Consider the following 71,598-nt stretch of genomic DNA (forward strand, 5'->3'; position numbering starts at 1 on the left):
TCCTTTCGGAGGAGGGGACTGGAAGCCCCAGCCCGGCTGAATTCCCTGCCGCACGCTGAACTCGAACAGAGTTAAACTCTTGGGTGTAATCAAATCCTTTCTACAAGGCAAGTAACCAACTTGTCGGCTGCACTTTAATCTCCAGGAGTGTGATACTTTTCAGAGAGGAAAGTGCTTTTTTTTTTTCTTTTTTTTTTTTTTTTTTTTTTTCTTTAATTTGCACCGATAAAAGAACAGTAGCAAAAAAAACCCCTGACTTCAGCAGCTGAAAGCCACTCAGTTGAGTCATGCTAACAGCAGATTATTTAGTAGGGTTACTAGGGCAGGAAGAGATAAAGTTTCACTGAACTTTTTATTAAAAAAATAAATAAACAAAAAAACAAAGGCAGGGGGAGCAGCAGAACTATTTGCAGTGAAAAGGGCAATGTTCGAACTTTTGTATTGTTGAACAGCCATGTCCTTGAGGCCCTGCACGTCTGTTTTTTTGTATTTCTCTTTTTATCCTTCTTTTTAATTGAGGAAAGGACTTCACAAGCCTTTTGAAGCCACCAGGCATTGTGGGTTTCTGGGGAATGAGCTTTAGGAGCAGAGGTGAGGGACCAGCGAGGAGCACCTGCTCCAAGGAGGTTCCTGTCCCACCTGGCTGTGGTGGAGCAGGACTGCATCCAGCTGGAAGTACCAGACAGCCTCCTAGGATGCTGCTTTCCTGGAGTTCAGCAGGGAGCTGCCCTTGCCTGAGCTCCTGACATCAGAATAGAAGCTGAGTTCCAGTGTTGTTGCCTCTGTCTCTTTTTTGCTGTCTCGGCTGGACACGCAACTTTGTTGTCTGCCAGCCTTTCCTTTCCAAGGCTCCCTGAGCCCTGCTGGACCCCTCGTTTTCCTCACATGACTTTTTACCCAAGCCCTGTGTGGACATGAGGTGAATTAGGCAAGTGATGCTCAGCCTGTGCAGAGGTTTCGGCCTGGAGAGAATCCCTGCATTAAGATGATGCCACAGTTGCACTGGCACAGGCAATGCAGAGTTTAGTCAGGCTTTCCCCTCACTTTTACGTGTATTTTATATTTTGTTTTTTAAAGCCCGATTGAAGATTCAGCTCTCCCTCCTGAACCTCTACCCTGCAGCTCAGCAGGCCCTTGTGCCCAGGCTGGTTTTGTGCTCATATTGCTACACTGGGGAAACCTTTTCTTTTTTTTTTTTTTTCACCTCGAGGAGAGCTGTGAGGGTTATTACACTGCCAGGGTGGAGCTAACGAAGCTTTTTTTTTGTGCCTCAAGTGTGTTTCCTTTCAAAGAAAATTACTTGGTTGACTCTCAGAGCTTCTCAAAAGCAACACATGCCTCAGTATCCCATCTGAGGTGGAGAGCTCAAAGGAAAGAGAGGCAAGGAAGGAGGGATGGAGGGAACAAGAGAAGCAGCTTAGCTATCCCAACATGCCAAATTTTTGTTTTTCTTCCTTGGGATCTTTTGCAGGTTAGTCTCTGTTTCCACGTTGTTCTGAAGGAAGTGATATGGTGAATATAACTTCTGATGGCAACTTTTTGGTTTCTTCTCTTATTACCTGTGTTTGATTGCAAAGAGCTCTGCAGCAGCCTGGGAGGGAGGTGAAGTATGAAGCACCTCCCAGGCCTTTGTCAGGAGAACAAATGCATATTCTGTTCTGCTCTTGGCTTTTTTTAATGCATATGTTTGTGGATCCAAGTTAAAACACTTGGCTGCAACTTCTGCTGCTGCTTCCCATTTTGCTGAAGCCAGGATTTGTGTAAACAGAGTGTTGTTCTTTGCCCAAGCTTCGATAAAGTGGCTCTTAAAATAGAAAAGGAAGAGAAAGTCAATACGGGAGTATGAACATCCAAAACCTGTATGTGTGAAACCATGGAAAGGATTAATCAGAGCCTTGAGCCTGCAGTCACAGGTACCAGGAGCTTTGCACAGCTCCCTCCCAGGGTTGCTCACATTCCTGTTCTCGCACAGAAATGTTCTCCAGATCACACTGGTGATTGGAAGCAGCCTGCAAACACTCACTGACAGTTTGTTTCCATCCTGTGCTGTTGTTCTCTGTTTGCCTCCTTGCCTTGCATCCAGCTCCTGGTTGGGAGGAAAACATTGGCAAAGGCAGCTCAAGCTGCAAACCCTTCTCTGTAGCCAATTGCACAGTGTTTTTATTGTATCATGGCTTGTTTGTGTCAATTTTGTGATTTATCTGCATCGTTGCTTCCTTGTGTTAATATTGTTATTTATCGGGCCTGTTGGAAATTTTTCATCTCTCACCACCAGCCAGATCACACCCAGCAGCAGAGATAACATTTATTAATTGTGATGGTGAGAGTGGAAGGGACCCAAATTACTTTTCAAATCACACCCAGCTGTCTTAGAAATGGATAATTCCTCAGGTTGCTATCATACCTTTTAGTAACACCACTGCTTCGGAGTGGTTTTCTGGGGCAGAGTGGTGACATCCCTTTTGGGGGTAGTTTTATTTCCACCTATGCATTAGAACGTGTGCTGTGTTTGCTCCTTTGGGGCAGAAATGTTGAGTGGAGGAAGTGTACAGTTTTAAAGCATGCACCCAGCATGAGATGGAAAGGAGCTGGTGCAGCTTTCACTAAACTGTGCCCCATCTCTGTCACCACAGTGTAGTGAGGATGTAGGGCTCAATTACCTCTCAAGTTAATTTCCTGATATTTATCTGAGCTGTAAAGACCCATGAGATGTCCAGGGGATAAGATCAATGTGATATTTTTCTGTTTTGTTTCTTGTTTAAATGGTCATTTCCACCTCACATTTGACCCATTTTGGGCTGGATTGTTTCTCAGTAATCAACTGCCTCAATTGTTATGGCATTTAATTTGCTTGGCATTCATTGTGAAGCAGTGTATCCTCCTTTCCTGATCATCCTTATCTGCAGGAAATAAAAATAGAGCATTTGCATAGGAAATACCAGTTCTAAAAGACAAAAAAGTTTCTGGTTAATAAACAAGCGAGGAGAGGGAGGGGATGAATCTTGGGCCCATGCATGTATGATATTCAGCCTAATTCTGTTGGAATCATAGATCACAGAAGGGTTTGGGTCAGAAGGGACCTTAAAGATCATCCAGTTCCACCCCTGCCATGGGCAGGGACACCTTCCACTAGACCAGGTTGCTCCAAGCCCCATCCAACCTGGCCTCCGACATTTCCAGGGGTTCTTAATGAGAAATCTGCATTCATTTACCAAAATATCACCTCCTGACACAGACAGGGAGCCCAGAGTGATGAAAAAGATCAGTTTTCATCCAATGTTACCAGACCATGGACAATTAAAGGAACGTATTTGATGTGACGTCTGGAGGAGAAAGTTAGAACACCTTCCATGATGCTTAAAGAAATCAAAAAATGGCATTAAATACTTTCTGTACTTTTCACATGATAATTAGCAACAAATTTGTCAGTGGGAAGACTGTTCCCATAATTAAAACTGCCATGACAGGAGAGGGGGATGAGACAGCACGTGAATCCATAAAAATAAGTTAATTTTATACATACATATATATATATATATATACACATATATATATATACATTCTTATCTACAATGTATATGAGTGAAAGCAAACTTAACAAAGATAATGGTACATAAGGAAGTGGAAAAGGTGAAAGAAGGAGGTGGATACAAGGGGGAGGTGTTGCAGCCTTGTGTGTAGCCAAATTCCAGCTCTTCCTGGGCACACTGACCTGCTCCCTGGCGAAGTGTTACAAGAGCAGGATCTAAGCTGGAAGCATCAGGGTGTACAGACTCAGATGGCTTTAGAGGACAAGAGAAATGAAGGAGGTTTCCTTTCCAAAACACGGAAGATGTCCAGGGGTTTCTAAGTTCTTTAATGGAAAATATTTTGGTCCACAACAAAGGTGTTTTGATTCTGAACTGTTATTGAGTCTTGTAGGGATTTAGTTCAAGATGATCCATGCATTTCCATGCAGCTGTTTCCAGGAGCTTCCAAAGTGCAACATGACATCTTCATGTGGTGCAGAAAGGTGTTGGCTCTGTCTCCAGTGTCCATGGCAATAGTGATCAGGGAAGATGTGGATCTGTGGATAAATCTGGTTGGCAGAAAGAAGGAGGAACCTTATGGATGAGTCATTATGATTAGTTTGCTTTATCGAAATATTTCAGACCCTGCAGCAAAACCCATCACTTTGCTTCAGAAAATGCCCATATTTTTTTAGTTGGAAGTCATTCTTTATGCTTGCCAGAATTTTCTATAGCAACAAAAAGCACTTCTCACCACCTGCTTCCCATGGGTTTCATCATTTAGAAAGGCAGGAAAATGATGTTTGAAACTGGTTTGAAAAGGTGATCCCAGACATTGGTAGTAACGTGAGGGAGGGTGTGAGTGTGCCTGCAGAAGTGGACCCCTGAGCTGAGGGGGGTGGGCTAGACCTCAGACTCATCAGGACAGCAATCTGAGTTAGGAAAACACCTGAGTGGAAAGAAAAAAAACACCCAAAACCTGAGAAAAAGATGCTGGTAAGGAGGTGGGTATAAGATAAGGCTGTGGTGAGAGGGATGCGTGGGGCTGGAACAGCTGGTACAGGCCTCCCTCCTGCAGAAGGATGAAGGTTTAAGGTACAGATTCAGCTGTGTTTGGGTCTGGCATGTGTTACTGAAGGGCTTTGGTGGTAAAATTATGGCTGATGAAGCAGTGGGGGATCAATGAAATGTACAGGAGCAACCTGGTCTAGTGGAAAGTGTCCCTGCCCATGGCAAATGATCTTTAAGATCTTTTCCAACCCAAACCATTCTATGATTCTGTGACATGTGAGGCATTTGGAAGACTCAGGAAGAGTACAGCAGACAGCTTAAACCCTGAAGAACAGCTCTAAATCAAGCACAGATCCCTGCTCTGCCATCACACTGGGGTATTTTACTGCAGAGCAGCCACCCACCCAGGCCAGGAAGTGCAATTCCTGCCTCAAATGTCATTGCACCACGTGTTTGTGGACAAGCAAATAAACCCAGTCCATCCCAACAAGCAGGAGGGCTGTCACACCACTGTAAATGCAGCCATTTGCTGAGAGTGTGGATTTAGTGCAGCCCATCTCAGGGATGCAGGGATTGAGTGGGGAAGAGGATTCTCAAAGCAGACTGGCTGTAGGGCTTTGGCTGAGTTGTTTTGTGAAGTTATTCTGGGGTTTTTTTCTGAGTAAGGAACCCTTCTGGCAAATGTACTCCTAGCTCTGGGCTGACAGCGAGGTTTTTCTTGGGTTTAGTAGGGGAATATTTTATCTATGTCTGTCCTCATTTGATGCAATAACTCATGACTTTGTACCCAGTTCTTTCCTTGGGATCAAACACACGACAGCAGTTGCTTCATTTGGGCTAAATCACTGTTGGAGAGGTCCTGATCAATACAAACTATCCAGATATGTGGCCTTAATTTTATTTTTTAACCCAAAAAAACCCTGAAAAAGTAAAGCAGAGAGAATTGCTAGAGGGTGGCAGCAGAATTGTCATAGAATCATTGAATCACAGATTGGTTTGGGTTGGTAGGCTTCTTCAAGATTGTTCCAACCTCCCTGCCATGGCCAGGGACACCTTCCACTAGACCAGGTTGCTCAGATCCTGGCCTGGAACCCTTTCAGGGATGGGGAGGGCGATCACACTCTCACATAAAGCTGGAGTGACTTTCCTGAACCACGCAGGTGCGTCGCAGCTTTGTCTTGGTGCAAGTGAAGCCCTGATTCAGCTGAGTCTTTTAATGACCCTTTTAATGATTTTGTAAATAGCAGGTAATTTGTAAATAGCAATTGTAAATTAACAAACCCCAGGGATACTCTGGGACATCACAGCCAGCAGCAGGATGGCTGTCACATTCCCATAGGGGCCAAATTTTGGGATCACCTGGTGCCATTAAATCCCCAGGAACCTGACTCTGGATTGTGCTGGGAGCAGAGGCTTAACTTCTATTTTGTTTCAAATCTAAACTTATACATGATTAATTTTTCTCTTGGATCTGAGCATTTTCTTCTGAGGAGGTTTTTGATGTGGTCATTTCACTTTGCTGTGCAGTTTCCGTGTGCTGGTGAGGCTGCTCCTCTTTCTCACCTAAATCAGCATCAAAATCAGGGACAGCTGAGGTGGGAGGAGAACCTGAGTGAGAGGGGAGGCATTTTGGTGCTGATATGTCCAGAACAGAAAGAGCAGCTGAGGCTTATGGAGATCTGTTCCAACTTGTGAATGGAATTTTAAAAAGGTTATCCATGGAAAACAAAGAGACAAGTGCAGTTTTGGGAGTCACTGTTGCTTGTCTTGAAGGACTGTGCATGTGCTGAGGGCTGAATTTACCCAGGTTTTCCCCTCCCACCCTTACAGTAACATTTGCTATTTATGTTTTGATTTACAGCACGGGTGAAATAGTAAAAAACGTGCATCCTCCAGCTTCTGTTTTCAGCTCCCCTGTCCCTCCTCCCCCTCATGCCCAGTGAGGCTGTCAGGACAACTACAGACATTGTTATTAAAACAATTAAAACATTGGTTAAGTAAATAAAAACTCCAGAGACCAGTTCTTTTTCTCCCTGTCCCCCCACCTCCATCAAAACAAGGTGATTTCTGCAATGTATTTTGTAGTGAAATTGGAAAGGATGGTGCTTTTACCAAATCTCTTCATGGGGAAATTCAATTATACAGCTACTGTCAGTTTTCCCGGTTCCTAGTCATTAGCATTGTCCTTCTGCCTTATTTACAGACCAGATTCAGACCCCATGGAAAGTAAATAAAGGTTTCAGTGCATTTTGATTCAGTCTGTTGTGCTTAGGGAGAGCTGTAAACCATCCTGTCCTCAGCTTTTTTTTGGCTCTGTCTGCAACACCTGTGTTATTCCTGGGGGTTTCAATGCGGATAAACACCCATAAGCTGATCTCTGAATTAACTCAGCTTCTGGCAGGTAAGAGCCATCCCCTCTGGTGTCAGAAGCTGGGGTTCCAGACACACATCTCCACCTGAACCAGGCTGCCCTCAGCCCTGGGGAAGGAGGCATTTGAGGTCACCAGGCATTTGACCCATTTCAGTCAGCGAGATGGAGATAATGGAAATTGAAAACCCAGCAGATCTCTTTCTTTCTGCTGTTTGTGAAGGGGCCTGGGGTGAACAGTCCACATGCAAATGTGTGTGGAGGAGGTAGCAGAGTGAATGCCTAAAGCTGGGTGTCAGGAATTGGTTTATTTGGGTGAAGAGGAGAGGGAAGGGGCCCTCAGTGTGTCCCAGTTTGGGATTTTGTGAGTGTACCTGGATGTCTGGGTGTGTGACAGAGCTTTTTCTGTGGCCAGTGGTCTGTGAGGAGGAGCAGCACATTCCCTGTGCTCTGCACAGCTTAGCTGAGCTGGGACAGTGATGGTGAAGCAGATATTGTCTGCATGCTCATGATTTCCCTTTTCTCACAGTGCAAAGATGAAGATTTGCTTAAGCAGCCATATGGTGATATTAAAATAATAATAATTTTTTTAAAAAAGCAAAAACCCCAGAAACTAAATTAGAAACCAAAACAACAACAACAAAACATCCCAAATACCTGATTCTCACCACTTTGGTCTAAAATTAATTTTCTCTGTGTTTTGTATTTCATTCTTCATTCCATTCTGTGTCCCATATCCCTCCCAGTCAGAGAGATAGCTAAAAGCAGAAACACAGAAAGAAACTGGTGGATAAATTATAAAGTTGACGTGAGTTTAATGGTGAATGGAGTGGGAAGATATGGAGAGCTGGAAAGTCTCCCAGGAACTGATCTGGAGCTCTGACACTGAGAACAGGACACCAGACTATAAATGGGAAGAGGACTTTCAGCATAACTGGAGCCAGAGCTTCTTTATTTAAGTAGAAGTGCAGTTTTAAGTTGAATTTGACTGAAGTAGAGGAAATGATATATCAGAGTTTATTTCAGGAGGTGGCTGGAGTCTGGGGAAAGACACAGAAGGTGGAGTTGGGATGGTGCTGAGAAGAGATGGCACAGATGTGGCACCTGAAATTGATGGGAGCAACAACAACATATTGAGGGTGATTGTGGTGAAGCCATGGCAGCAAAAACTGATGGAGCAGAGAATGAAGGCAGAAACTGTAGGTCTGCCAACATCTGCTGTGCAAAAGAAATATTTCTGATTCTGATATACATTTATGTAATTATATTTAGCAGAATAAACATGAAGTTTCAAAGGGGTGGGAAAGGCTGGATTACCTGAGATACCCCTGGTGCTTTTCACTGTAAAATGTGAGCTGGGCCAGGTGCTCACAGGAGCAGAGGTTGCTGCAGACTTCCTGGGAGGATTTCAAGCAAAGAGGAGGCTGTGGACCAGAGCTGGGCTCGTGGTGTTGGGGTGCCTAAAATGAATGATCTGATGGTCTTTTTGCAGTTCCTATCTGCTGAGCTTGATTAAAAAAAACATCCAGTGCTGCAGACGAGTGAGGAGGAAACAGTGATTCTCTTTAAATAATGGTTCAAACTCTGGAGAAACACTGAGCAATCCTAGATCAAAATTAATTTTCTAAAATACGTACAATTATAAATGGTTTGGGTTGGGAGGGACCTTAAAGATCATCTCATTCCAAGCCCCTGCCATGGGCAGGGACACCTTCCACTGTCCCAGGTTGCTCCAAGCCCCATCCAGCCTGGCCTAAATCCCCAAATTCCATTTTGTCACCCAGAAATCAGGTGTGCATGTCCAGTGTCCAGTTATGATCTGAGTCTCCTGTGACAAATTTGCCCATTTTTTGAGGAGTGTGTGGTAACACCAAGCACAGAAGAAGCTTCACTGCTGACAGATGGCCAGACAGATACCTCCAGGATGAGGTAGACACAGTCTGATGGGTGGCAGAGAGGTGAATTAAATGCTCTTTTCCAGCCCAACATTTCTGTAATCCAGGGTCCAAATACCCTGAGCAAATTTCTGGATTAAACAAAGACCTTAAATACCTCCACTGCTGAATTAAGTTCATCACAGCACGAAACTGTGCCTGTACATGAAGGGATGTTCTTAAGTCTCTACCCCTCTTTGGGATTTTTTTCTTTGTTTTTAAGAGAAAGAAAATTTTTTAAAAAGGTGCACATGCTGGCACTGGCAGGAAGTCAGTGCATTAAAAAACATCCTGGTACAAGATGGTGAATTATTTAAGGAACACTCCACCTGTGTCATTAAAAAAAGCACCAAAATACACCCAAAAGGCCAGAGCAAGAAATCCGTGAACCAGTGCCAAAATCATGCAGAAATAGAGAAATTGCTGTGCTAATGAACAAGAGGGAAAAGGAAAGGACATGTTGTAGCTATATCTCAGTTTGGGACATTTTTATTTCCTCATTACATTGAAAAGCTCTTGAAAGAATTTTGTGCTCAGTGTTTGTTAAACAGTTCTCTGCCACTTCTGGTTTGGTCAATGTTTGTTAGCAGACAATTAAAACCTGAAAATATAGTATTTAAAATTATAGATAAATACAACAGGGATAATAACTTTAAAAACATTTATTTTGAGCTTGTGTGGTCCAGGTGTTACAGACATGAAGTGATACAGGAAAATAAATTAACCATAAGTTTTCCAGGAAAATAAGGAAGCAAAATTGACAAGTTACTCTTAATACACTGGACCCCAAAAATGCACAAGAAAAGAGAAAGGTTTTACAAAGGAGAGTAAACTGAATAGTTGGGCATTTTTCCAACAGTACAAGGGAGAAAGATTGCTTTGTTTCAGGACCACATCTGACAAAAATTCATTAAATGTGAGGAAAAAAAGGGATCTGACCTGGCTTGAGGGATAGGACCTGGAGGGGTTTTATCCAAATAAAGATTTGGTGGATCTGCTCTACTTCTCTTTCCAGTTTGCACAAATAACAAGGGTTTCAGCTTTAAACACCCTGCCAAGGTAGATAAATTCACATTGTCTGCTGGAAAACAAAAGGAATGTCTGAGAGAGATTCTCCTTCTGTTGTAAGAATTTGTATCCTTTATGAGCAAATTAAAAAGTGCTCGGGGTGTTCCTGTGAGATGGCCCCTTTTTCCATTTCTAAGCACATTCCAGAGTGAATGGTTTTGGTGTGGGGTCCTCCCCCAGATGTTTTTCACTCTCTCCAAGCTGTCAGCACTGTTAGACACGAATGCATCTGCTCCTGGATCAAACCCTAAAATCTGGGTCCTTTTTCACTGGGCAGCTGAACACCAGTGCTAGGACTGGCCTTGGCCAATCCTGGGTTTGGCTTTGTTTGAAATACCCTCTTTAGGGTGGGAAGATGCACCCCTAGAGATGTTTATATCTCTGTCCTGGGTGTTCTGGGAGCTGGGCTGGCAGCTCGTATGGGCAGTGCAGTTGTTTCTGTACATTCATGTGAATCCACCCTTAATCTCTTCCCAGGCAGCCAGGCTATGATTTCCCAGCCTCTTTATCCCAACCAAAAGGCAGCTGCTGCACACCACCCCCCAACACATCACCATCATCATCATCATCATCATCATCATCATCATCATCATCACCATCATCATCACTCCTGCTTAGGACAGGCCCTACATCCCTGCAGGGTCAGGCAGAACAGGGGGTGGATGCAGCTGCAAACTCGCTGGTCAAGCAGAAAAAAGAGAGGTTGCTTTTAGTGAAATCTGCTCTACAGAGACCTCAGGCTGTGCTGGAGGAGATTGGGAAACTGCAGTGTGAAGGGGTGTGAAAAGCTGAATAAAATCCTTGGGCACAGCCTGTGCTTAAGTCAGGCTGAAGGAATTGTTGTGTGGAGACTCAAGGGGATGGCAAAGCACAAATTCCCTGGTTTTAAGGCCCAGCTATACATGTATCTCTAGAAAGGTTGAGGATTCCATCCTAGAGTCCATGTAGTGACCACTGGCATTCCCAGCACCTATTCCTGCAATTCTCCAGCGGGAGGGACACCAACCCTTCTACAGCTGTAAATCTGTTCACCTCTGTTAACTCCACTGTGGCTTAAGCTCATGTTTAAAATCTGAAAATAGACTTGAGGCTCTGTTCTTGCCTTGTGCACCACAAATGCAACAAAAGAAAAGCCCTGAGCTCAGCAGAGTCCAGACAGAGTTTGTAGGGTTTACATAGGAGGTAGAGCCTCTTACCAATACACACCACTCCCTCCAAACACAGTTTCACAAGACATCCCAGAGAACAGAAATGTCCTTCCCTGTGCCTGACACTGGTCCTAGAAAAGCCTGCAAACCTCATTTCCAAAGGGGAAAGAAAGGCTTTGCCCAGGTCTTCTGCATCTGCAAGTGGTGGGAAAGGGTTTGTGTGGGGAGCATCACCTCTGTTTTGAAATCAAGTGGTCCCAGGAAGTTTTGGGAGGCTCTTCAGTTGCATGGAGTCTGATATTGTACCAATCCCATCAGAGACTGCTGGTGCTGGCTTGCCTCACTCTCTCCCTCCTCTGCCTTTGTGAGATGTTGAAGATGGGGTGGCTGAGTACAGAGAGAGAGAAAATCAAAGGGCTCTGCAACTTCCCCTCCTTTTCCTCCTCTGATCCACATCCTTGCCAAAGGAAAGTGTGAGAAATGTTGGATGGCACCTGGAGGGGCTCTGAACTTCCTTCTTCATGAGCAGGCTGGTTTGATCTCCTTTGAAATAACAGCTGATAGGGGCACCCAAAATGAGTCACTCAGGGGAGTTTTTTAGATCCCCATTCCCTCCTGTTTGGTCTGTGGGACATGAGGAATCAGGGGATGGAGAAAGGGACTTCAGCCATCCCTGCTGGTGTTCAGTGTTGCCCTTGAAATCTGCAGGAAGACCTTGAGGTGTGTAATGCTCATGTGCAGGTCTCCACCAGCCTTACAAACAGATCTCTGCAGGGTCAGGACCTGCCTTTTTGCTGGGAGGTGCCTTGGAAAAGGGGTGAAAGAAAGTTCATACCCTCCAGCTATACATCCTGGATCCTTTCCCTCTTAGTGATGCTGATCTGGAGATTATGAACTCGTTTTGCAAGCAGTTTTGCCTCAAAAAAAAAAAAAAAAAAAAAAAAAAAAAATAAAAAGAGAGAGAGAGCTGGAAATGTTCCCTCTGACCTTGAGAAAATGACAGTTTGATGACATTAAAAAGCAGCATCTCAAATCTAGAAATATTTCCCTTTTTAGCTGGCCCTTGTTCAGTAAATGGCCATCTTTACTGTGTCATACATGCATCCATTTTCAGTCAAAGGCAAAAGCACAAATCCCATCACAGGCAGCTGTCCTCCATCCAGATCTTCTGCTGACTGGGAGCAGGAACTTATTTCTTCCTCTCTACTTAACCACAATTGATTAAGGATGTTAAAGAGTTTATTACTTCCTAATATCATCTGGGAATGGTTTCCTTATGTTGTATTATTCTCCAGAGTGGGCAGAGCTCCCCTGTGCCAGCAAAGTGGGGTGCAGCATTGCTGAACCCCAATTACTGGAGTTTCACTGTAGGAGAGCTTGCAGGTGGCCTCTTAGAGAAAGCTGCATTTCATCCTTGCTTTCCAGATACCTCACAGTATCCTTTCCACTGGGAAATTAAGCAGACACTCTCCATACCCAGTGCAGCTGTTTCTGGTGTTAAATTAAACTGCTGCTATTACAGCGAGCCGTGCTGGAGCTGAGCTGTGTTGTTGCTTAATTGTTTATGGCCATGGATGCCAGCCAAGCAGCAGTCCTGTAGTGGCAAATGCTGGAAATCTGACCTGGAAAACAGATGTTTGGGCCAAAGCCAAGGTGGTTTCAGGAAAGACAGTGTGAGAAAAGAGAGGAAAGCAGGAAACCAGTTATCTGTCTGATTTATTAGGCAGGGTAAAGAAATCCACCCCAGAGCAGAGTGCTCACACAAGGCTGGTACAGCAGTAAACTCTGGTTTTAGCAAGTTTGAGCCAGATTTTGCAAGGCTTAGGAGGGCAGCTGTTGGTTTATCAGTGCTGACTCTTGCTGTGCCAAACCCACGTGCTTTGCAGCTGGTGGAAAGTTCTCACCTGTTTGCTGGAGGCTGCAGAGCATCTCCTGCAATAAACTGGTTTATGGGAAGTCCCAGCACAAGTCTCTCAGATTTGATTCATTGAAGGGATCCATTGAAATTTTAATGGTTTGAGGAACCTGGTCAAAACCTGATCTTGCAGTGAAGGTGCTTCATGTGAAGTCTTCACAGAACCACAGGCTGCTTGAGCTTTGAAGTGACCTCTTCTTGTCCCCCTCTCCTGCCCAAGCAGGGACACCAGGAGCTGCCCTGGATCTTGGCCAGATGGCTTTTGAATATTTCAAGAGTGAAGATTCCACATCTCTGGGATACCTGATCAGGAAGTGCTTGATTGCACAGAGCCAAAATGAAGTGTTGCACTAGAGGGGAGGGAGGGAACATCCAGCATTTAAAAAGAAGGGAAGTTTTAAATGTCACTGCTCAGGGAGCTGACCATCAGACCTGAGCAGGTGTCTTGCAGCACATCCAAGCAGTGATTTTTGGAGCAGTGATAGGAGTATTTAGCAGGACAAGAGCTTTTACAATTCCATCTATGTTGTGAATATATTGATTTAATTGAAGTGTGATGAATTGCAGCTCATACGTTTAGTCCTAATTTTATTTCTTTAGTACCTGAGTCAATAGTGTCACCACATTTTATTATAAGGAACCATCAAAAGATCTTTGGATTCTTGTAGCAACACTTATGTTCTTAGATGCCCAACACACTGACTAATAATTCTGACTGCCACTCTGAGCCTTGAAAGGTGAATTTGGAAAGTCCTGGTAAGGGAGTGCTTAACCCCTTGCACTTCCTCCTGCTGCTGCTTGTGGAACAACAGGTTCCTAAAGCCAGAGGTGTAGGAATTAGGGATTTGGAATAAGATCATAATTTCCTCTTGCCCAGCAGTGGCCAGAATTGGTGGAGTTTGGTAGAGACAGAGAGGACATTTCTGTTCACACTCAGAGGTACAATTAAGATGTTTTGGCTGTTGGTTTTAGTCTTTGCCCATCTTTAGCTTTCCACACTGATGATGCTACAGAATATACAGCTCCTTGGATTTCACTTCTGCTGCCAGAGACCCTTTGATTTGTTTTTCCTTTTGTCTTTAGACTTCATAGGCTTCTTGTTTTTTGAAACAAAGGAAAGGTCTAAGTAATAATAAATGTCTGCATCGCACAGAGAGGGAAAAAAAAAATATATATATATATATATTTCCGCTGAAGAGATTTTTTTCCCTTCTTAATTTGATCAGGTGCTTCTGATAGTTGAGGCAGAACTTTTAGCCTTTTCTTGCCATGGAGCGCTCATAACCACTCGCTGTACCTCTCTGCAGTGCCACAGGTCTAGCTGTGCTTGAGGATCTGTGTAAATGCAAGTGGCTCTCCAAAGCAGCTTCATCAGGCACTTGGCTAATGTGAAACATCCTTCAGAGATGCTGCCCTCATCCAGAGGAGAACAGGATTGTCCTGATTGCCTGTATCCAGCCCCACCTGGTGCTTTGCCTTTCCCACCAGCTTTTGGGACTTGGCAGAAGCTCTGATGTTTTCCTGGTCGAGGGCAATGTCACATGCAGGGATCCGTGACCTCTGCATTCCTAGAGACACACAACAGACATGAGTCACAGGATATTTCTCTCTTTCTCTGCCCCATCTTCTCTTCCCCAGACACCTGATGGTTTTCTTCTCTTTTGAGTGCAGTATCCAAGAGAGTTTGTGACTTTTTTGCTGTTTTCCTGAAAACTCAGCCTGGTTGTTGGCTAACACAGCCAGGAGCTCAAATGGGAACGAGAGTCTTCAGATGCTGTTTATTGAATAAATTTGCCTGATGTAGAGTAGTAAATTTAGGGAAACCTTCTGGGAAGGCAAATTCTTTCTCAGAGAACACGGACAGTTGGCTTCATGAGCCATCTGTGTCGGAAAATGTTGGAATGTGAGTGCTCAGTGCTTGTGAATGCTCAGCCAGAAGATTTGGTGTTCCAGTCCCAGCAATAACTGCAGCAGTTTGTCTTTGTTTTATAAAACAGGAGGAAGGAGAAGATCTCATCAGATCCAGGATACAAGTGGAATAACAACCTGCAACCTGGCCATGTGCTGAGAAAAAGTTGTTCTGGGTTTTGTAGCAGCCCCAGACTTTTGCACGAGGGGCTGATGGAAACTCATTGTTCCACACTGCTGGGGAAGAGAGAAGACACTCAAGCAAAGGGCTACATCTTGGTTCCTCAACTTCTCCTCTTTCCTTGATGGTCTTGCCTCCTGTGTCATTGAACAGAGAGGCAGGTTTTGAAGTCAACCTGGCCAGAGGAGCAGATATTCCTTCAGCTGAGAAAAACCTTTCCATGTTGTCCACAACAGTGATGAAAAGAAAAGCCCCTCTCAAAGACTGAACTTGCCTGTCAGGAAAATACCATTTGCAGGTAAGAAAATGCTATTCCTAGCAAAAAAACAAACAAAACCAAAAAAAAACTGGAACTTTTTCCATGTAGGGCTAGAGAAGATTCCCTTCAGAAAGATCATTTTTGTGCGTAAAATGCAAAAGAGACTTGGCTGCATCCCACACCACAAGTCATTCATCCTTTTGCTGTTGTGCTTGAACAATGTGTCACTGTCAATATATTTGACAGATAACAGCTGGTGATAGCACTGGTGGCTTTTAACTATGGTGGTCCAAGACAGACATCTGCAGCTGAGTTCAAAGTGCCTCTTGCTCCCCATTGTCTGGAGGAGAAGCCAGGAATGACAAGCTCAGATGATGAGACAAAAGTTGGGTGGTAAATCCCAGTTTGGGACCCAGATGGTAAAATGATGGGCACTAGCTACAGCAGTTAATAATTTCTGGTTTCACGAAATCTTCTCTCTGAAGGCTTTGAAAGACCTTGCAGAGAAAGTTTTGTAGTGTTTCATCCCAAAGGTTTTGTAGTGTTTCCTGGCACCTTGATTGTATTTGTTTTCAGCTGCTTAAAATCAATCCTGAGGTGCTGTTTTTTTCTGGTGGGGTATTTTGTTTCACTGTCTGTACAGTGTGGTTCATATGAGCTGAACTTTCTCTTTATAGCTTCACTTGTGAATATGGTTCAGCACCCAGGAATGCCTGAGCTCCTTTCCATGCCATATATAAATAGTGCACAGTTATTTCACAGTTTCACATTCAGCGTGCAGGCTTCCAGCAGTATTCCCAAACCCCTCTCTATTCCCATAGCATTCAGGTTCTTGATGTGACTCAACATCAATTACAGCAGAGGTTTATCCCAGGCCAAGCAAGCTCTGATTTGTGACTCCTGTGCGTTGTCATCCTCGTTCCTGGCGGTCGGCGTGAAGTCAGCAGTGCTCAGGGCTGCTCCTGTGGGTTTTCCCAGCCCTGTGATGAGTTCAGCTCCGTGGTTAAGCCGACAGCTGAGTTCCAGTACCTTGGGCACGTCCAGCAGTGCTGGCTCAGTCTGTGGAAGGAAGTCAGAGAGGCTCCAGCTGGATGGATAACTAGCGGCCGGCATCCCGCTGCCGGACGGAGATAAGGGGCTGGTCAAAACCAGGGGAATTTTTAGACTCTCTCCCAAGTGTTGCCTGTCTTTTGTTTGGCACAGGACTTGTCATGTCTCCCTTCCTGCGTATTGGTTTGTCCAACTATGACAGTGGCCCTTACCTGCCGTCCCAGGGGGAGGTGATTAACCCCTACTGCGCCGTGATGGTTAAAGAAGCCGTGGAGTCAGGTAAGAGGGGAGGGGTTAAGTGTGGATGGGGGCTTCTCTAAGTCATGTCTGTGCTTTTCTGTGTCATTTCCTGTGTGTAGATAACCAGAATGAACCATAAAATATGTTGGCTTGGAAGAGACCTCAGAGATCATCCATTTCCCACCCCACTTTATTAAGATTTGTGAACCCCTTTGTTTGTCCCAGCACAGTGCAAGTTTGGGTTTGGCGTGGTCTGCAAGGCAATCTGATTTTAAGATGGTGGCAAACAAATTTGTATTTCCAATTTGAGGATATTATCAGCTGCATTACAAGCCCCAGCATGTGACAGAGCAGATGAGCTGAGCTGTATTCAGTTTCACCCTTCCATGGCCAGTTGTTGGTTTGTCAGTGGGACTCCAGGCAGGTGAAATCTGAGTGCGCTAAAATATTCTGGCAGGGTCATCTTTGTTAATCACTTTTTGGGGGGGAAACTGACAGACCCAGCCACTTCCATAATTTAAAAAAAAAAAAAAAAAAAAAAAAGCTACTCAAACAGCCCAGCCTCTGCAGAAATAGTTAAATTATCTGTGTAATTGCTGTGCTGTGCAAAAGGTTTGAAAATGAAACCTCCTGAGAAGCTGTTTTCAATCTAGGGACTGTTGCACATTTATCCTGATTGAACAACACTGATGAATCCTCCTTTGGAAAATATTTATTATATGTCTTATGCATTAAAATAATTCCAGTGAAAGGATGAAAAGTTCTCCAGTTGTGCTTTCGAAGGATCACGAAGAGCAAGACCTTCAGTGTTAGGGAGTTTCTCATTTTGACTGATATTTAGCTTAAATCTCTGATAAAGTTCTAATTTGACTGCTGTGATTCTTTGAAAAATAAAATCCACTCAGAAATCCCTATTTATTGAGAATCCCCATGACTGTAATCCCCAGAGGATGTTAAAGTAGTTTTAAAAAAATTATAATTTTAAAATAGTTCTGTATTTCACTGGGGTTCATTTTTTGTTTAAGATTCAGCATTTATCACATTGAACTTTGTCTTGCCTTAAATGATACTTCAAACAATAATGGAAGATTTGGTGAATAATAAATTCAAAAGGAAAGAAAATACTGGATGACAAGATATCCCTAAGATCTCACTTTTATCAGAAAATGCGTTCTATTTTAGCTCTGTGCAGAGCTTGGCTGTTTGCTTTAATGAGGCTTTTGAAAGCCATAACTCAAACTGAAATCTGTGTCAGGTCAAAAGTGAATAAAATCAACTTGGTCATAACAGACCTATGTTCATTTGTCTGACACAGAGCTGAAAGTGTTTTCTGGTATCCAACAAACACAAAAGTATTTTCTAAGGGATATAAATTTTGTGCTCCTCAGAGTCAATAATCATTATAGTAATTATATTTATTTTTATTATTACTGTAATAATTATAATTATTTTAATTATTATTATTATTATTATAAATCCTCTACCAGCAAGAAATAAAAAATCGTGTTTGAAGGAACTTTTCTCCGTTAGTGAGGGCTGAGCACAGGAAAGTGACTTTCTGCCATTAGGAGATTTCTGTTTGCTGGGATGAAATTTCATCTGGTGGAGGCTCAGAGCATGGTGGGACAGCCAGAGGCACTCATCTCATCAGTGGAGCTCCTGGGGCTGATTCACCTCACACTCCCCTCCTAGGGTGGGCTGAAGCACCTGTGAGAGGTGTTAACCTGCTGGAGGGTGTTTAAATGCGTGGATGCACAACTTTATCTTAGGGGGATTGAGGAAAGTGAGGGCATCACGGAATCCATCCACCCTCTAATTCCCTGATACTGATGTGTGAGCAATCCCAGCCTGAGGAACGCATCCATGATGAGTGTGGTGAATCACACCCTGGAAAACCCCCCCTGACCAGACAGACCACTCAGAGGTCTCTGTCTGACGTGCAGGGAGATGAGCCTGACTCCAAATGCCAGGAATGCTCTCCGTGACCATCCCAAGGAGCTGTCATGCTCTAACAGGCTTCAAGAAGGCAAAAGGTCTCCAGACAAGCATTAACTAAATATATTTGAGGTAGAATCATGGAATCATTAAGATTGGGAAAGACCTCCCATAATGTCAAGTCCAGCTGTTAATCCAACACTGCCAGTTCCACTGCTAAACTGTGTCTTATCCCTGCTTCATGATTATTTTTATTTTGGTCATAATTTGCTCTCCAGCACCCTGGTTTGACAAAACAATTGCTGCTCAGTTGTAATTGGATGAAAAAAAAAAATTAATTTTTTAAAATATATATATATATCACTGATATACAAATTGTGGCTAAAATTTTGGCATGATCAAGGAGTAGGAGTGGACCAGCTGCACAGCTGGTGAGAGATGCAAATCATCCTGGCCTTGTGCACTGACACTTGGCCATGGAGGAATTTTTCAGGGCAGAAACGATTGCTGAGCAGGGCAGGACATGCCTACATGTTCAAATCCAAGGAACAACCTGGTCTAGTGAAAGTTGTCCCTGCCCATGGCAGGGGGATGGAACTGGGTGGTTTTTAAGGTCCCTGCCAACCTAAACCATTCTGTGGTTCTATGTTTAGCACTGGCAAAGTGTGGGGTTTTTTGGTTTTGTCTTTGTTTGATTGGTTGGCTGGGTTTTTGCAAACAGAACAGTGGTAGATGATAAATGTATTTCCAAAAACAGGGAGTTTGACTTTGGGCTCATGCCAAAGGCTGTCCTTGTCAACCAGCCATGACGAAAAGGTCACTGGTCCCCAGGGATCTGGGAGTGATTAACACCCTCTGTGGACACAGGGATGTCACAGCAAGACCACAGTGAAGAATTTCAGAAGTTCTGGATAGATCTTGGGCAGCCTTGTAAATTTTTCTACTTGCTTATTTTGTAAAAAGGATCTTGTCACATTATAATGCAATCTGAAAAAAAACCAAAAAAAACCAAAAAAAAACCATGAAAAACAAACCACACCTCCATACCGTTGGAGGTGTTACAGCAATGACAAAATATTTCAGAAATTATATGTGCCTCTGAGATATAAAAAGAGTCTGCCCTTTAAAAGTGTCTTCTGCCTTCACCAGCCACCTGGCCGGGTGCCATTTTGCCACCTGCCTTGGTGACATTTGCTTCATGAAGGCTCCTGCTCTGTGTTTGAACTCAGCAAAGCCTCCAGGAAAAGCACTCCCAGCCACAATGGAAGATGCTCCCCAGGAAAGACAGTCGCAATTTCATTTTTCGGGAACCTGGGGTTAGATTAATCCCTGGCAGAATTCCACAGCCGTCAGCGGGGACGCACCACGGTGACTGTCTGATCCCATATATCGGGCAGTTCATTCACATTCCAGGGTTTGTTTATTTAAGCCTGGTGTCCTGGAGTGTAACACAAATGAAAGCACTTGTTGTGCAAATGCTGTGTTTCTCTTCTGTGGCTTTTTCACTGATGCAGCAAAGAAATGATGGTCCTTTGCTGAGATTTCTGTTTCCCGGGATGCTAGAAAGTTTATGTCTCATTTTTGTCTCGGATTTTTTATGAATTATTCCTCTCATTTAGGGAAAAATTTTCTTCGTGTTACCTTCCAGCTGCATGTTCTTTTCCATCTGGAATTATTGGAAATAACAGCAGGGTCTTTAGACAGGGGTCACAGATCTGCTGCTTTTTTTGTCTTTTTCCTTCAGCTTTAGCATTTGATGGGTTGAACATTTGCAGAGGGTAACTGTGATATAGAATTTACCTTGAGTAAGTACGCAAGACTTTTACAGGGCTGTATGAAGTAAAACTGGCTCTGTGAGATAAATCTGGCTGAGGCTCTTTTCAGAGAGACCCAGTTAGAGAAAAACCTCTGCAAACCTCAGAGATACCCATTTTTTTACCCATCACCATATTAAGATGCTGTGAAGGAAGAGGAATTAAAGCATTAGGAAAGTTTGCTTTGTTAAAAACTCTACATCCCTGTGGGATAGTTACAGGTCTGCATGACAGTTCATGTTTTAGCATCCCTTAGTTGGCTACTGGGCTGGACATTCATCCCAAAGCGCACCCAGCTTTTGAGGGGTTTGAAACAAACCTTTCTCATTTTGCAGTGCTTTGGGACAGGTGATAAACAAGGTAATTGTCTGGGATGGGATTCACCTGATTAGAAGTGGGTGTTTATGGCGTTGGGGTCAGATGTGGGATCTCCTGAGCAGAACTGGTCGGGTCAAAGGTAGAAATTACCTTTTTTAGGGTAGATGTCTGTATTTGGTCTCATGAACCACCCTCACTGCATGGATTTGTGCTCTCCCTCTCAACAGAGAATGGCCAAGTGTATGTGCAGAAGAAGCCCACCATGTACCCACCCTGGAACAGCACTTTTGATGCCCACATCAACAATGGCCGGGTCATGCACATCGTGGTCAAGGACAAAAGTGCTGAAATGGTCTCGGAGACCACGGTGGAGCTGAAGGTGCTGGCAGAGAGGTGCAAAAAGAGCAATGGGAAGACAGAGATATGGGTGAGCATCACTCTCTTCTCCTGCAGGATGGGCTAGGGAGCTGCTGCAGGGCAAGGGGATGTGTCCTTGTGTCCATGCCAGGCTGTGGCTGTCACCAGCAGCACAGTGGGGACTGGCTGGAATAATGATTTGAGACTACTTGGGAGTGACTTGAGAGACAGCATTGTCAGAAGAGAAGAATTTTGTTTTAATTGAAACCTGCCCTGTGCTAGTGAGGATCCTGCTTCAGGTGAGCTGTGCCCACGAATTAATCTTTGCTGAGGAAACCCACTGGGAACAAGTGTTAGTATGACTGGCTGAACATGAGTTATTTTATGTTCTCTGGGGAAACAGCTTTAAAAATTTTATCTGATACCAAGTAGCTGATTCACAGCTGCGTGAGTTCAGAGTTATGTCAGAGCAACTCCTTAAAAATCACTGAAGTTATGGTGGTGTAAATTTGAACAGTCTTCACAAGAATGATAATGTAAGGTTGTGTTCCCTGCTAGTCCAGGCAAGAAAGATCCTGGCAGAAATCTTTAAAATGCAGTATCCAGCTTATACATAGTCCAGTGGATTCAGATTTCCAAAGACACTTATGGATGATGAGTCAGGTAGGTGGGAATTGCCAAGTCCAGAGGGGAGGCCCCAAAAAATGCTTGAATTACACAGATTCACACAGAATGACTGGGTTGGAAGAGACCTTCAGGATCAGCGAGTCCAACCCAGCCCCAACACCTCAACTAGACCATGGCACCACAATAATAAGCTTGTGGCATCCCTCAGGTTGACTGTAAAGAAGTTAGACTTGCAGAACTGAGTGCCTAAAAGATTTCAGCATCACCTGTCTGAAGCTGGCTGGGTTTTTGGAACTATTCCCACTTTCCCCTTGCAGGATTCATTGGGAACAAGTTTTTTCTGTAGATAGTGGTGGTCCTAATTTGGTGTCTAAAGAGCTGCCTGCATTTCTGTGGTTTAATCTCATTCATCTCTCCTATCATGCTGCTCTGAGTGTTTGATATGAGGTGATCAACCCTCCTCTCTCTGTAGTTGCTCCTACCCTACCTTGCTGCCTCACATGGGTATGAGCAACCTGAAAATTAGCACTCATTGCTGTTCATCAGTTCCCACTGGGAAAAGGAGATCGCTTGGAAATCACCTGAAAAGATTTTTCCTTCTCTGAATGACTGTTTAATGGACTTTTTTTCTTGTTTTTCACTTACCTCAACCAGCTAGAACTGAAGCCTCAAGGGCGAATGCTGATGAATGCGAGATACTTCCTGGAAATAAGTGGCAAGTGATTCTGTTTGTTAAGTTATAGCTGTGATTTCTGGGCTGTGGGGCAGACATGATGTCTTCACTAAACGCAATGCCTATGTTATTACTGATTGATCCATCACAACAAACATAACTGTTTGAAACAAAAACTCCAGAAAAGTAATTTTTATTGTGTGGTGACTCTTCTTCTGTGATTTGAAGACAGATTTTTTGGCTGGTTTACCACTAAATGGCAGATATTCCCATTATGCTAAACAAGACAGAACAGATACATAAGGAGGAAGCTCCCTCTGAAATAATTCTGCTTTATGTACTACAAGAAATTCATGGAGAGGCTGGAGCATGTCCAGAGAAGGGAATGGAGCTGGGGAAGGGGCTGGAGCAGCAGGAGGGGCTGAGGGAGCTGGGAAGGGGCTGAGCCTGGAGAAAAGGAGGCTCAGGGGGGACCTTGTGGCTCTGCACAAGTCCCTGCCAGGAGGGGACAGCCAGGGGATCGGGCTCTGCTCCCAGGGAACAGGGACAGGAGGAGAGGGAACGGCCTCAGGGAACAGCCTCAGGATGGCTATTAGGGAAAATTTCTCATAGAAAGGGCTACATTCTGCTTTGTTGAAGGAAATGGGTTTAATTCAAATGCTTGGTCTTATTCTCCCCTCTTTGTTGCCAAAATTCTCATATCCTCAGGGGCAGGGCGAAGCTGTGAGGCGCAGATACCTGGAAGGCTCTTCCATTTGTAGAAACAGAGAAGCACTGAAAGCAGCCATGGCCATGCTGATATTTCCTTAACCATCCTTACTTTCAATGTAGCCTGGACTGCTGTTTGTGTATTAAAAGGCGTTAGGGAGGCTGAAGCATAGAAAATGCAAGTTGTGCTCCTATAACAAATATCAAGATCAGCATCAGATCACACAGGGGGCCAATTCCCACAGGTTACTGTGCAGTGCAGGAGTGAAACTAAACAGAGATTGATTTTCTGTGTGAATTTCAGATTTGTAGGCACAAGCACATGTAGAAGTGCATGTGAAGTCAGAATTGGTTTGTTTCCTGTCCCGAAAAGCTTAAATAACTGTGAATTACAGCAAGGACACAGCAAACAGCAAGGCAGGTGTTGGCATGGAAAAGTAACAAGAAGAATATCCTGGGACATAAATATCTGCTTACTGACACATATAGATGCACACAGAAAGGATTCTGTTAAATACCCATAAATATATATACATATATGCACATATACACATGTGTTTGTGTCCATATATCAGTAATTATTATTTTTTATGTAATTTCATCCTTTTTTTAGGACATGCTTCTTCAGTGCTGTACAGAGTTTTATGTTTAAATGACCTCTCCTTGGGAATTTTTATTCTAGGTTTCAAGAGCTGTGTTATGAATAGTCAAGAGAGCTCAGTGTCCCAAGTGTAAAGTCATTTTAGTGTAGGAATGGTAGATAACACCCATCCAAATGAGACTTTTGTGGGTTTCATAAAATGGTATTTCTTTGAGTATTGGCTACCATGAGTGAATCATCAGCTTCAGTCACATAGTATTTGGGCAACTGCATTTTCTGAAGGCACCTGCTCAGGACAGGGTACACTTAAATCTCTTTCCTCTCCTCCCAGATGCAAAGGACCTGGCTGACTGTGAGACTGAAGGCTTCTTCTCCTTGCACCAGCGTAGGGGAGCCATCAAACAGGCCAAAATCCACAACGTCAAGTGCCACGAGTTCACAGCCACCTTCTTTCCACAGCCCACCTTCTGCTCTGTGTGCCACGAGTTTGTGTGGTAAATGGAAAAGGATCTGTGCTTCTTCTCCTTTTAACCCCAGGAACTAGTTCTGGTGTCCGTGTGGCACTTGGGAATGTGGTTTAGTGTTGGACGTGGCAGATCTGGGTTAGTGGTTGGAATGGATGATTTTAGAGGTCCTTTCCAACCTAAAAGATTCCATGATTCCCTGTTAAATGTCTGTGCTCCTCCTGTAAGACCCTTGGCATCTTACTTGTACAGCTGTTGCATCACTTTTAAGGATGTGGTTTGCAGTTGTACTTCCAACTGTGAAAAATTCCCCACAGTTTTTAATTTATTTTTTACAAATATTTTTGTGTTCGGCAAAATGCACAAAGGCATTTCTTATTGGTCCAGTTTGCTGTTTGGATGTTATGAAATTCAGGGTGTGAATGTGTGCTGAAAAGGCTGTGAGAACCATAGAGAATCACTCCACCATTAGATTAAATGAGGATAATGAAATTAAATAATCTCTACAAAGAGTGATAAAAAGCAAAGCAATTTGGTTCTCCTTCTTTGATAATTATTGCTCTCCTTTCTTCTACTGAGGCTTCCAGAAAACTGAGGATTAACCACTGCTCTGTTCATTTCAGGGGTCTGAATAAGCAAGGCTATCAATGCAGACGTAAGAAACTTTCTTTTGTTTTCTTATTGTCATTATTTACTTAATCTTTTCTTGAGGAATTTATTTATTAACACCATGACATCTTTGCTGTTGCAGAATGTAACGCTGCCATTCACAAGAAGTGCATTGATAAAGTAATAGCCAAGTGTACAGGATCAGCAATCAACAGCAGAGAAACTATGGTAGGTTGTATTACTATTATTATATTATTGTTGTTGCTGTTATTTTATTTTATTTTATTTTATTTTATTTTATTTTATTTTATTTTATTTTATTTTATTTTATTATTATGATTCCCTTTAAAAAATCTTCAGTGTAATTCAGATCTCTCCCACACCACTGCAAAGCAACTTCTGATGAAGCAAAAGGACCTGCTGAGCTAAGGACTCTGATCTGATCTGTGCCCTTTGCTTATTATGTTCCCAGTGATTTCATTACCTCCTACTTAAGATTTACTCAAATGCAGCTGCAGAATAAGCAGTTGCTGAATCAGAACTGACATTTTTCTAATGCATAAAGTATAACTCAGAGGGAAGTCATAGACAGGAGGTGGAGATCTACTGGAGAAAACTCTTCGCTATCCAGTGTCAGGCTGGACATCAGGCTGAATTTTCAGATTTGTGCTTGAACAAATCTGTGCTTGTGTTATCTGAAACAGTCAGTGGGAGATCTGATATCTCTGCTGTTATTTACTTTATTTTTCTTATGTCAGCTTATTCTAAAATTTTCTTTTTGGTAGGCAAAACCAGATCTTAAACTCCTGATAGGACTAGTCCCTTAACCTTGTGTCCTACAACTTCTGTTTACTCTCAGTCCCACCCTGTTCTCCTGTTCTCCTTCTACAATTTTTATAGATGAGATTGCTTTCACTTCTTTTGTGACATCTCCAGGGTAGATGTAACGAACTTTGTCATCACCTTTCATACTAAAAGAATTACAACAGGTTCTTCCAAGGAGTGATTCATGACAACAAATGTAGACATCCATTGCAGAAAGAGGTGAATGATGTTTAAAAGTACCAATGTTTTCCCACTGAGCATTAGGGGAGCCTGGGTATGTAAATGAGGCACAAGCAGTCCTTTGGTCAAGGCCAGGAATGAAATGACTCAATTCCCTCTGAACTGTAGTCACTGTGTATCAAAATTTGGGTTTGTGTGCCTGATAAACAATTTCTGCTTGGCAGTATACCCAAGGATAAGAGGGCAGTAGACAAACCAACTTCCGTGGCGCACCTTTGGTTTTCCACACGGAACCCAGGTGGAAATGAGGAGTGGGTTTTCAGCCTGGCTTTTGTCTTGCAGTTCCACAAGGAGAGGTTCAAGATCGACATGCCCCACCGCTTCAAAGTGTACAACTACAAGAGCCCCACCTTTTGTGAGCACTGTGGCACCCTCCTCTGGGGCCTGGCACGGCAGGGGCTGAAGTGTGACGGTGAGTCCCTGGCCAAGGTGGCACCAGCTGAGCATGGGAAGGGTCCTTGTCTTTGGAGGGGGCATCCAAATCTCATTTACCGCCCTTCTCTGCAAAAGCAGTATGAGGTGGCACCCAGGAGGGTGAAGGAGAGGTCCACAGGACTGCCCTTCAAGGAGGATTGTTCTTCAAGAATGAGAACTGTCCATGTGCTGAGAGATACTTGATCCAGCAGGATGATGAGTTTCTTCCCAAAGAGACAAAGAGCATCACAGTGGCACTGTTCATCTTCCCAAATCACCCCCAGTATGAACTTGCAAGCTCTGTTTCTACTATCAGACCCAAGACATTTCACTGTCTTCATAATTCCAAACCAATGGGAGGATCCTCTTCTGTGATTACAGTTTATCTCTGAGAAAATGGCTTGTAGTTTTAGTGGCCTATACCTGCAGAGGCTGATGGATGTGGAAATGCAACCTCTGGCCAGAAGAAAATACAAAAATAGTCTCCATAGGGAACCAAAAAACTACCTGAGTGCCATCTCAAGAACCCTTTAGGTGGCTGATCTCTGTCCCTGGCCAACAGCAGCACTTGCTCCTGCCCAACCCTTTACAGCCTTCACTGTCCTGACACCTTGTGTTCTCTCTTTCAGAGTGTGGCATGAACGTCCACCACAAGTGCCAGGCAAAAGTAGCAAATCTTTGTGGAGTGAACCAGAAACTGATGGCTGAAGCTCTGGCAATGATAGAGAGCACTCAGCAGGTAAATAGTTGAAGCATTTTTAGATGTTCTTCTACATTTTGGCTTTTGTGAGTCGCGCTCAAGAACAACTCAAGAACAACTCATGGTGTTGTTCATAAGCTTGGCATGTGATTTTGTGTCACCGTCGTATTTTCTGGAAAAATCCCCTGCCCAGGATTTCTCTCCTGGGAAACTGAGAAGCCTCAGAGAAAAAAGAAAACAATATTATCTCATTTGCTTCTCCTGTGTTTTTCTGCCTTGGAATGTGGTAGGTGATTGTTCCATTGGTTTCATGTGAATTGCTTTTACTTATTGGCCAATTACAGCCAAGTTGTGTCGAGGCTCTGGAAAGAGTCACAAGTTTTTCAGCAGTATCTTTTAGCCTTCTGTCTGTATCCTTTCTGTATTCTTTAGTATAGTTTAATATAATTTAGTATAGTATTCTTTAATATAATATAGATCATAAAATAATAAATTAGCCTTTATAGAACATGGAGTCAGATTTATCATTCCTTCATTCGTCTGGGAACCCCACAAATACAAGAATTTTAGCTCAAAAATTTGCTGATTTCTGTGTCCCAGGCTCGCTGCCAGCGCGACAGTGAACAGATCTCCAGGGATGGACCTCTGGAAATCGGCTTCCCTGTTCCTGTGAAGGATGTGACACCACTTCAGGCCTTGCCGGGATCAGGGAAAAAAGGTAATTCCTCCTGGTGATACAGGGCAGAGCTTTGTTGTTGTTTGGTTGGTACGTGGTGAGTTGGAGGTGACACGAGTGGGGAATTTATTGCCAAGCTCTAGACAGGATATTTGGAATCCTTCTGATCACCATGGCCAATTTTGTTTCTGATCTCATGTTTTTGGGTGGAGGTTGACTTCCGGTAGCTTTGAAAACCCCTGATGGACCTCACTTCACTCACTAGCAGCTGATCTAGGTGTCACAGCCCTCTATGGTACAAGAACAAATGTTTAGGAGGGTAAATGAGAGACCGTGCCCTTTGGACCCCAAGGAAAAAGAAATTATGTCCCCATCTGTGTTTATTTGTGTTCTGTTCTACAAGTAGAACTGGCTGTGCTGATGTGAAACAGTAAAGCCTCAGGTGGTTTCACATCTGTTTCACATGTGGGTCAGTTTGTCTGCTGAGTGTGTCCAGCATTTTAGAGCAGTTACAGCAACAGGATAAATCCAGTGAGGGACAAAATGTCTTAGAAATTCTTACAAATCCAGGTTAGTGGAGTACTGAACAAACTCAGAGCAATTCCGCTCCAGGCTGGTTGATCTGGAATGCTTCACATCCAGAGCAGGAGCACAGTATGAAAATGCCATCCCACCTTTTCATCTAGCTTTGCCCAGGGTTTTGAAAACACATTGAAAAAATGAAACCACATCATAATGGCAAACAGCAAGAAGGACTGGAGAAGACATGTGGCCAGAAATTAAGGATTTGGTGCCACAATACAGAAAGACAGATGAAGGAGTTTGTAAAGTGGTTTGTAAATTTAAAAAAAAACTACTGAAGAAGATGCAGTTTCCACTGAAGTAAAGATTCCTCTGGAGCGAATGCAGTGTAGGAGCAGAGCCAATCTACTCAGAGATGGCCACCACACTTCCATTTGTCTAAAATATCCTTTTAAACCTCCAAGCAGAATACCTGTGAGTGTTCTGGGGATTTTCTGCTCCTGTCCAGGGGTTAATTCGAGTGCTTTGACGTCTGTTGCAGAGCCACAAGGCATCTCCTGGGAGACTCCAGTGGAGGGCACAGTGAAGGGAGAGCCTCTCATAGAGTCAGATTTGGGAGAACAGTCCCAGGAACAGCAGGAGCACCAAGTGCAGTTAAAACTGACCATTGAAGATTTTGTCCTGCACAAGATGCTGGGGAAGGGCAGTTTTGGTAAGGTAAGCACTGGGGCTGGGACACCACTGTGTGCATTTACATGTCACTTTGTGTGGCACTAAATAACATCTGGTTTGAAGGGACACTTAGGGAAAAACATGGAATCATTTAGGTTGGAAAAGACCTCCAAGGTTTTTGCACCCAACTGCTAACCCAGCACTGCCACGTCCACCACTAACTGTGTCCCCAAGTGCCACATCCACATGTTTTTGGAACACATTCAGGGATGGTGACTCCACCACTTCCTTGGCAGCCCCTTCCAATGCCTGACCAGTGAAGAAATTTTTTCTAATATCCCATCTCAACCTCCTCTGGAACAACTTGAGGCCATTCCCTCTTCTCCTGTCCCTGTTCCCTGGAGCACAGCCCGACCCCCCTGGCTCTCCCCTCCTGTCAGGGAGTTGTGCAGAGCCACAAGGTCCCCCTGAGCCTCCTTTTCTCCAGGCTGAGCCCCTTCCCAGCTCCCTCAGCCCCTCTTGGTGCTCCAGACCCTTCCCCAGCTCTGTTCCCTTCTCTGGACACACTCCAGCACCTCAGTGTCTTTCTTGTAGTGATGGACCCAAAACTGAACCCAGAATTTGAGGTGTGGCCTCACCAGTGCCCAGTACAGGTCACTGCTCTGGTCCTGCTGCCACACAATGGCTGATAAATCTCCAAGTCTTCAATGAATCCTTGCTCTGGCTTGGCTGGACCCTGAACTCCATCTTCTCCTTGCCTTGTCCTTCTGCCTGTCCCATTAGTTGCTCTCTCATGACTGCCCATGGCAGGACAGGAGTGCCCCAGGCAGGGTTTCACCTTCGCCTTCTGTGCAGGTTGATGGATCCAGGATATCCCCAGAGAGCTGGTGGGAAAGGTCTCTGTGCTCTCCCTCTTCTTAGGGAGGTGGAAGCATGAGCTGAGAAGCTGAGTGTGGATCAGCTCTGCTCTCCAGGGCAGCAGGTCCCAGCTGGGTGCAGCAAATGCTCTTTCCAGCTCTGATCTGTGCTGGAACCCAGAGCAAATTTTCCAGCAGCCAAGAATTTGTGCTTTTGAAAGAAGAACCACCTGTTTTCAGTGGATTCTTTAATCCTGATGAGTTGTGGATTGTTCTTCCCCATTGCAGATATCCCCTGGGAGGGGACTCATGTTACTCAGTGCCAGCACAAAGCTGAGAGAAGCATTTCAGAGGGACTCCCCATTGCATTTTCACAGCCAATAAGGAGAAGGAGTATGGATCATGTTGCCCACATCCCACATCTTTCCAAGGGGGAAATGGTGCCTTGACAAAGGGCTCCTTTTTGCCTGCTAAATGATCTGGAGCAATTGCTGCAGCCAGTTCTTCAACTGGTGAAATATTTCCTGTGTTGGCCTTTCATACTAGAAAGTGACAGAATCATAGAATGGTTTGGTTTGAAAGGGACCTTAATGACCATCTATTTCCAACTCAATGGACAGGGAAATTTTCCACTAGAAAGTGTTGTGTCTACTTGTCATGTCCACAGTTTGCATGGGAGCCAGAGCTGAGGCATCTCACAGCTAAACCAGAGCACCCCAATCCAACATTCCAGACTTACCTGAAATCAAGAGCATGGATATAGTAGAAACGTTTTTATTGGAAGGAAAGGATCTCTGGAGGTCTTCTCATCTAAACCATTCCTCAAAACAGGTCTCATGAGATGAGCTTGCTCAGGTGTTCATCTATACAAATCTTTAATGCCTCCACTGAAGCACATTCTGTACCTGGTTTTAGCCCTCATGCTGACATGGACTCTCCAAGCCTGCAAGCTTCTGCATCTCTCTGAAGTGCACATTGTGGGTGTGGAGAGAATGGGCCATTTCGTGCCTTTCTGCAACAAAAACTCACCCACGAGTTTCCTGTGCTGGTGTCGCTCCTGGTGCCCTCATTTGCTTGGAGAGAGATTCACTTCCCCATAGGGGGGACAGGGTGTGCAGATCTCTGTGCCTGAGGGGTCTCTCCAGCTCTGTGTGATCCTGAGAGGTTGAGGGGCAGATCCATGAGGATATCCCCCACCACCACCTCTGTTTGTGGTCTGGCATTGCCTACCTGCTCCTTGGAAGCCACAGCACAGCTCACAGATGCAGCACATTCACTCCCCAGCTTCCCCAGAACAGCAGTGCCCAGCACAAACATGAGGGTAAAAAGGGTGCCTGCAGCATCAGCACTGTGAGCGTTTCTGGTCATCCAGTGCAGAGACAGAGGGAGGCTCTAGGCTCTACCCTCTGTCTGGTGCTACAAAGTGAAATGCAGCAGTAGCCAAAAGGGTAAATAAAACTTTTTTCAGGGCTAAAACATGTCTGAGCTTACTCAGTAAATAGCGTCTGGCAAAGAACTTCAAAGACCTCTTTGATGAATCTTACACATTTATTCAGTCTATAGAAACAGGGTCAGCAGGCTGTTAGTGTGAAGATCAGGACTGTCACTGCCTTCCAGGAGAGACTTCTTTGCTCTGTGGTCTCTAGAAAACCCTTCTCTGCTGCTCTGGGTTTCATTTTCCCTGCCTATAAAAATAGACAGGGGTTGTAACTCCTCTGGGAGGTGTTTTCCCATTCTCAGAGAAGAACTCCTGCAAAAGCATGGGGGACCCAGCCTGTGTGCTCAGACCTGAAAACTGAGAGGAAGGAGAGAAAGACATCTGATATAAAACCAGTCTAGCTACTGGTGGACATCATTTTCCACCTGCTGAAGATCTGGTGCAGGGTATTTGCATTTCAAATGCTGACAAAGCAATATTCTGTGTTTTATTTGAATAAAACACAGAATATTGCTTTTATTTGAAGTCGGAAAACAGGAAATGTATCTCAGGAGCATTTGCATGAGGATGGTTTCTGTTATCAGAGGTGCTTGGCTCCCTGGCATGTCCTGTCCATCCAGGCATGTAGGACCCTGATCCTGTAATTGCCAAGAACTTCACATCCTTCTCCGGGGCTCAACTTTGTAAAACTGTTCTGGGTGTGGGGAGCAAACTCAAAGCCTTTAATGGCAGAATGGGGCCTTAAGCATCAAGGTTTTTTAGGTGTACCCCAGTGAATTCTCAGGAGCTCAGCTCCCACCCTCACATGGCTGTTCTGAGAGGAGATAATCCCTCCTTCTGAGCAGCTGTTTCCATTTCAGGTGTTCCTGGCCGAGCTGAAGAGCACAGACCAGTATTTTGCTGTGAAAGCCCTGAAGAAGGACGTGGTGCTGATGGATGATGACGTTGAGTGTACGATGGTGGAGAAGAGAGTCCTCTCCTTGGCTTGGGAGCACCCATTCCTTACTCATGTCTTCTGCACGTTCCAGACCAAGGTAAGACAAGGATCTGCCACCTTCTTCCACAGGCTGAGAATGCTTTACTGAAATGCAGATGCTTGGTGAAGGGCTTCAGCCTGCTGTGGTCCACTCGGGACATGAAGTGGTGCTCAGGGAAGGGATCTTCAGATTAAGCACTGGGGAAATGGCTCCAAAAATTTAATCTACTTTCCCCACATCAGTCTGGGGATGGAACGGTGTATTTGAGGATTATGGCATCCCAGACTCATTGAGATAAAATCTGCTGTTAAAATCTGCATCCTGGTACCCTGGGCCAAGGATGTGCCAAGGCAACACCCACAGCCAGGGTAAGGATGTGCCCTTGCTGACATGTTACCTGAACCTTTTGGCCCATGGAACATTGTTCTGCAGCTAGCCTGGATCAAAGCCTACTCAAGAACCCTGGTTTTGGAGGATAAACATGCTATGATTCACTTCTTTGCCCCAGTTACTGTTAAATGGTATCAGGCACTGGTGGTGCTGCAGTTCGGAGCATCTCCTGAAATCTGGCTTTTGACTCCAAACCAAAACTGAAGTGACATTTAGGTAATACACATATTTTCATGGTCCTACATGCCAACAAATGCTCAGCTTCCCAGAGCCACAACCAATAGCCTTAACATCAAAGCACACACACGGCATAGAAAGAAACAATGGAAGTTTGAGAGTTTGTCTTCCCTGTCCAACCTACTTAAACCATTCCTGAGAGATGGTTGATGTCTCTTAGCTCAAAATCAGAGCAGCATGGGTTTTGTTTGAATGCTCCCAGTCCCTGCTCAGCTCCAGGGTTTGGTGGCACAAGGCATTGCTCAGTGTAAGGTTAGGACCTGCTCAGTGGGAGGTTCTTCTTCAGGGTCAGGAGAAACAAATACAACCTCTGTGGTTCATCCCAGTCATCTGTGGGATATGGCACCTGTATAAGACAGGTAAAATTTATAACAGGCAATGTCTGGGAACTGCTGTAAGTGATGTGACACTGAGCCCGGGCATTCATGTTTAACCCCTTCAGGACTGACAGTGGGGATAATGTGTCCTGGGAATGGATCCTTGCCTGGCAAGGAAAGGAATTAACTCCCTACTTGAGGAGGGCTGGTTTTCAGAGGAAAATATAAATGCCACAACTCCAAAAGCAAAGATCAAGATTTAATTGAAGAGATAAAGCATTCACAACATCCACAGCTGTGTGAGGGAGCTTTTACTCCAGGGATTGCTCCTGTATCTCCAGAGGGATGCTGACTGAAGCCAGCAGCAGAACCATGCTGTCTGTGCTCCAGCCTGGTCTGGGAGCTGTAGGTCAGGTTCAGGATGATACAGCAGGGCCAGTCTGGGGCACTGGCTTCAGGCAGTGCAGGCATGCAGGAGTCCCCTTCCCTCATGAGACCAAAAGAGGAGACACCAAATGGAGTCATGTCAGGATCCAGGTGGGATTTACTGACTCTTTAAGGGGAAAAACTGAAGGATGGAAAAGCAATAAGTGCCTGGAAAATTCATGGGTACCAAGCTTGAAAAGCCAGATGATTTTTTTCCCTACACTTCAGGGCAGCAGCACAGAATTGCCCTGCTGACATGGAGAAAGAATTCCCATCCATCTCATCCCAAGCCATCACTGCCACTTTAAAGCTGTGTGATCTCACCATCCTGGCTCCACAGAGAGAGGAGCTAGGATGGGGCTGCCCAGGCCAAAACTGCTCTGGACTCTGGTTGATTTTCAGCTCCTGTTTTTTCTCCCCTGACCTTTGGAAGCCAGCAGTGATCACTCAGTGTAGGAAAGTCACCCAGAGCTGGGAGCTGTGACAACCTTGGATGGTCTTCCAGGGCTCAAAGCACTCTGGTTGTCAGAATGTCTTTTATGGCAATCATTTTAGGATCATGGAATGGTTTGGGTTGGAAAGGACCTTAAAAACCACCTATTTCCCACCTCCCTGCCATGGGCAGAAGCCACGGCACCGCTGTGTAGAGTCCTTCCATGGGTTTTAATACTGCAAATATGACTTTTTTTTTGTTGTTGTTGTTTCTTGAAATTTCACTGGATAGATAAGTAGTTTCAAAAAGAAACATATGTGCCAATGCTTTCTGAATCCCTCATGCTTTGGCTTACCTGAGCTGCTCCAGGTGCTGAGTGTCTCTGCAAGAACACTAAAAACAGGAATATTCCTGCACCAAAACAAGGACCTCAATAGTCCACATGTTTCCAGGGGGGGAAAAAAGTCCTTTAATCTGCTGACAGCTCTCTGAGCTCTGGGATGAGTTTCTTCCTCACCTCCACGCAGGTAATGAGTGACTGCTCAATTATATAAATCAATTATATAAATCTGGATGGCGCTTCAGACAGATTTTAGATGGCACCAGGCACTCAATGCCCTTCTCTGTTTCAGTGGAGTCGGAATGACCAGTGCTTTCAAAACTCAGAATACTTTTCTTGTTTTATTGCATGAGAATAAATGCAAGCCCATAATGTTTGGGGGTTTTTTTTGGTCCAATCTCTTTTTGAATTTTATTTTACTGCAGTCATCTTTGTATCCAGATATTCAGCTGACATAATTACATACTCTGAATTTTAACAATAAGCTCAAAGAGCTATTTTGCTATTCTGCTGTATTAGATTTAAAGGGACGCTGTTATGTTAAAGAGGAGAAAAATATGTTTATAATTCTGTGAAATCCCAAAATCAGTGATGCCAAAAGAGTGACTAGCATCCCAGAGCTTATGTTTTCTTCTTTTTTGCATTTCACTGATCTTCTGCCATAAAAATAGTCTTTCCCTTTTTGAAAGTCACTTTTATTTCTGTTTCTTTACTTCATTGACCACGTTTTATTAACACCCTTTACCTAAATGCAAATTAAATCTTGAGGCATTTTGACTTGCAGCACAAAATAGGAACAGAGAAGATTATCTCAACCCAAAAGAGAAGTAATCGTTACTGCAATTTAAAAGAAAATATTACAGAAATATTTATTTTCTGCTTTACTGTTGTATTATATGTTTTCTCCTGGTGGTGAGCCTTTTTCACATCCTCTGTTGCCTTTGTGTGCTTAATACTGACTGAAAAATCTCTTACACTGGCAAGAAGGAGAAAAGAATCATAAAACAGGAGTGTGGTCCTAATTAGAAAATTCTTTGTCTCTGTTTTCCATGTGTATTTTCAGGTTTCTCAGTAAAATATCCCCTCAGAGGTTACTTCAATTCCTGAATTATTTTTTTCCTGAGCATGATTTCAGTTTTGTTCTCTCTCTGACTGGCTCTTGATGGGCAGGGCTGGTTTCTTTGCCCTGAATCAGGGCATGGGGTTGGCACGTGGGCATTTCACACCCTTTGGATGCTCAGCTTCTCTGCCTGCTGGTGCCATGGACCTCCTGAACAGCCCTAGCTCCATCCTCCTGCTTTTTCTTGGAAACATCTGTCCATCCTTGTAGTATTCTGAGTACTCTGAGCTTGGAAAAAAATCTGATTCAAGGCCAGATTTGAAGCAGCTGATGGGAAATTTTAGGAAAGCTTTGAGGATTTTGCCTCTTGCAACCGACAGGCAGGAAAACTGGCAAGGTCTCGTTGGATCCTGGCCAAAATTTCAACCTGGTTTAGCAGAAATAGCAGCACCTCAGCAGAGCTTTGGGATTTCTACGAGGTTGTGCCAGAGGAGGTGTGAGCAGCTGTAATTATAACATCAAATATGTGAAGTTTTTGCAAGACACTTTGAGGTGATGTCAGCCCATGTGGTGTGAACTGGGGGGAGGCGTTGGCCAGGAAAAGAGGAGGACAGCTCACCAGTGGGTTTTTTTAAGTAAAAGATGGTTGCCATATTCAATACACATATTGTCATTGCCTCCCCATTGTCCAGCCTGAGAGAAATCAGCCCAAAATGCATTCAAGCTTTGCCTGGGATTTCTAAGAATCTGCAGTCTAGCTGCACTTTGTCCTGAAAAAAAAAAAATACTTCCTAAAAAAAATATTTAATTTTTTTCTGCTTTTCAACTGCTAAAATATTTATGTTTCATGGATTTGGCTACTTTTTGTTTCGTTTTTGATCTGGTGATTTATTTTTTTTTTTAATCCACAAATCTTTCTCTAGCCTTCAGAAAATTAGTCCCTCTCCGAGATTCTGCTGGACACTGATAGGGAGCCTTGAGAAAATTAGTCTCCAAGATTCTGCTGGACACTGATAGGGAAAACCACTTCCTCTTGCAAGACATGGGCTGATAGTGCCTCAGTTTATCAGTGAGTGATGGACTCTGTCTGCTCTGAGTGTGAGTAAAAGTCTTGGGATCTCAGAGCTCAAGTGGAAGCCAAGCCTGCACCTTCCTCTCTGCAAACATATTTCATTTATGTGTACAAATGTATCCCTGTGCTTTGTACCAAGCAGATGGGGACGCCACGCTGAGCATCCCAAATGAGCAGCTCAACACGCAGCAAGGAATGCTGACAGTGCAAGGACTAGAACAAGGAATAAACAGCGAGAGCTGGGGCTGGACTGGATTGTTGGGCAGCTCTAAGAAATGCTGCCATCTCCAGAAGATAGGCTGATATTGCACAAGAGAGGGGGGGAAAGTATTTAAACCAGAGAACAGAATTAAAGTTTGGATTGCTCTGCTGCAAATTCCAGTGCAGGTGATTGCCTGCAGCTACCTCCTAGGAAGGAGTAACCCTGTGTTAACTGTTCCTTGTGACAGTGGACACTGTGAGGACTGCATTGCCCTCTTTCCCACTGGATGGGTTGCTCTGGTGGGATTGCAGCACTCAGTGATGTGGTGGAAAAGGCTTGAGAGGCTTTTGGCTGCCAACTATCCCATGAAATAAAATAGATCCAAGGTGTGGATCTGCACCCAGACTGTGCTGAGCTGCATGAAAAGGTGAGACCAGCTGCAGGAATTGCATCATGTCCAGCCTTTCTCTTGGCCAGGGACAGCCTTGTTCAATGGGAATGCAGCAGGATTAGGTCACTCAATCTGGAGCTTTCTCCATGTGGAGACATTCATTAGGGTAACTGTAAACACAGCTAAAGCCACACTGTCCTGCAGCATTAATTATTCTGACATTCATCCTCCTGGAAGCCCTGGGAAGAAGAATTTTTGCTCTTCAGTAAATGGTGTTAAATTGTGTATTTTTATGTGTGCAAGTGCTTTCAAAATGCAAAGAAAACAAAATCTGAAAATCTCTGCAGAAAAGTGCTCTGGAGGGCTTCCAGCTGGTTAAAGGATTTTAAGAGCCTGTTAAAGGATGTACCTTCAAAAGATCAATTTAAATGCTGCCTGCTTTATACTCATTGTTTATAAAGTTGAAAGCATCTCTGATAATGCCTATTCATTCTCACAGCAGCAGAGCAGGAGCAGGTTGGTTTAACTCCATCCCTGCCATGTCCTGGAGAGGCAGAGGGAGCAGGTGGCTCTGTGGGGAGGATCTCAGCTCAGCACAAGGCACTGAGGGATTGAAAGGGCAGGAAAGTGAGTTCCTGCAGTAATCCAGGCTTTCAGCACCTGGCAGGACTGGCTGGGCTGGGGAACAGTTTTATTTTGTGTGCAGGAGTTGTGTTATTTTGTGCAGGGCACTGCTGCCACGTCTGTGTGCTGTACAACCTCGTGTTGTAAGGCTCTGTCTGCTGTAGGAGCAGCATTTCACCTCCCATCTCCAGAAGGGTTTGTCCTGTTCCAGTGCTGTAATGGAGAAAGCCCCTGGAAGATGGTCTAGAAGTAGGGAATGGCTGATACATGGATATTCTTAAGACAACTGGTGTTAAATACATCAGGAAGTGTTTGGACAACACTCCCAGGCACATGGTATGATTCTCAGGGGTGTCCTGTGCAGGACCAGGAGTTGGACTTTGATGATCCTTGTTGGTCCCTTCCAGCTCAGAATTTCTATGATTTTATAAGTACCCTGGTGCAGTGTCCATCCCTGAGTGCAGGAAGGGCCTTTACAATCCTCCTTGAGCTCTGTAGTCACAAAAGATGGTCCTGAGGTCTGCCAAGAGACCAAACTTTTTCTGTTGTGTGAGTCCAGAACCATGACCAAAAGTTAGGCTTGATCATTTGCTGCCAAGGGATGCTCCCACAGCTGGTCAGCTGCCTGCAGGGCACAGGGGCAGAGCACTCTTTCCAAGCCTGCTGCAGAGCTGTGTGGGTCTCACCACTGAGGAACAACATTCCTGCTTGCTTGCTCAACATCCACAGGCAGGACCACTGCAGGAGATACGGGCATGGCAGAGCCTTGAGAATCAGAGAATGCTTTGGGTTAGAAAGGAGCTTTAAAGGTCATCTAGTCCAGCTGCCCTGCAGTGAGCAGGGACATTTTCAACCAGATAAACCCCCCTTGCCTGCTCCAAGTGCTGACAGGCTCCAGAGCCTCCCAGCAGCCAGCAGGAGCCATCAGCTAACTTTCCCAGGACGAGAGGAAGTGAAGCTGGAGCCTGTGTGCAAGAACGTCCTCCGCGCCACTCCAACCCTTTGACCTCCAGCACTCTCTTCAATTTTCAGTGGTTTCAAGAATGGGTTTTGCTACTTCCCATATTTAATGTGTTCTGTGGCTGTGTAGATCTCAGACCCAGGAAGCTGACTCCATAAGTTGTTGCACTTTGCCTTTCTTGGTTACACCTCACCACTCATAATGACGTGGGGCTGATCTCAACCAGTTCTCCTCCACAACATATTCCAGACATCTTAAGAAGCAAGGGGAACTTCCAAGCCCCACAGCAGGAAAGTCAGAGTGATCCTGTCTGTCTTTTCAATAGGATATTTGCTCCACTCTATAGCACCTGATATATCATAAACTTTAGTACTAAACATTCCTAAGTAAGCACAAACTAAGTAAAGTTTGTGTCCTCCAGCTCCATAGCTTAAGGAAGTTGAGCAACAGGGTTTGTATATGTGGATGTAAATTAATCCAAGGGGTTGCTCCACCTTTTCTTCCCTCAAGGAAGGGAAGTCTGCTGCCAAAGTCCCCAGTTTCAAGCCAGAGTCCCTGGGTTCAGTTAAACAGCTACATCAGATGATTGCTCAAGTCCATGAACAAGAAGAGCATGACCATTCATTCTGCTGGATAAACATGGATTTCAGGTTACATTTAGAGATGTGTGATGAGGTGTAGCTAAAATCAGTGGACTTTACAGGGGAACTGAGGGGTTTTCTTTGTCCCAGCCCACGAAAGCTGAGTCTGGCCCATTTCAAGACCCATGAGCATGAGGTTTCTTCAGTCCCAGCAGGACACATGTGGCTGCTGGTGTGTTGTTGGCTAAACCCCATCACCTCCCTGTGTACCTTCCCAAAGAGCATCTGTTCAAGTATTTTCCTGAATGGGCTGCTGAGCTCACGTTGCTTCCAAGATTTATACATTTCTTCACTAAATTTCCCACCTTCCTCTGGACTTTTTACTTGCTGGAACTCATTTATGTGCACAGCCCCCTGCAGGTGCAAGAAACACTGAAAACCTGCACCCATTTGGTTTAGTGATGGAATTTGTATTCTTTCCCCAGGAGGCCAGATCTGGCTTTGAGCTTGTTGGATGACAGGTGGGGTTTCCAGTGAGTCCATTTAAATGAGAGTGCTGTAATTAAGAGGATCTGGCTAAAGAAATTGCACAAATTAGAGCAGACAGCTGTTGTTTGAAAGGAACAAGCACTTTTGTGGTTTTTTAACATAGCCAGCTCTTGGCTTGCTTCCAGAGATACTTACATTAGATCTTACGGATAAAAACATTCAACTGTTAAAAAATATAAGTGAAAATAACTCTATTTTCCCCCCAGAAGAAAATGTAATGGGCAATAGGAAACACAAGGAAGATATTCATAAACTTTATAGCATAGCCTAGAGATGACTGACTTCAGGTGTGTACAAAACAGAGAGGCTTTTGAGGGGGAAAAGATACCACATCCATTTTGTTTTATTCCTGCATTTATGCACAAAAGGTGAGATTCCCAAAAGAGAAGTTTAAACTGGAACCATAGCTCAGTGTGCAAATCCTTTTCCTTCAGAAATAGGTGTCCTTTCTGCTTTGTAGAGACAATTCAGTGTGGAAGGGAGAGATTAATTCGTACCAGTTTCTGCAGGGTGCTGGTGGTGAGTCTTGGCTCTTGAAGCTGAGAGGGGATTAATGCCATGTACATGAACCTGGTCTAGTGGGAGGTGGAACTTTAGGGGTCTTTAAGTCCCTTCCCACCCAAACCATTCTGTGATTCCATGATTCTGTATCAAGGATGGGAGAAGAAACCTCAGTGACCTTTCAGACAGAGAGAGATTCCATCATTTCTGTGTACCAGGAGGAGAGTTTTTCACTGCCCTGGTTGAACAACTGATGGTTGCATGCAGCTGGGGACATGAACTCGACTTTTTCCAGGTTTCTCTGACATGTAGGTGCTCAATGGGTATCTAGAAATATTGAAAGTAATCATGAATTCATTACTTTCCCCACCAGCAAGTTACACAGAGCAGCTTTCAGGCTTAAAATCAAGCATGTGCTTAAAACAATTTGCTGTGTCTGGTTGGTGTCTCTGATGACTTGAAAAAGTCAGACCCAGGTGAAGTGCCTCCACAGAAGCTGTGCAGGAATGCAGGTGACACCAGCTTGAAGAGGATGGATACTGTACTGGGATGGGGACCAGGGGAGAGCTGGGAGTGATTTTTGCCTTTTCCACTAGAAGCTTGTCCATTTGTCCTTCTGCTGTACAGGCACTGTAAAGTTACTGAGCCCTTTCTGTGAGCCTGGAGTTCTGCTGGTAAAAATCCACAGCCTCAGTTGGTTATGAAGTGGCTTTGCAGTGTTTGCTAATGGTGTTTATAGAAATCAGGGCAGGGAGTGTGAGTATGGGCTTAGGGAACCAAGAGGAGAAAGGAGGGATGTAAAAAAGGAGCTGCTTTCTTTCCAAAACCCTCACAGCAATACTTTCCTTCCTCTTTTTGAGTGCTTTCTGTGCAGTTTGATTTTTTTAAAAAATATTTAAACTTTTACCTCGCTCCTCACCACCCTTTATTTATTCTCACCTTGTCTCCTTTTCTAGGAAAACCTTTTTTTTGTGATGGAATACCTCAATGGAGGAGACCTCATGTTCCACATCCAGAGCTGCCATAAGTTCGACCTTCCCAGAGCAACGTAAGACATTTATCACTGCCTTTGGGCCTGACTTGGTTTTAATCCCAGCTCTGCCACAGCCCTGTAGAGGAAATCTTGGGCAGATTATTTGACCTCTCTTCACCTTGCCTGGCTGAAAAGTGGGGATGATGCTTGTGCTGGAAGCCTCTCTATCCCAGCTGTCTCCAAACACAACAAAACCAGAGGCCATCCTCCCAGCTCAGTGAAGGGACTGGAGTGAGTCACTGCCCATCCTCTTTTCCATCCCACAGAAGACTTTTAGACTCCATCCACACAGTTGGTTTCACTCAGACATGACCTTGCTTCTTTACAGCATTCTGTAGCCAAGCTGCAGGACCTGCTTAAGCTGAGGTTCCCAGCCCAGTGGTCAGAGGTGAAGCTGTTGTTTGTTAGAAGTAATGGGATTTTCCCTTTTTCCCCTTAAAGTTCAAGGGGGTGGGGTGAAAACCTATCAAAAGCACAAAAGATAAATTTAAACAAAAAATTAATATACCAGCAGAGAATTAAATATGTATTTAGCTTTGATTAAAGTAAATAGAAGAATTAGAATAAATGAAAGGTGCTTTTGATCCTTCTGCAAGCAAAAGGTATTTTGAAAGTCAATATTGAAACCACTATAGGAATTACTTTCATTTAATAATTTAATAACAAAAAATCTACACAGTCTTTTAAATCTGTGTTTGATGATATTTTTCAAATGCATTTGAACATCCAGAATTAAGGGCCAATGCATTGAAGACTGAGGGAGCAGAGCTGTGCCACACTGGAGGGGGATATGATCCTCTGGTTTCATTCCCTTCTGGGACAGCACTTTCATTCTCCACACTGATGCTGCCTCTTTGCAGCAGGATGTGGTGGAGTCCTTTGGGTAAAAATGTGCTGAGAACAATGACTTCAAGCTCAAAAAAACTCCAGAGAAAGGCCACCAGCCTGCTGGATAGCCCATATTATGGACAAGCTTTCAAAATCAGCAAAAAATGTCTTCACTGAAAGTGTGATCAGTTGTTTGAGCAGGCTGTCAGGGAAGTGGTGGGATCGCTGTCCCTGGAAGTGTTCAAGAAGTGTGGATGTGGCACTTGGGGATGTGGTTTTTAGCGATGGTTTTGGCAGTGCTGGGTCAATGGTTGAACTCGATGCTAGATGGGTTTTCCAGCCTAAACAATTCCAGAATTCCAGGATTCTTTGAAAAGTAGGTCAGAAATCTGGGCAGGGAGTCTGTGCTCCCCATCCCAGACTCCCCCCTGCTTTTGGGAATCTCACGTCACCCATCAGTAAAACACAGTCACCCCAAGCCTTCTGGAGACACTCCAAACCTTCTGGCAACCTAATGAAATTTTGGGTCTTGTGGGGACAAGTTTTCCACCCTTTTGGGTGTGGTTGAAAAAACCTTTGGGAAGCTCCTGTTCTGACCTGTGCCTTCTGTCATTCAGGTTTTATGCTGCTGAAATAATTTGTGGGCTCCAGTTCCTCCATTCCAAGGGCATAATATACAGGTAATTTTACTCTTTAGTGTAATTAATATGCTAAATGCTAAACCTTTTCTGCTTTTCCCTGCAAGCACCAATGGCAGCAGAGAGGCTGTTTCTTGGCTGTACTTACTGGCACTGCAATTCCCTGCAGATTTCCCTTTTACATAGTTTGGGTGTTTTATTTTAAAGAAAGAATGTAGAAAAGGCAGTTGTGATCTTTTTTTCAGAACCCAGTTCTATTTTAATTAACAGTAAAACAAATTAATTTATTTGGATTTATTTTTTACATTTTGCATTTACACAGAGCCATTCACACAGCTCCCAGTGTAGTCACCTTGTTTAAGCTTTCAACATATCAAGGTATGTTAAAATCAACTCAGACACAAGAAATTTGGTACATCTGCTATGCTGGTTACTTTGGGGCAGTGGTCACAAGCTCAACTCAAGTAACAGAAGCAGAGACACAGTGGTATATCTTAATTTTTGATTAATTTTGTGCACAGTGGGGAGATGGGGTTCGTCTCACCATCATGAATCTGAGTTGTCTGTCAAGTTCTTGTAGTAAGCAGAGAGGAGAGGGCATCTTTATCTTAATCAAGCCTGAATTAAATTGTGTATGGGAAGTGCCCAGTTCTACCAGAAATTAGGCCACAGTCTGATTTCCCATGGCCAAAAGGAGGAACTGAATTTCTGGGGAGCTCTGGTGAAGCTCAACTTCATGGCAAAATTCGGTTACTACATTGCAGTCTTCTTTAAAAGCAGAAAACAAATACCTTGTCACAAATAAATGAGAAAGCTCCCTACAGCAACGATGTTTGCTGAACCCAAAATGAGCTTATTTCAGTGTTTGTCATGTAGCATGAACATTAGAGCAAATGCTGAAAGTGGATGACTTGCTCACAAGCCATTCTCCCTTTAAAACACGAGCTTTGATTCTTACTAGTACTCATGTGGGAGCCATTTATAGTCTTTATTGACCGGTGATGGTGATTGCATAAACATGAGATCAATATCAGTGGCATTAAGCTAAGATCATCTCTGGGCCCTCAGCAACTTTTCCTGCTCTAATTATTATTCTCCATGAGTGAAGGGAAAAATTTTCTGAAGTGCCCAAATCACTTGGCTACGTCTGTTATTTTTAATCAGTCTTCTCAGAAAATCTGATTAAAAATATCTGCAGGACATGGTGACTTTATGGCAGGGCTGCTAATGCTGACATTTTGTTTATAATTCACATTTTTACTTGGAATCACTGCGCCAGTGCCGAGCTGGAGTTTGGGACCCATTTCCTCCTGAAAGGAGAGGGGTGCTTAGAATCTGGAACCTTGGGAATTGAGGGAAAATTGTGGGGAAATTGGGACATCTGGGCACTGGGTAGCATGTGGATAGGAAGAAATATCTCATTCCCAGGAATTGGTGATATTGCTTTGGGTATCAAGCGTTGAGAGAAAAGGTTTAACCAGTCCTCCTCTCTTTTCCCTTTTTCACTGAAGACAATGACAGCAAGGTCAGCTGAGAACACAGAGTCATCAGTATCTCTGTCAGAGCAAACTAAGTGCTTAGGAAAGTGAATAGAAATAATTTTTGAAGCTACATCTCTTCCGATGTCGTAAGAATAATGAATCCAGCTGTTCTGTCTCGTGCACCCACGTTTGGAAACATTGGCTTAAATTTTAACGAATGAGCCGAGGTATTTTTTGGCAGAAACCCCAGTCCCTGGAGCCAATGAGTTTGAGACTAATCAAAATAATGAAAGCAAACTGTAGGTGATGGGGTTTTTTTGTTTTGCTTCGATCTACCAGATGAATAAAAGCAGTGCTGGCAGCCCAAGATTGATCTCAACGTTGTAACTAAAATAAGTCATTCCAGCTGGAAATTGTGACAACATGAGTGTCTGCCACTTGGAAGGCAAATGTCTCGGTTTTCTCTGTATTTCTCTTTGATTGATGACTCCCATTTTGTCTGGGGCCATATTCTTGCAGCAGAACAGTTGCCCTGTGACAACAATTCAGTGAGTAAACACTACAATATCCCCCACCTTGATGGGGACCTGGCCCAAGCAAGACAAGCAGCTTTGCACAGAGGGATTCTGAAGAATCATCTTCCCTGCAATTGCAGGCCATTATCTCAAGAGCATCAAGCACTAGAAATTACCTTCTTTGAGGAACATTTCTGAAAAAAACCCCACATTGTGAAGCAGTTGTCAAAGGGAGGGTGTCCCTGCAGTAGCCTCGTTGTTAGACTTCTTGCCTGAGATCTGGAAAATCACAGAATCACAGATTCAGAGTGGTTTGGGTTGGAAGGAACCCTAAAGATCACCAGACCCCTCGCCATGGGCAGGGATGCCATCCACAGGATCAGGCCCCATCCAACTTGGCCTTTTGGCCAAAATATGTGTAGGTTGGAAATAGCATGAAAAATAACAATTACACCCTCAGCTGTGGGTACAAGCAAACATGTCTGAGTGCTTTGGGAGCCCTGAGAAGGAGCAGTGATTGCTAGCACAAACCAGGCAGTGCAGGAATGTCTGTGCTCATAGACCAGGTGACCCAAATTCTACCCACATCCCCAGTTAAGTGCAGAATCACTGATCCAAACATTTTACCTCAGTCATTATATCAGTTAAAACAAAACCTTTAGGTAAAATTCAAGAAAATTAACATAGAAACCATGCCAGCTTTCCTTTCTTTCTGCCTTTTTCTTTTCTTCTTTACAAGCTTTTCTCTCCTTTCATAGTTCCCACTTGAGGACCTCTTTGTTCTCCACCAATGGTCATGATTCATCAGCTCGTTTGCTTTTATTTCCTTCTCTGTCCATTTCGGTTTTCTTCCTCTCTCTGGGCACTTTGCTTCCCAGAGTAGCTCAGAGCTTGAAAACTCAGAGAGCAGCCTGGCAGCTGAGTGTGAAAGGCTTTGTGAACGCCAGGGTTGAGATGGTGCAGCCCAGCAGTGGTGGGGGCTCTGCTGATATCTGGGGCTGTCCTGGCCCTCTGCAGGGCTCATGGGTCCTTACCTCTTGTGGCATTTGTAGAGTCTGCACTACAAGGGAGATCTGGCAGCAGCTTCAGAGAGAATATTGAGATTCCCGGGGGAGGAGAGAGTGAGAATTACCTGCTCTCGTTCTCCAGGTTGTGTTAGGGCGGAAGCAGCAGCTGGCACAAAGCCCTTCTTAGCTTCACTATAGTGCATTCTCGAAGGAAACAGCTTTTAGAAGATGTCTTGGATGATGTGATCCCTGGAAGTGTTCAAGGCCAGGCTGGATGAGGCTTGGAGCACCCTGGGATAGTGGGAGGTGTCCCTGCCCATGGCAGGGGGTTGGAACTGAGGGATCTTTAGGGTCCCTTCCAAGTCAAACCATTCTGTGATTCCATGATTCTGTGTCCTCTCCAGAAGATAAATCAGTGCTGCAACAAGAGAAATGCAGAAGAGGGATGCTGAAGCCCAAGAGAGCAGCATTTATCCTCGTTTATCCCTCAGCCTTCCTTTGTATTTCCAGCAGGGAGGCACTACACAGAGGCAGAGAACAAGTGTAATAAGTGTAACCTGCTAAAATAACTTGTGTGCTTCACACTTTGAAGAACGGGGTTTTCTTCTCTTCCTCCACAGAGACTTGAAGCTGGACAATGTCCTCCTGGACAATGAGGGGCACATCAAAATCGCTGACTTTGGGATGTGCAAGGAGAACATGTTTGGAGACGCAAAGACAAGCACTTTCTGTGGGACTCCTGACTATATTGCCCCCGAGGTAGGTGTGGGGCACAGGGAGGTCAGCAAGTGCTCTGGCACAGGGAACGCATCTCCAGACACGACTATTGTGCAGTGGTGGAGGCTGCAAAGAGCAATCACCTGGTTTGGAGCAGTTCCAGGCCAGAAACTGGATTTCAGCATGGCTCAGATCCTGTGTTGCTGTTTGGCATTGCTTGTTTTAGTGACTACAAAAAAATGGACCAGGATTACATGAGGTGCAGTGCAAAGGGCCAAAACATGCCAAAACTAACCATGGCTAATTCATTATTTGGTACAAGTGGAACTTGGCTTAAACTAAGAAAGAGAATGCTTAATGGAAATTCTTTTTGGGCCATGGCAGAAGAAACTCCAAGCGGTCCCACAACTGAGGGACAGACACAGCCTGATGAATGCTGACTGTGCCCTTTCCCTTATTTCTTTCAAATTTAACCAGAAATTTGTTCTTTTTTTTTTTTTTTCCCCCTAGTAAATTTAGATGTTTTGAACTAAATCCCTCCAGAAAAGAGAAAGTTTCCTTAACCTGATGACTTCACACAATGAAAGATCTTCCTATGGAGAGGCTTTGACTAATTAGGTGGCCAAAGAAAATACCTTTTAGCTCAGAGAAAAACCTACAAGTCATTCATGCATCATGTCTGACATCAGTTTGGAATCCATTTATTTACCTTTCAAGATCCCATTTTGTAATTTTAGTGTTTTCATTATGGATATTGGTATTTTCCAAAGAGTTGTCAAAGCCTTTAGGGCTTTTTTTCCCCCTCTACTATAATTCACTGGTCCTTCACTGTGCACTAAGGGCTCGAGTCTGGCTGAGGTTACACCACTGCTGTCTCAAGGGTCTCTTCAAATCAATTGGATTTCTATTGCCTAAGAATGAGTGTAAATGTGCTCTGCAATCAAGCTGCAATTGTATTTTATTCCACTTCAGTATGCCTTTATTTAAGAAAAAAAAAAAAAAAGCTATTTTTTGCTCCTAAAAAAAAAAGATAGCCAAGCGTTGATCCATTATCTGTGATTTGATTTTATTTTATAGAAAAGAGAAAAACTGAAATAGCTCAGAGTTTTATTTCTACATCATGTTTATTTTAGGGATTCAAAGAGTGCATATAAAACATTTTATCTCTAAATTGAAAGCATTTCTGGAGTTTATGGATCATCTCTCCTGCCACAGGCAAGAGCACTGGACTTTGTCAGTATTCACTGCAGCTGCTGCCACTGTCATTTGTTACAGACCCAGCACCTTGGCCACAGCCATGCAAATAAGGGGGGTATGGGTCAGTAGACAAGCAATTTTTTTCATTTCAAAAAAATCAAACCAGAAAAAAAGACAGCCTGAAATTAAATTACTGAGTTTATTTTTGTCCCAGAAAATTTCAAACAAAATAAACCTTTATATTTCTGACTGCCGTAAAACACTTTCATTTCAATTTACAGGTACTTTAGACTAAAGTATATACACTTTATATATAAAGTATATATATATATATATATATATATAATATAAAGTATATATATACTATATATATAAAGTATATATACTTTAGACTTTTATAAGATAAAGCCTTATAAAAATAATTTCTCTTTTCAGAAAAAAAGGCTGGGATGATTTTGTTTGTGATCCAGAAAAAAATATATTAAGGGGTCTTGCTGATTTTTTGGTTTTTGGCTCTGAGTGGAACTCATTGTATATATTACAGCATATATTCAAATCTATTTTTTGTCCTTTTGGCATCTCCTCTTTTGGAGACAGATGAGGTATAGAGCATCCCATTGCAACCAATATGTGAGCTCAAGAGTAAAGACTGTGCCTCAAAATTAAATTTTCCCCTCTCCAACTCTAAAATTCCGCTAAGAATCCTACACACCACAGTCATCATGTGAACCTTTAGATATCTCCAATGTAAAAATCTATATATGAGCAGGTTTTGAGGAGACAAAGAGGGGTTGTATTTTACAGCAGGTAAATATTTAATTAGATGTTTAAAACTGGGTGAATTCCCTTCCTTGGCTATAAAAGGAGCTAGTGATAAGAGGTTCAGCTCTAGATATCTCCACAACAGATATCTAAAAGCAGGTGAGATTAATTTTGCTTCTCCAGAGAGGAAGTTTGAGAACTTGGTGATGGTCCTTCAGGCCCTGGGGAGGTCGTCATTCCAGCTGGATGTCACTTTATAGGTGACACTGAAAGGCACAATCCAAGGGACTGATTGAGGACAAATTCCCATTCCTCCATCTAAAACCCAGCTGGTCTCAAGAGGACAGATCAGCAACTCCTTTCATGTTTTTCCTGGGGAAGATTTTGCTGGGGTAGAGTCACACCATTTTAAGTGACTGATACTCCTGAACTATCTTTAAGTTGCCACATTTGTAATTTTAAAACTCAGCTTGTGTCACTGGAATCAGTCCCAAGATGCTGATTCCTGACCATTTGTCTTCTTGGCCTTCACAAGCCTGATTTGAACCCTTGGAGAGCAGGCTAAAGATGACTTTCTCTCCTCTTTTATATTTGAGATCTCTCTGGTAGCCAAGGATTTGTTCAAGTCACATAAGAATTACATGCAACCTGTTGTCTGTAGTGCCAGGGACTGTTTTGGCACCCAGGCGTGGCTGTGCCTCGTTGCTGATTTCCACTGGCAGAATTCTGGCTCCTGCTGCAGGCAGGGGGGAAGTGTGGTATTTTCTGAGACCCCCGTTGAAAGGGAGGAAAGGATGAAATTTGACTGTATGTTTTTATAAGGTTAATTTATTATTATATTATATTATATTATATTATATTATATTATATTATATAATACTATACTAAAACTATACTGAAGAATACAGAAAGTTAGAAAGATATTAATCAAAACTCATGACTTTCTCTTCTAGAGTTTGACACAGCTTGGCTGTCATTGGCCAATAAGTTAAAGCAATTCACACATTGGATAAACAATCTCTAAACTACGTTCTAAAGTAGTAAAACACAGGAGAAGCAAATGAGATAATATTGTTTCCATTTTCTCTGAGGCTTCTCAGCTTCCCAGGAGAGAAATCCTGGGCAAAGAGATTTTTCAGAAAATATGACAGTGGCAGGGAAACACCTCTGACAGAGCAGCTGTTGCAAGGCCATGGTCTGGCCACCCTCCTGAAGTTGAAAAACTCATGTCAGACATTTTCCTTCTGCCTTTGTGCCTCCTGTTTCTGGGCAGATTCTGCTGGGGCAGAAGTACAACACCTCTGTGGACTGGTGGTCCTTTGGTGTCCTGCTGTATGAGATGCTCATTGGCCAATCCCCTTTCCATGGCCAAGATGAGGAGGAGCTTTTCCAGTCCATCCGTATGGACAACCCCTTCTACCCTCGCTGGCTGGACAAGGATGCAAAGGACATTTTGGTGAAGGTAAGAATCACCGCCCATCAAATGAAAGCCTTTCTGCCAGAATTATTGTCTTCAATTTGTTTATCTTCAGCTGTTGTAGAGAGGAGCAGATTTAGTTTAGTCACTGTCTTTCCTGTGGGCGTCAAACCACACGTCTCCTAAAAGGAGATTTGGGTGTCTTTCTTCTCCTGGTTCATGATGGTGGCTCCTCACAGACACCAGCAGAGATCAGTTTATTTGCAGAGCAGGCCCTAAGGTGCAAAGCTCGTTAACTCCTGGGAAAAATACTTCAATCTAAGGGTTACATCAGACTGAGATGTTGAACATCTCTTTTTGGGGCACATGCTGCCACCTTTCTGCCCAAACAGCCTATCATTCTGTCAGGATTAGAGATAATAATCACCTTAATACCAATCAGTAAACTTCCTTGTTTAGGAAAAAAATCCCAACATTTTCTCCATTACGGCCTCCTCTCATTGCGCTGACTCTGGATAATTACACATTCCACCCTGCTTTATGCCTGTATTATCATCAGAAAATTTAACCTATGGGATCAACATTCCAGCTTTTTGTAAGAGAGCCTGAGAGGAGACTGGGAGCGCGAGGGAACATCCGCCAGCATGCCTTTTTCCGGGAAATCAACTGGGAAGCTTTAGAAGAGAGAAGGATGGAGCCTCCTTTCAAACCAAGAGTGGTAAGGATGGATCTTCTTTCAGTTCCACCCATCTCAGGTCTTCTGAACTGTGCATTTCTACTGGCTGCCCGACCTGATGCTCACAATACTTCTTTAGCTGCAAGCCCAGGTCTGGCACGCCCACACCTGAGAAACCTTAAATTACTCACTGCTTTCTCAGTTACTGCAGCGGGGTAACACCTTCCCTTAACCACAGAACTGCAGCCATTCTGAAGGAATTACCTTTCATTGCACTGCAAAAGGTAAAACAGTTCAGGAACCAAGTGTTTGGCTACATCAGAATAATTCTGACTATTAATAACAGTCTTGTTAAATTATTAAAGTCCCATTAATAATAATAACATAATTTAATTTGACAAGCACATCATACTTTCATTTTACAGTCTTCCACAACTGTTATACAATTGATGAGTTCAGTCTGCCATGTTACAAAGCTGTAACATCCCTGCCTGGCAGAATTCCTGGATCACAGGCTCAGTGCCTCCTTTATAATATTTATATTTACTGGCTCTCAATTAAAGGTTGAGCTGAGCAAATAGGAAGCTGCCTGATAGAGCCAGTACTGTGGTAATAAAGATCTGACTATTAGTGGTTTGACATCAATTTTCTTTTTTCCTTTTCTTGAAGAAATCTCCAAGTGACTGTAGCAACTTCGACAAGGAATTCCTAAATGAAAAACCCAGACTGTCCTGTGCTGACAGAGCACTGATTAACAGCATGGACCAAAATATGTTCAGCAACTTCTCTTTTGTGAACCCTAAAATGGAGAAAATATTTTCCTGAGATCTGCCTTACTGAAGGAATTCTCTGTAATGATTTGAGTAGCACTTTGTCAGCTGAAGACTGTGCATGGTTGTTTTTTATCAAGACCCCTCAAGAAAGAAAACACCTCAGTGAAAGTTTGTACCATGCCTGGAGGCTTCTGACTTTTTCCAGTCCATAGCAGATGCCAGCCCACACTTCATTGATGATAAAGTTTCTTTGTGGTATCTTTTGGTCTCTCTTCTCTCTCTTCCCAATGTTCTTGAAGTTGAAAGCATCTGAAAATGCGAAGGTGCCAAAACCTGTTCCCCACTACTTGTACACAGAGCCAACGGGTATCTCTGTAAGGAAAAATGAGTATATTTGAGCTTCTGGTGATGTCAGTGCCCATTTCTGCAACTCTGACCCAGACCCACCTTCTTCTGAAGGAAAAGTGGTTTGCTCAAGGCCTGAGGGTGTCAGGGAAGACTCAGGTTGGATGCTTTGGTAACCTCCACTTGTATGTGTGCAGAATTGTCAAAGTGTGCACAGCTTTGAAAAAGTTATTTTCTCCCTACACCCTTTAAAAATGCTGTTCACAAGTGTTAGGGCTCAATTTTTGTCCATACAAAACAAAGATACTTTCTTCATGTGCCCATTCCACCATCTGCACATCTCAATGGATCATTACCAAAGGGAGTGCCAAGATTGGTACAGAAAACCAGAGGTTTGCACTTAGTGCCTGAGCAGGAAGGATGGGAAGTTACAGAATGTTTCAAGAACCCTCTTCTAAAGCTTTAAGTGTCTTCTGACACACCAGACTCGGGGCAAGATCTCAATGGAGATTTCTGACATTTTAACCTAAAACCACATGAGAAAAATGCAACATTTCCTCAAACCATTGTTTAAGCATTGTAAAAGTGGCCTTCCAGTCACAGAATTGGGGTATTTCACTTGAAAGGTACTAACTGGTTCTGCAAAGGCTGATTTACTTTCTATTTCTCTAAATGCTGTCCCAGCTCTTGGGCACAGGTCAATGAGCTACACACGATGGTCACGGGGAAGGAGGCGACCTTGTGATATTTTGCTGTGTGTTCTGTCCCTTTGCAGTCTGTGGGAATGTGGGTGGGTTTAAAATAAAAGAGTCTTTTCTGTGATCCTTTCATCATGGTATCCTTTTAAATAAAGGTGCACTGTTTTCTGAGGTTGGAGGTTTGTGAAACCATCCAGTAAATGCTTGTCGCTGAGATACCCATGCAAAGCTGGGTCAAAATCAAGTCAGACCCTAAAAAGAAGATTTTGTAACAACCTGGGCTTAGGGAGTCACTCATGTTGGTGTTGGGATCTATTTGAAGAACGTACATTTGGAGCTTTGTTGCATCAGCCTCCAGTCCATGGAGAAGAAAAGCTCTAGAAGGTGAGTTATCCCAAAATCAGGTTCCCTTCAGAGGTGCATTCCTGGTTCTGCTGATCCAGGCTGTCAGTTTGGAACTCCCAACAGGATGAATGCAGCCTTGCAGGCAGTGCTGGGATATCACTGGCAGTGACTGCAGGCACAGAATCCAGCAGGAGCAAGGGCTGAAGTGCCTGAAGTCAACAAGAAGAGCAGAACACCCTGAGAAAGGTTTCAGTCCAGTGCCTCTGATGAAATCCTGGTTTGTGCTGTATGAAATGCAGGAGGGGGCAGCTGTGCTTGCAGTTTGTGGAGCTGGTCATCATGTTTGATTAGAACACGAATTTAGTTAACATGAATTTTTTTAATGCCAGTGCTGTTTGTACAGTTTAATAAAATGTTGTGTATAATTGGCAAATGGGCATTGAAGTGATAAAATAGGGACAAAGAACAGAGGTGCTTAGAAAAGCCATTAAAATGGCTCTGTGCTGTCTGGGGAACATTCCCCGGGGGAATTTTGACCATAAATACACAGCAACAGCAAGCAACTTGAACAACTACTACTCCACAGGGCAATATCTAAACCAAGGATGGGTGCTGTGCAAAGGTACCCAGGAAGAGAGTGAAATGTTTCTTTTTACTACCAGAAGGTGACAGCTCTGAATGGGGTCTGTTATCTCTGAGGGCTTGCAGGGGAGATGTGCAGAATTTTTTATTAAAAGAGGGTGACTTAGGACATCTTCCTTTGACACCCAAACAAGGGTCAGCCAAGTCCTGTGAGGGCCTGAGCATGTCCATGACTCTGATGGAGTCTGGCCAGCCTGATCCAGACTAGAGACTACATTTCCAAGTGTTTGAAGACTGGCAGTATCCCTGAAAGACTTTTAGGGATGTTCCCTTTGCTGCAGCACAGCAGTTTGGTCTTGACACCAATGCAGGGACAGCCCAAGAGCATAGACTGAGGAAGGAGGGTGCTGGTTCACCTCTTGTGGTTAAGTCACTGAAGAGAAACAGGTTTTAACATCTCTCTGATCAGAAGGAGGGCTCTCTGCACTCCAACTGAGGTCTCATAGAACCACAAGCATGACTTGTGAAGGAACTCGTTGAGTAACTGCTAGAGCAGGCACAGCATTAGGATCAGTGTGAAGCTTTTGATGCAAACCACAAGGAGAAGCACCTGCTCCTTTCTGCAGGGCACCTTCAGCTTGAAAACCCAATGAAGCCATTGAGGATGGGGGCAGGGAGAGGGGGGAGGTGGGTGCAATCCACCACAAGCGTGCTCGTTCTGTGTCCCAGCTGTGCCTGTGGGGTGTGAAGAGTGACGTGGGAAGCAGCAAATGCTTTCCTGTGGTGACAGTGATTGAGAGATATCAGCCTGGGAGGGCTGAAAGCCAAGCACCCACGCAGAAATGAGCAGGAGCCCAGGTACCCACAGAGATGTTCCTTTGCCTTAGCTGAACCTGGCACCTCCATTTCCACCTTATTTCTCTTTTTTTTTCTCTCCCCTCCTCCATAAAGTGGTCTCTTTATGGCATAGTAGGTGGGGCTTGACAGGTTTGGTTATTTGCTCAATCCTGTTCTAGAGCCCTGTGGGATCACAGCACTGCTGCAGGACCATGGCACCAGCAAACATCAGGGTCTGACCTCCAGCACCACCTGCTTCAACTCCAGTTTTGGGAGTCCCCAGCGCCCAAGTGCTCCTTTCTCAGTCTTGCTGTCTCACCTGATGGATGTATGCTTTCCTGCTTGTTGGCATCCACCAAGTCAGGATGAGTGGGAGTCACCTGTCAGTGACAGCCCTGATTTCAGCACTCCTGCAAAGACTCAAAGGTTGGTCTCACAGCTCCTCAGCTTTCAGAAGATAAAACCAAGCTCTGTCCTGCACCCCACCACGCTTTTTGCAGCCTGTGCTGAAAGGAAAGACAACTTTGCCCAGTTGTTACAAGGCACTCTTGCAGTACAAAGGTGTCATCAAAAGTCCCCATCTGACAGCACAGAGTGGGTCCTGGCAGTTGAAATTGTGCAATTATCTTTGTACCTTAGACATCTAAAACCCACATTAGAGATCCCAGCTGGGACCTTACCTGCTCCCTCCCTCCAGGGATGCCACATCACCTGCAGCCAGCAGATCATCATCAATCAGTGTGTGGCTCAAAGTGTGTCTTGTGGTGTGAAGCCAGCAGAGGTCTCAGTGCAGAGCTCAGGAAGCTTTTCTACCTTCCTTGCTTACACACGAGTTTTATCTCTGGTACATCACAGCACAAGCAGAGCTGGTGAAATACAGGAAGTGTATTTTTAGCTCTTCTGCAGTTGGCACTGGGTGCAGCCCAGTGATTGTACCCACTGTACTGGGGTCCATTCCACTCTTGGTAACAGGCACTTTGGAGTCCTTTATCTTCCACATCACCTCAATGTTTATGTACACAAATATAGAATTGGAAAATAGATGAGATGTGAAACAAAGGGGAAAAAAAACCCAGCGTTTAGTTGTGGAAGGTCAAGTAAGCAAAGAAAAGGCAAGTAAGGAAGAAAAGAGGGATACAGGTGAGTGTAATGTTATTTAACACTTCCCTTCATCCACTGGTTTCAATTAGAGCTCTGCTGTTTTCCTTCAAACCATCAGTACCATCCTAGAGTTGCTTTTGTAGCCAAAGCACGGAACTTTTGGAGATTTCAGAGGATGGGACAGCCTGAGACCAGAATGGTTCTGATCTGGCCTCCCAGGTAGCACAGAGCTGCCATTCCTGCTCTGACATCTCCCCTAGAAATCCAAATATTTCTGCTTTGAATCTGGATTCAGGTCCCCATTCAAGTATTTTAATTGGGCTCTCTGTAGCAGAGGAATGCAGTTTAACTACTTGCTTTTAAGTCAGGTAGCACCTTGAGACACCTTGGGTTATCCTGGAGGACTTTTGCTAAGTATGGGTCTGCCCTACAACCTGTGACTTTCCCCAGAGCGCTATTTCCCCCAAATACCCCCAACAGCCTTGGACACCTCTCTGTAAGCAGTGGAATCAGGCCTGGAGTTCACCCTCCAGCAGGCATCTGCACTCAACCAAGTGTCAAGTCTTGTAAGAAGAAACATCAAAAATTAGTTATCAACGTGTTTTCTGCAGTTGCTAAAGAAATTTCATGAAGGAAATCCTCCATCCTCATTAAGGGGGACCAGAGGGCACAGCATTCCCATTTTCACTGCCAAGCATATTCCCTGCTCCCATACTAAAGCAGTGATAATGAGAGAGACACCAAACTCAGTAGTTATGGTGTTTTGAGAACTGTGTTTGCTCTTGAAGGGGAACACTTTTAGGCTGAAAGAAGATAGAATTTTTTTTTTTTTTTTTTTTACTCAGATGGTGGTGAGACCCGGGCACAGGGTGCCCAGAGAAGCTGTGGCTGCCCCTGGATTCCTGGAAGTGTCCAAGGCCAGGTTGGACAGGGCTTGGAGCAGCCTGGGATAGTGGAAGGTGTCCCTGCCCATGGCAGGGGGTGGAATGAAACAGACTTTAAGGTCCTTTCCAACTCAAACCATTCTGTGATTCAATCACAGGAGATGCTCAGTTACAATTAAGCTCAAGGGCATCAGCTCTTTCTCATTCTGCATTTTCACATGTTGAATTAAAAAAAACCCGAACCCTTAATCTCTGTTCCAAGAGTCAACTGGATTCTGCCCGTCTGGGACACAGCAATCTCCCAACTCATGCTGCTCCTCTGCCTAAACAAAAACCTGCCAGTACACAGCAGCTGGGGAGGTGAATCATTATTTTAATAATCACCTAGAGGAAAACATGCTGCTTGAGTGGAGAGAAAATAAAAATTAAGTATCACATTTAATTTATGATGTGGCCTTTTATTTTAAAGGAACATAAACTGAAAATATTCAGACATCAAAGGAAGAATCTCAGCTTTCACTTCTAAATTCTATTTTATTATTGCTGTTAGCTTCCCAGTAGCAAAGGAAATGAGTTCTTTGGTAATCATTTCCATTTAATTTTCAGCTCCCTTCTGTTGATAGCATCGTGTGTAACCTTTTTTCTAACAGTTACTTTAAATTGTGTATTTTGATATTCCATTCAGCTGGTGGAGAAAGAAAAATTAGTTCTAAAAAAGCCACTTTATCTCTGCTGTACGTGGGCTCAGCAGGATAATGTGATATCTCAGCGAGCATATTTATTTTAAGTTATTGGTATTTTCCACCAGAATGAAATTGTTCAAGATATAACTCATTGCCTCCCTTCTTCCTGCCCAAAAAAATGTCACGGGGCCAAAGCAGTGGAAAAAAAGGAACAAAATAGCAATGCTCATTGAAAAGGAACAATAATCCACCCAGCAAATCAACTCAGTTCTGGTCATTCTGGGCAGGATGAAAAGAATGAAAAAACCTGACAAAATGGGGGAAATGGAGCACACAATCATCATGGGGATAATAAATCCCTGGGCACAGTTTTTGAGGCAGTGAGGGAGAGGTCAGCAGCGCCACCGAGCCACCTTTCTCATAAAGAAGTTAAAGCTCAATAATGTGGTTTGGTCCTTGAGGAGATCCAGTGACACTGGAATTCAGATGGGAAGGGGAATGCTGGTTTTCCTTTGTGCTGGGCTCTCTCTACACCAAATCACTTGCTTCTTTTTCTTTGGGTGTACTGAAAAGAAAGGAATAAATAGAAAGCCTCCACAAAAGACCACAGCAGCTTTGGCTGAAAAACAGCCAAAAGCAGGGCTTGAACCTTCTGAAATGAGGACTAAGTGCCTTAATATTCCAATTAAATTCCTCGTTGAGAATCAGCAACACTTTCACAGACTTATGTGGAATAACCACTGAAGAGACAGCTGTAGCAGCTCAAACCACTGCTTTTAGCAGCAGCATCCACCTTGCAGCACTTCCCATGTTCCAAATGGAGAGTCTCCAATAGAGCTCCAGGGAGCTGTGATTCCTTATGAACCCAGAAGCATATGGGAGATTAAGATATCGTGCTTCCAAAGTCTTCCAAAATGTTATGTTTAGACATAGCTGAGAAGGTGACAAGGAAATTCCAAGGCTGGGGCTGCAGAGGGCCACTGCAGGAGAAAATGTGATTTTTTTTTTTTTCTCAATATAAAGAAATAATAAAGACTGGTTGCTGTGGAGTCAGTCTCTGAAATGTACAGTTCTTACTCACCATCAGTGCTCAACCAAACACTGACACTGCAGTGGTGAAGCTATGACCAAGCTCTTCATTTTCAGAAGAAATAAGTCAGCACTGCAGTGGAGGCAGCTTTCCACCTTGACTTATCACAGGTGTAGCTCAGAGTCCCTGGCACAATTCCTCATTTACACCAGGGAATCAGCCCCAAACATCTGCCCCTTCATTTGATTAGAGATTTTATATTAACCTTGTGCTTCTTCTGCTGCTACAGAGGAGATGTCTGGAAAGTGTTTTTATTTGAGTGTGGCTCTGCAAACGACATAAATCTTGCTTAATGTGGTAAGGATCCCTTTTCTTCACAGTCTGGATTTTAAGTTTGGAATCTATTTTCCATGATAGCACAAGCCTTATTTTCTTCATTTGACTTTAGCTATAGGGGTCATAGAATCATAGGATTGTTTGGGCTGAAGAAGACCTCTAATTCCATGGATTCCAGCCATTAATCCAACACTGCCAGGTGCTCCAAGGGTCCAGCTCAACAGGACAGGGAGTTTTCTCACACGTTCAACAGAAGCACATGGAGAGGAAGATTGATCCCATCCCAAACAGGGGATCAATAAAAAATTCCAACGAAACACTCTCCAGCTGCCTGTAAGACCAACACCAGGACTGAGCCAATATTGTGTCTGTGACACATTTGCAGCCCAGGTGACATTAAAGTGCTGTAGAAACCGAGTCTGTGATTTATACCTGTACTAGAGTGCGTGGAGTGTAGGTGTTTGTACCTGACTAAGCACAACCTCAGCTCCCTCTGCAGTCACTGAGGACTAATTATTACTGTCAGAGAAACTTATAACCCTCTTACAGCCTGCCCATGGAGTGCTGAGGGTTTATTGCCTTGACAGCAGGCACCAAAAATGCTGTGAAGTGTTGCAATCTGAAATGCAGGGGATTTTTAGAACTTTGGGCCTGTAAGCCAAAGCTTAGAATTAAACACAGGATTTAATCTGAGACTTTGGAAAAGACTTCCAAACTAAAGTGCTAGAAGAAAGAATGTGGATTTATAGATTAAAGCAGAGACACATTAAGTTAAGAAGAAGGAAGTTTAGAGTTTTAGAGTTTAAGATATAGAAAAAATAAAAGTAATTACAAAGATAAACAAGACATTTAGAATACAGCACTGTAAGTTTGTGGATCCTAACATGATTCACTAAGACAACTTACACTGTAATATGAGTCTGTAAGACAAAATATTTAAGGAGTATATCAAAAACACAAACATCCTAATTAGCAGTGTTTCATTAGTCTTAAAATCCTTAAATCCTTAAAAGGTCTTATAACTAAGGGTCTTGTGACCTTCTGAATGATACAGTAAAGATGTGAACCAAACTCACCCTTCCTGTCTATGCAGAATATAAGAAAAATAAATCACATCATCTAAAAAACTCAGAGATCCCATCTCCAACTCATTCAAAATTCCTTCAAAAATCCTTACAGTGAAGTGAGCCCAGGTGTAATCTCTGTGATATCCTGGCTAAGTTCCTGGTGCCAATGCCAACAGGCTGAAGATATTGCCCTGATCCCTCTCTTCCTAGACCTGCCATCTCCAAATAAAGAGAAATCAGCCTATGCTGAAGTCACCTCATCCAAAACATTCAGTGTTATTATTCCAGATTTACACCACTGGATAAAATATTCCAGGTATCTCCTGAATCCCTGACAATGGCAGGACAGCAAAGGACTGAGACCTCTTCCCTTTGGATCAACCCTCTGCTCTTCTGCACCCCTCTGAATGTACAGATGTTCATCCTTCTTTCATCTTTCAGCTCACAGAGGGGGGATTTCATCTCTGCAGAATTATTTCAGAAGTTACTTTGTGCCAGTCGTGCACTCTGAAATGCCTGGGTGAAGCCTCTAGGTCTGTTCCAGGGCAAAGTAAAGAAAAATTCAGAAGCCTCAACAAATTGACTTGAAATAAAATTTATTCAAGTAGCTTTAATGAGTATCAAAATATCCTTCCTGTGAGGGAGAGAAACCACTTTTATCTACTCTGAATCCTAGCATCTTCCTTCAATGCTCGCAGCAATGTCCTTAGCAAGTTGAGGACTTGGATCCACAACTCCTGCATGTCTGGCCATCTTTGGACATGGAGATTTAGCTCATCTCAGTCTCTCTCAGGCTCTTTTTCTCTCATTCACTCACTGTGTTTAAATTATTCCTTCCTTTTTATTCACTCAGCAGAGAACTGAAATTTGCTGATGTCAGGATCTTGGAACAGATGGGAGAGCAGTATTGATTAGGCAGTTGAGAGGAGGACATAAATAGCTTGTTAAAAGTAAATAATAATAGTTTAAATGCTGTGTACAAACCTGTATAAAACCTAGTGAAGCAAATTGAATAATCTTTCCAGAAATCCATCCAAGTTCTTTAGCAAGGTGATGAAATTCAAGAGCCTTTTTCACTTCCTTGTGTTAGTGCTGATATGAGAGCGGATTGAATCAACAGTGTGGAACTGCCAGAGATGAGCCTGCCTTCAGCATCCCAGCCAAATGAGATGTTTGCAGCTGATGTGTAAAAGGGAAAAGAGAATTGATGAGGGGGAGAGGCAGGAGGACAGGAGCTGCAGAGTGCGAGCCAGTTTTGTTCAGACTGGGGAGGGAAATTTATTTTTCATCATAAATTCAGAGTCTGGGCCCAAACTCACTGCTGTGTGTGACATCCAAATTGGGGTCTAAGGCAGGGCATGGTATAAAGCCATGGATGAGATGTATCCTTATTGATTTTGGTTCAGGTTTGATATGTACAAAGTCCTTCAGAATTGAGAGCTTTGTGAAGTCCGTGCTTAAAATCCATCTGTTCCTCCATCCACAAACCACACAGTACCCAGCTGGTTGTGACTCCCAGTTATCATGGTAGATATAAAAAAAACAGATTAAAATTCTAAGGTTATGTATCAAAGAGGAGACCTGGAGAAAGAAAATTCATTTTGAGCTTGGGCTGCTATTCTCCCTCAGATAAATGCCATGTTTTCTTGATCCATGTCTCTGCTGATCAATCAGAATCTGGACAGAGTCTGCAGCAGAGACTGAGTCACTTTGGGAGAAGTGTTCAAAATTATAATAATTACTCAGGATGAGGGACAGGATGTTAAAAAAAAAAGAGGGGAAAAAGAAAAAGGAAAAAAAAATATTTCTAGTTATTTGTTAGGGAGAAAAGAGGATTTTCCTGTGGACCCATTCCCTGTTGCTGTCACATGGACCTGTTTCACCCAAGAAGGTGCACAAGGACATGGTGCACCCACACTGATGGCAGGGCTGGCCCTGGCCCCTGAAATGCTGGAGATGCCTCCTCTGGAAGGACATTGCTTCCCTCAAGTGTTCATCAGGGCTGCTGCAGAAGGAAATGCTGGAACCTCACTGCCTTCATCCCCTGAGCCCCGAATTTCACCCACCATGGGTTGGGCACCATGAAGTAGGTCCCTGCTTTCTTCCCACCCTGGGGCAATGGGCCAGGAGGAAAATCTCTCCTCTGCACCTATGACTTGTTCAAGGTTTCCAGTGACTGATTTCAGAAAAATTGAAATGCCCTGAACAGATTCTGCTGGGATGTTTTCAGGTGAAATTCCTTACAGATTCAAGGTGCTGTGGAAAAATCCCCATTTAAAGAAAAAGTGAGAGATCCCAATGACTTTTAAAGCAGATTCCACCTCTCAGTGTAGAGACAAACTAAATATCTGGCCCCAGGACTTCCAGCAGAAGTGACAGCCTAGGATTTTAAGATATGGACACACTGGAATACACAGCACAGCAGGGAAGCAAAATTTCTTACACAGCCTCATAACCAAAAAGACAAATCAATTAAAGATTTTGAAACAGCTACATGCAATGAATAATTGATTTGTGGAAATCTCTGCTGAAGGATAATGTGGAGTTTAACAGCACACCAAATCTTGGACAAAAACACTTGTGGAATGGGAAAAGAATAAAAAGAGAAATTCACAGCTGGGTCAACTCAATAGAACTCATGGTGCACAATCAGCTCCCCAGCCATGGTGAGAAGTCCTTGTGCAGGGACATTTAAGAAAAAAAGGATCCTTTTAATTTTCCCTCTCTTTCAGCTCCAAACTTAATGCAAAGAAGGAATAGAATACCTACAGAAAAAATAATTTTGTGGCAATGGTAATACAGAAGAGATTTGGGAATAATCCCATTTTCCAGATTTGCCTTTAGCAAAGGGCAAATATTACCTCTGCACACTTCCTTTCCTGTGAAAAAGAGATTACCAATCTTCCTTAAAAAGCAGGTGTGGTACTATAGAGCCAGAGCACTTTGGAGTTTATCTGCTGATACGATTATGAAAAGCACAAATATTAGATAAAAAGACCAATAAAGGAAAAGTTGTTTGTGTTACTCCTGATTCTCATGAAGAAAAGAAAATTCCCACAGTGAAGAATTTTCCTGATGAGCAGAAGGTTGCTGTGTAACAACATTAAGGCAACATTAAAGAAAATTGCTGCTATAAACAAGTTATTTGATATATCGAGAATGTTTTGTTTGCCTTAATTATTCACAAACAGGTGGTATTTTTACTAATTTGCTCTCTGCTCAAAATAGTTGGTTTAAACATATTTTTGTCTCTCTGATAGCACATCAGCAGTGTTCTCATTAGTCCTTCCTGGTTATTTGTGTCACTGTTGGATATTAAATCACACATCAGAAATTATGATTTTGCCGCTACACCATCAGCTGCCTTTCAAAAAAAAAAAAAAAAAAGGGAAAAAACATCCTTTCCTTTTTTTTTTTTCTTTTTTGTTGGTAAATTATCTGCAAAAAGCTCAGCATTGTTTGAATAATAAAAAAAGCTTTTACAGATGGCCACGAAAGTGTTTGAAACCAGAGTATTCTCATGAATATTTATTCTCACCAATTCTCCTGACAACTTAACTTTCTGCAGACATTCTTGCAAGTAAACATTCAAACTGTCTCCAAAAAGCAAATAAAAAGGGTTTGCACATAAACACAAGAAAACTCACAAATCCTTTATTTTGCAGTGGTACCTTAGAATCTCACCCAGAAGAAAAGCCCTCTTGTGTTCAGCTCTGTAGAGGCACAGATGAGAAATTACCTCCTTAGTGGAGAGTTTGGTTGAAGTGCACATAAAAAAAAAAAGATCCAATACTGTCCTCATTTTCCAGATATGAAGCTGATGCTGACAACAGAGAAGACTTCTCCTAAATTAGCAGCAAATAGAAAAAAATCACAGACCAGAATTAGCCTCTGGTCACCCTAAATACCCAGCCTTGCATGAGGTTTAGTTCTAGTTGCTTTTTGCCAGGCAGTGATCTAGGGGTTTTTTAGTGGGTGGATTTTTGGTCTTTCACTCTTTGATAACTCCAAACAATGTAAACCCCTATAAAGGGTTCCTTATCTTAGAGTCATGTTGGAAAGGACCCTGAAGAGCGTTTTGTCCCACCCCTTGCCATGAGCAGGGACACCTTCCACCACCCCAGGCTGCTCCAAGCCCCATCCAGCCTGGCCTTGGACACTTCCAGGCATGGAACAGCCACAGCTTCTCTGGGCACCCTGTGCCAGGGCCTCACCACCCTCACAATAAAGAATTTCTTTCTAATATCTAATACCTGCTCTCTTTTAGTTTAAAGCCATTCCCTGTGTCCTGCCCCTCCATGCTTTGTCCCAAGTCCATCTCCAGCTCTCCTGGAACCCCTTTAAGCACTGGCAGGGGCTCTGAGGTCTGTCTGGAGCCTTCTCTTCTCCAGGTGAGCAGCTTCAGATCTCCCAGCCTGACTCCAGAAGGGCTCCAGCCCTTGGACCATCTTCATGACCTCCTCTGGACTCACTCCAACAGCTCCAAGTCCTTCTAGAACTGGAAGCAGCACTGAGGATGGAGTCTCAGCAGGGCAGGGCAGAGCAGGGCAGAGGGGCAGAAACCCTTCCCATGACCTGCTGGCCACCCTTGAGATGCAGCCCAGGATGTGGCTGAGCTTTCAGGCTGTGAGTGCACCTTCTCAGTAAAATCTAAGAGTCATGTCGGAAAGGATCCTGAAGACCATTTTGTTCCACCCCTTGCCCTTCTCCAGCTCTCCTGGAGCCCCTTTAGGAACTGCAGGGGCTCTGAGGTCATGCTTTGATATGCAGCCCAGGACTGGCTGAGCTTTCAGGCTGTGAGTGCACATTGCACAGAAATTCTGAGTTTCTCATCCACCAAGACCCCAAGTCGTCCTCCTCAGGGCTGCTCTCACTCCTGTGTTTGTGCTTGGGATTAGGAAGGATGGATGTTGAGATGCTTGAACGTGTCCAGCAAGGCTGGTGAGGGGCTGGGAACACAAGCCCTATGAGGAATGTTTGAAGGAGCTGGCATTGTTTAGCCTGGAGAAAAGGAGGCTTAGAGTGACCTTATTGCTCTCTACAACTTCCTGAGGGGAGTCTGTACACAGGGGGGGTCAATCTCTTCCACTGGGCAGCAACTGACAGAACCAGAGGACACAGTCTCAGCTATGTCAGGGAAGGTATAGGTTGGATATTAGGAAAAAAATTTCACTGAAAGAATAATAAAGCACTGGAATGCTCTTCCCAGAGAGGTGGTGGAATCACCATCTCTGGGTGTGTTTAAAAAAAGGCTGGACATGGCACTTGGTGCTACAGTCTAGATTCTGAGTTGAGGTGTTAGGGCATAGGTTGGACTTGATGATCTTAGAGGTCTCTTCTGACCTCATTATTCTGTGATTCTTTGACTGCCTCCACCCAGGTGCAGGACCTTGCACTTGGCCTTTTTGAGGTTCACCAGGTCTGCAGAGACCCCCCTCTCCAGCCTGTGCTGGATCACGTCCCCTAAACAAGCACTTTGTGGTTGGTGTCAGCACACTCCACATCCGAGCAGAGGCAAGAACTGCAATCACCCACTTTAATGAGCACGGGCTCTTTTGCCTCAGCCAAATTCCACGTCCACTGCACAATTTTTGAAACAAAGGCAGAATCCTTTCATGGACTGCCACAGCGAGTAGCATTTGAATGGCACAGCAGCACGTCGGGTGCAAGGCACAGAGGCTGGAGCCATGGAGGGTGACGTGTTCAGCTGGGATGCTTTTCCCCACATGGTTTTTTTACAGGAGTTGAATCGTTGCAGATTATGCCTGGCTGAAAGGAAACAGTATATTCTGTGGTGTTTAAAGATGCCACACTCATCGCAGAGCTTTTGCAAACCAGTGAGTCAGCAGGAGGAACACAATGCTGGTTCCAGCTATTAGGCAGTTATTTAAAACAAAACAAACAGAAAAAAAAAAAGAAAGAAAAAAAAAAGAAAAAAAGCCACTTGTGAATTCAACAGATGCAGTGAATTCCCTGCTTTGGAAAGGCTAAAGTGTTTGCACAGAGGAAAGGGGCACTTTTATTAACATAAAGGTCACTGCAGTTCACTTCTTCCTTTGAATGAATTATTCAGTATTTCCTTTTAATCTCGTTAAATGTGGATGTCTGTAAACAAATTCTGAAGATGTAGAGAAAATCTGACTAGAAAAAAACATGTGCAGTGATGGGAAAGAAACAGAACTGACAACTTTTGGGTGCACAAGGAGCACAGACAGATTTTAGTTCAATGAAGGAATCACACGTGAGAGCTCAAAATACCATCTTGACTTCTTCAACCCTTCTCATATGTGTTCTTGCCTTCCCCATGCATGGACGGCTTGTTGCAGATGTGTTTCCAGCAGTGCCTAGAGAATGCAAGAGCCTGTGATCCACAAAACTCATCACTGAACCCTCTAGATATCCAGGCCCTCAGGTAAAATAGGATTAAATTTACTCAAAATGGGATTAGACAGCCCAAGTTCTCCTAAATCCATGTGTTCTGTGTTTCCTAGTGGTGTTTCAAAACCTTCAGAGATGCTGTCTACTTAGAAAGGCTGGTTTCACGTAATTAGGTATAATTTCAATATCAGCTGTAACTAACTGCTTCATATTTTCAGACTATTGAGATGCTTAACTTCCTTTAAGAAACAGGAAACCTGAAACCACCAAAGATGACATGGCACAATATAATTACACTAAGCTCTCTGGCACAGATCTTCTCTCTCCCTCTCTGTATATCTATAAAATCTCAGAATAGATTTGGATGGACTCTCCAGACATAACTGGAATTTAAAAAATAATGTTTTTCACTTTTCCGTCCATAGTAATTAATATATGCAAAGACAGAAGCTCTAGAGCTGTATATCCAGCATCTGGATGTTGGAGCTCTGGAACCAGCTAAAAATCAAAATAGTGGAAAGGAAAAAAAAAAAAATCACAGCATCTTCTGATTAAGAATTGTCTGTTCACAGACTTTTAATTTTCACCAACTCATTTGTCAGTCACAGCTATTTGAGCAGTGCTTTGAGCAGAAAACTCATCACTGACCTTTGTAGCTTATTCTTTTGCAATATCTGTATTTATTTGCCTTTAATGAGCCTGGTTGGGTGGTGGTCTCACTGTGAATCTTCCTTTTGTTTGCTGGTTTTGGGTCTATAACACTCTTCACATTTAGGCAGCTCTATTAGCCAAAACCAGGAACTAAGATCTCTTCTGGTTAAAAGGAACACTGTATTTCCAGTAATAACTACATGCTTTGTTTTCATCTAATGAATTCCTGGTGTTTAGTTACTAAAGCCCTTGGGTTTTATTTGCAGCCCTGCCTGAGCACAGAGATAAATCTAAATCCAAGACTCATGTCCACCGTAAGCTTCTCCTGGTGGATAGTGATTTAGGCTTGGTACTTTGATCTATGGATTTTGTCTCTCCTGAATTGGTTCTCCCCAGGCTGAACTAAATTTTTAAAAAGTATAAAACAAGCTAAAATTGCAGAAATTTGCTCATTGCCAGTCTGAGCTTGTTAGCAAAGGAAGGTACTGCAGAAAACTTATGAACTTTTAAGTTCTTGTGTGCAAGAGAAACGTCCTATTTTTTCAGAACCTCTCTTCCTCTTAACTACAACTTATTCCTATGGCAATGGCACCAGCCTTTTCTATTTTTCATAGTTCACAGATTTTTTTTTTTCTCTGAAACAGAAAACCACATTGCAAGTAGATCACCCTTGTGTATGCTTGAGTCAGATTCAAAAATAAAGAACAGGCAAGTTCAAACCCAAACAATGGCATGAAAGAAGGATCTCCAAGACAGAGCTGGCTCACAACCAACCAATTTCCAGTCACATTTCAGAGAAAGACTTCAAGAAAACTACTCTCAACCATATTTGGTGCTACTGTACTGGCTCTAAATTGTTCTCTCCTTAAACCCTTTGCCTAGAAAAGGACAGATCCAGCAATACTCATCTGTAGTCACCTTTTTCTCCTCAAATTGCTCTTGTGTCGGTGCTTTCCTGAAAAAGGAAAGAGGGAATAACAGAGAGCAGCCAGGAGAGGGGTGGAACTCTGACTCAGGAGAGCAGCCTGATCCTGAGCCTAACTTCAGTCACCTGGATAATGACCTTTCTCACAAAGTTAAACACTAACTTGGTCAACATGGCTATGTAATACCTCCAGAAAGTGATTATGGCCACCTAAAACACAGATTCTGCCATCCTGTACAGTTAAGAGGATAAAGCAATTAATGTTCAAGCACCTGAACTGAATTTAGGACATAACCCAGACTTAAGAAGCAAACTTCATGTGCACCCCTAAAAATACCACCCTGGACACTGCATTGAAACCAATTTCAGTACAGAAAATATTTGAGTTTTCTTTTTCCTCTTCCTTTCCTAGTTAAATAAGACTTAACAACCCTGTTCTCTGATTTCTTTTTTGCTTATCTTTCTTCATTGTACTCCATTCACCTTCTGGATCTACTGAAAACAAAATTAATAAGCAGAAAAAAGAGAGTGCCTAGAAGGAAAATCACCATAGTCAGGGCTCTTTCTGTGGCCCTGAGGTCCCAGACAACAATCTGATCATCTCCATCAAGTGCAAATCTTTCACCTTCAAAAAAGTCTCATCAAAACTGACTTTTGAATTGCCCTTTGACCCATGCTAAGTTTTGGATGGTGGAAGTTGTCTGGAAGAACCTCAGCCAGAAAGAGTTTCAGTTTTCTTGGGTTTTTTTTATAATTCTATTAACTGAACCATTGCAGTCCAGGTCTTGTGCAATTTCTTGCTATGGACACAACCAGACAGATGTGATTAAAATGTGGCAAGTCAAGAACCATCTTTGTACTGCCAGATTACTCCACATTTCTGCTTTTGAGCCATCAGAACCTCAAAGGTTCACAGATCCTGAACAGGGAAGAGAAGAGCTTCTCTGAAAGAAGCTGATCCCTTCCAAACTGGTCTAAAGTGGAGGATAGCACGAGCTACACAGAGCCAGTAATGGCCAGTAATTTAAAATTGCGTCTTTTCCCCTTTTCCCTTGTTTTTGGAATCAGGAGATAGGGATTTCCTTCAGGCTTGAAACCCAGCTGATGGTCAGGCATTGCCCAATTCCCTTGAATTATTTGTAATTCTTCTACAAGCAACAGTTCCCTGTCACAAACTCAGTCTGACTCTAAGTGTGGGCCACATTAATTGGGATCAGATGCCCTGGAGTTGAAAATAGCTCTAAGACCATGACCTTCTGCTGGAGCTTTTTAGCAAAGATTTTTCCTGAGAAAACAAGGAATTAAAGAAGATATTTTGTAGCTCTGGATGACCAAGCCTGCTGATTTGTGCCCATCCTTGAGAGACTGTGAGCCCCATCAAGGTCGCTCACAGCATTTTTATTGTGCCCACCTGGGTGAGTGCTGCACTTAAAGCACATTTCCAGCGTGCCTGTTTGATTCTTGTAAATTTGAAATCTGCTCTCCAAATGAGTTGCTTTAATTAGCTGTTTGAGTGGAGTTTTCTGCCAGCAAACTCATTTGCTAAAATATGCATAGAAGGTAAATGCAGAATAATATCTATCAGCTGCGAGCGTGTCTAGAAATTAGAGTGAATATCCACTGCACTGATTTGACAGTAATTGCTATGATGCATTAAATCTGGGGCATTTTTATGCCTGGAACCATGATTCCTGAAGTTGTCTGAGTTTGCTCTATACATCCACTTCACTTGTACAGCTGCTGTATCCAGTTGAGGTCGGGTATGAAAGGAAGTCATTTTTATCTGACAGCCATTTGTTGGTAACAATAAAATCAGCTGGCAATCACAGCTCATTTCCTGCTGCTGAGAGGCCTCGCCAATAATTCCCAAGCCTCACACAATTCCCTGCAGAGAAGCCTCAGGATGGATGAGCAAAGTTGGTCTTAGATCCACAGGGTGGGAATTGTGCACCATCCCAGGCTCCCTCTGAGCTCAGAGGGAGCAAAAGCTGCCACCCCTGCTCAGGGCAACAGAACAGGGCACTCACATCCCCCTGAACTGTTTTATGATTAAATGGTTGGACTCTGTGAGGTCTTGTTTAGCCCAAATGATCCTAGGATTCCATGGTGATGCACTCAGGGAGGGCAAAAATTGACTTTTTTCTCTCAGAACCTCCTGTGTGCTGCCTGTACAAAAGCCGCATGGCTGGGAAATATGACAATTTATATCACAGCTTGTATCTTTCCAAACTCTTTAACCCTCTCCTTGAGGTGCCTGTGTCATGAAACACAGTGCCCAAACCCTGTGCCTGGAAAGTAAAGGGAAGACTTTTCCAAAGGTTCTCCATCTGTATTATCTTTTCCCATGCTGATGTGGCTTGGTGGGCAGCAGGGCAGGAAGTGCCAGTGCAAAACCTTCTTCCTACTCATGGTGGTTTTTTTTGCATTTATCCTGTCCCTGTATCAACCTCTCCTCTCCTTTTTTCCATCTGGATTATAAAAGTTCCCATCCTTCCAGTGCACTGGGGTTAAAACTGTTCTCAATAATGAGCGAAATAAATGAACCAGGGGATGCTCCCATGTCTGGGGTCACCTTGAACATCATGGCTTGACTCTGTGGCACTGACCCAGCAGCCAGAGCAAGGCTGTGAGCAAACTGCCAGCTGGGAATGGTCCCTGGACTGGACTAATTGCCAAATGTGGGAATGGTTTGGAGGTTACTTAATAGAAATAAGCCAAATTTGTGCCAGGGAATGTTCTAATATTTCACAAACATTGGCAGTGGCCAATAATATCTCCAGCACCCCTGACCAGTTTTATCTGCATAATTATACATGGGGTATATACCTGTACTGGTGTGCTTGTGTCCAGGGAGACCTGGTCCACAGTGGGAATTCCTAATTATCCCTCAAAGCAGGTCACATAAATGAGTAAATGATGATCAATCTCATCCCTCCTTCAGAACCACGGTCTCTGATCTCACAGTTTTCCCAAAGAGCAGTTATGACACACACGTATTTTGCAACCAGCAGCAAATCTGTCACTGCTTCAAATCTGGCCAAAAGTCACCTGGTTTCTCTTGCAAATGTCTAGAGCAGGTCAAAAACTGGGCACTAAGGTGGCAGCGTGGTAGGAATTACATAGAATGACAAATACAAATGTTGCTGTGAGCAAATTTTTGTACATGTAGGTTGACTGGGCAAGATTTAATCTGGCAGTGCCCTGCTTTTTGAAAAGAGGCCAAAACTGTCTCTATAAGTTTCAAGAGCTTTTCCTGGGAGGGAATTGCTGGTTGGATTTAATCACATTATAATTAAGTCCAGATATAGCCCATCAGAGTAGATAATGCAAAGTCTCCACGCACTGAAACTTTACAGGGTGGGAAAAATAATCAGATGTCTGGTTTTAAAGGGTGGTTGTAGGAATTTGCCAGACCATTTATGATAAGAGTGAGCACAAAGCTGAAGCACCTCCTGGGATATCAGTGCCACACACCTTTAATTAACTATGATGTGCAAAAAAATAAAAGTACTACCTGGAGACCCTGGGTGGGATGGAGATGGAGCCTGGCCTAGACTTTATGCCTCTGTCTTGTGTTGATCCAGAGTTTGCCAAGAGTTATTATTTTTCTCAGGAAAGCTGCCAAAGAGATTGAGAATCTGTAGCCTGTTCAGTGAAGAGAAAAGCCTCTGTCCCTTCTCCAGAAGTGAACACAAGATGGTGCTGCCATCCACCTACTGCCAGTCTTGCTGGTAACCTTACACTGCTTCTGATTCTTGGGATGTTTAAAATGAGAGTTATTAGAAATGCCTGAGCATGCTCGTGTAGGAATTAGGGCTTCCCCCCCCACAAATATGGTGGGATCAATAACCCAAATGAAGTACATCTAAACCCAGTGCCTCAAATTACACCAGAAGAGGTAAAGACTGGATATTAGAAAAAATTCCTTCACTGAAAGGCTTGCCAAGCATTGGAATGGGTTGCTCAGGGCCGTGGTGGAGTCAGCACCCCTGAAGGATTTAAAAGATGTGTAGATGTAGCACTTAGGGACATGGATTAGTGTCAGGCTTGGCAGTGCTGCATTAATGGTTGGATTCAATGACATTAGAGATCTCTTCCAAACTAAATGTTGCTCTGATTCTGTGAAAATCCTCATTAGCCCAGGCAGAAAGTGCCAGATGGCAAATGCAACACAAGCTGAGCAAAAACTAGCAGCAAAAAAATGCACTCTCCAGGATTATACTGTAACCATATTCAGAGCTGCTGTGTCTGCAGTGTTCCCACCCCAGTCAGCATTTGGGAAAGACTTCTCAGTCCACTGTGGATGCAAGGAAAATTCCTAGCACTTTGCTCCTCTCTAATGAAAAGCTCTGACTGATGTGGGTGAGACTTGAGCCACTGGACCAGACTGAGCCAACACCAAAAAGAACTCAAGGAAAAGAAGCATCAGCTACCAGGGAGATGGAGCAGATGGCAACTCACTGCTCCCAGAGACACGTGATTATGTGAGGTTCACTCTGAAAAAGATGTGCCAGACTAGCAAATTTTATTGAAAATGAGGAAACCGATTCCTCACAACATCAGAATCCTTCCTCTCTTGGCTCAGCCCTG

The 71,598-nt window shown here is 43.6% G+C and overlaps 1 protein-coding gene across 1 annotated transcript; it reads left to right on the forward strand.

Annotated features, from left to right (window-relative positions):
- Positions 1-16,078: 16,078 nt before the first annotated feature.
- On the forward strand, positions 16,079-52,967 carry PRKCQ (protein kinase C theta). The gene is made up of 17 exons (XM_041413359.1): positions 16,079-16,630; positions 20,886-21,085; positions 22,297-22,357; positions 23,956-24,118; positions 24,712-24,743; positions 24,840-24,925; positions 26,045-26,174; positions 26,806-26,915; positions 27,477-27,594; positions 28,616-28,791; positions 31,902-32,075; positions 41,059-41,150; positions 42,581-42,643; positions 46,225-46,363; positions 49,554-49,742; positions 50,287-50,415; positions 51,043-52,967. Exons 1-17 carry the CDS (start codon positions 16,513-16,515, stop codon positions 51,196-51,198), a joined length of 2,136 nt encoding a protein of 711 aa, XP_041269293.1. The 5' UTR covers positions 16,079-16,512; the 3' UTR covers positions 51,199-52,967.
- The last annotated feature ends 18,631 nt before the right edge of the window (positions 52,968-71,598 follow it).

This window comes from Onychostruthus taczanowskii, unplaced genomic scaffold (genome assembly GCF_017590055.1).
Source record: "Onychostruthus taczanowskii isolate IOZ18803 unplaced genomic scaffold, ASM1759005v1 scaffold41, whole genome shotgun sequence".
Lineage (NCBI taxonomy): Eukaryota > Metazoa > Chordata > Aves > Passeriformes > Passeridae > Onychostruthus > Onychostruthus taczanowskii.

Coding starts and splice junctions, on each gene's coding strand:
- PRKCQ (XM_041413359.1), top strand. CDS start 16,513: ATGTCTCCCTTCCTGCGTATTGGTTTGTCCAACTATGACAGTGGCCCT. Junction 27,595..28,615: donor GCCGGGATCAGGGAAAAAAG/GTAATTCCTCCT, acceptor CGTCTGTTGCAG/AGCCACAAGGCATCTCCTGG. Junction 49,743..50,286: donor CAAAGGACATTTTGGTGAAG/GTAAGAATCACC, acceptor TCAACATTCCAG/CTTTTTGTAAGAGAGCCTGA.